Below are 55553 nucleotides of genomic sequence, written 5' to 3'. Positions count from 1 at the left end.
ACTGTCTCACCCAGACCCCGTGTCTCTAAGATGGGGACTCTGGTGGTCTTGCCGTAGAAGGGGCTAAGTCGCATGGTTGGACGGACGGCATCGCTGTTTTGTTGAACACTGAGCAGAGCTCCTAGTTAGCATTTACAGCAGGGTTTGTGCCCAGGTGTTCCTGGCTCCCCAGAATTCTTCTCAGACCTTGCAGGGGATGTTGTTTGTCGTGACACTTCCCAAGGTCAAATTAGATAAAGACTCAAGCCTAACTAGTGTGTTCACAGTATTTAAGTCATCCTATACCAGGGTGATAATCCATCTCTACACACGTGGAACCACAGACCTGAAAATACAGGTCACCTTCAAACTGAAGCCAAGGGAACCAATAGCTAACTTCTCATTTGTAACTACATTTAGCAAAAAGAGTTGGGGTGCTATGAGAGGTGGAGTGGAGTGGCTGAGTCCGAAGGATAGTCAAGAGTTCAAGGTTGGCCTAGGATACATAGTTAAGTTCCAGCCCAGCCCAGACTGAGAGCAAGAGCCTGTCTCAAACAAAACAAAAGAGATGGCGAGGAACCCGGGTGTGGTGGCGCACGCCTTTAATCCCAGCACTCGGGAGGCAGAGGCAGGCGGATTTCTGAGTTCAAGGCCAGCCTGGTCTACAAAGTGAGTTCCAGGACAGCCAGGGCTACACCGAGAAACTCTTGTCTCGAAAAACCAAAAAAAAAAAAAAAAAAAAAAAAGAAAAAAGAAAAGCTAGAATCCCATACTCAATAAAACTGCCTTTCAAGAAGATAAAGGGCATTTTTAGAAAAAATAAAAATAAAAATTGAGTTTTTCCCAAAAGAAGGAAGTGATCTAATATGGAAGGTTTAGAATGAATAAACAGACACAGAACAAAGACTGTGTGAATACACAAAGCATGACTGGCCAAGCCAAGCTCAGAAGAAAACCCAGAGGTTTCAGGCCAGCGACATAGGAAAACACTGTCTCAAAACAACAAATAACCCCCCCCACACACACACACACAAACAGAGAACCCTAAAAGTAGCTAGACTGGGGGGAGGGGCATTGGAATTGAGGTATTAAGTCTTACCATTAGGGTGGAAGGTGTGCTAACGTTAGACAGTGATGTATTAACATCTATGCTGAAATGTTCTGGACTGGTAGGAAGTGAATGTAGGAGAGTTCCCAGACAAGGATAAACAGTAAGAAAACCCAAGACCATCCAGAGGATAGGAGACGGCACAGCTGAGAAAGGTGCCTGCTGGGCGAGTCTAATGCCTGAGCTCGGTCCCCAGGACTCAAGGTGGAAGGAGAGGACCAACGGGAGGTCAGAATGGTGTGTGCGTGTCTGTTTACATATCACACGACATCATACAGCAGTCCTACGTAAACAATGCAAATCAAATACCAAAATAAGATAAAGTACGTTACCCAGTATGGTGGTGGCTTGTGACTTCAGTCTGAGCACCTGGGAGGTGGAGGCAGGAGGATCTCTCTGAATCCAGAGACTGGTCTATAAATCAGTTTCCAGGGCAGCCAGAGCTACCCAGTGAGACCTGTTTCAAAACAACAGAAAGAAAAGTTCATCTGACTGGTAAGTTATAGCTTATGTAAATGGATTAAACCAGTCCTTTAAGGGATATTTAGCCTGGCATGGTGGCGCATGCCTTTAATCCCAGCACTCGAGAGGCAGAGGCAGGCGGATTTCTGAGCTCGAGGCCAGCCTGGTCTACAAAGTGAGTTCCAGGACAGCCAAGGCTATACAGAGAAACCCTGTCCCGAAAAAAAACAAAACAAACAAACAAAAAACCCAAACAAACAAAAAATGGGGATATTTAACTGCATTTTTTGAAAGAATGTGAGCTGTGTGTTGCATATAAGAGAAGTGGGCAACCTTCAATATAAAAATGCATTGCCGGGCTGGAGAGATGGCTCAGCGGTTAAGAGCACCGACTGCTCTTCTGAAGGTCCTGAGTTCAAATCCCGGCAACCACATGGTGGCTCACAACCATCCATAATGAGATCTGATGCCCTCTTCTGGTGCTGTCTGAAGACAGCTACAGTGTACTTACATATAATAAATAAATCTTAAAAAAAAATGCATTGCCAGACATAGAGATGCACACTTGTAATTGAAGCACTTGGGAGGTGGAGGCAGGAGGATCCAGACTTCAAGGGTATCCTCAGCTACATAGCCAGTTCCAGTCTAGCCTGGGGTATAGGGGGCCCTTTCTCAAAAGCTCTTTATCAGGTAGTATACTAACCGTTATAAGTCAGTGAAGCTACAAGCTGTAAAATGAGGCCGTTTAGGATAAACTCCAGAGTGTATTACTCATACAAGCTGCAGTTTGACTGCCTCCCTGGAGTTGGGTAACAGTGCATGCAGCCTGGAAAGATGCTGAAGCAAAAATGTCAATAGAGATGGGCTCTCTGCACGGCTTTACTCAAATTTCCAGAAAAATACGAAGAAGACCTTAAGTTACTGTGCTCCTAATTCACGTCTCAAAATACATAAAAAACTGAAAACTGTGAAAAAACAAGCAATCACATCATAATAGGAGTTTAACCAAGAGATGAAACAGCAGAAAGTTGACAAGTATAAAGATACAGTATTCGGTGTGTCTGCATCCCTCCTGGGGTCATCTGAGCACATGCAGGACTTTCTTAAACTTTAACCATTTTCTAGTATAGTAAATCTCAAATGTCACACGGTTGTTATGTAGCCCCACTCCAACCACACAGCACTTAGGTGAGAAACCAAAATTGAACAAGTCTAATTGTGTCCTGGGTCCAAGAAGAGGTTACCTAGGAAATTTAACCTGAATTATAATTAGATAATTATACAAATACATATCAAAAGGGATCAGAGGGATTAAGCCTAGAGGAAGAAATACCTGCAGAGGCTAAATGGATCCTCAAAGCCAAGAGTTCATTTTAAGTTCATTTTATTTGTTTGTTTGTTTGTTTATTTATTTATTTATTTATTATTTTTTAATGGGGAAGGTAGCCAACTTTATTAGAGTAACTGAAACTTCCAGTTTTCAAGGAAAATAAAATGAGCCCAGCGCCACCTGCAAATTGTCAGGTCACATTACTGTTCAGGGCACACCTGGCCACAGTGAGGGTCACAGCACAACCCCATCATAGCTGCTGCAAGACCACACTTCTGCTGGGACAGTTTCATCACCAAGGGCACACACCAACTTGTTTTGAGGCTTTTGAGTTGAAAGGATCAGTGTGGAGAACAGAGCCTTGCTTTTCCAACTCAAAACAAAAAGGAACTCGGGACTAAGCGAGCAGCGTCTCCTCCGGTCTGCCAGATGCTCCATGGGCTCCTCCGGTCTGCCAGATGCTCCATGGGCTCCTCCGGTCTGCCAGATGCTCCATGGGCACTTGCTAGTGGCAGGGGCCAGGACACTAGCACTAGCAGGCTGCTCTGGTGACACTCAGCTCCGTTCCCTTTAGGCTGGCGGTAGTAGGCTTCTATTCTGGCAGCTGCAGCAGTTTGATGGGTGAGGAAGGAGCCACCCACCCATCACCTCTTCTTGAAGCCGTATTTTTTGCGTTCATAGAACAGGTCTGTCTTAGAGCTCCCCAAATTGACAATCTTTGGGCAACCATCTCTATCCTTCTCCTGAATGGTGCACTCTTTACAGTAGTAGGCATCGGAGACTCCGGGGCCGCCACAGATCACACACCGGCCCTGGTAAGATCCATAGTTACACTCATCACATATGTGGACCAGGGTGCAGGGACGCACGTAGGAATCACAGATCACACACTTGCCGTCACATTTTTCACAGTCTTCCCATAGCCACACCAGCCTGCTTGCGGCAGAAAATCAAATCTGAATGATGTTTAGCCATAACTCTTTTTCCAAGCTGGCGGCCGGAAGCATAGGGCTTAAGTTCATTTTAAAAGGAAGAACATTAACAAATGTTTTATGAGTAAGACTCACCAGGTGTGTGTGTGTACACATACACACATACATACATACACACATATATGGATACCTGAATGGCTGTGGTAGCTGATACCTTTACCCCTGAAATCTTGGTAGAAGGTAGAGGCAGCAGGATCAGGAATTCATGGTTGAGGTCCTCTGTGACTGTTTAGCAAGTTGTTCGACAGGAGACAGGCTGCTTTTCTGAGGGCTTATTGGCCAGCCAGTCCAGCAGAAACAGCTGAGTAACACTCTCAAAAATTACCATGGAGCCGGGCATGGTGGCGCACGCCTTTAATCCCAGCACTCGGGAGGCAGAGGCAGGCAGATTTCTGAGTTCAAGGCCAGCCTGGTCTACAAAGTGAGTGCCAGGACAGCCAGGGCTACACAGAGAAACCCTGTCTCGAAAAACCAAAAAAAAAAAAAAAAATTACCATGGAAGCCGGGTGTGGTGGCAAATGCCTTTAATCCCAGCTCTCAAGAGGCAGAGGCAGGCACATTTCTGAGTTCGAGGTCAGCCCGGTCTGCAGAGTGAGTTCCAGGACAGCCAGGACTACTCAGAGAAACCCTGTCTCGAAAAAAAAAAAAAAAAAAACAAACATGGAGAGTGACAGGCAGACATCTGCCATTAACCTCTGGCCTCCACATGCACACACATGCACATGACACGGTAAATAGACTGTTTTATGGCCTAAATAATTATTTTTTTAGTCCAGTATAACTGATAACAAAAGAACAAAAGCCATGTAAATTTCACCCACAAACATGGATGTAAAAAGTCCTTACAAACAATAAAGGCCTTTTTCCCCCAAACAAAAACAGGGTCCAGATGAGCTATGTGGAGGTAGGTGCTGCACACCTATATTCCCAGCAGTTGGGAGTCTTGAAGCAAGAGAATTGTTGAGAGATCAAGGTTAGTCTGGCTAGAGTGAGATCCTATAATCCCATGCCAGCACTCTTGAAGAGGAGACCAGCAGATCTCTGAATTTAAGCCCAGCCTGGTTACTTAGTGAGTCTGCATAGTGAGACCCTGTCTTCAACAACAAAACAACAACAGCAAACCAACAAGATCGAGAAGGAAAAAGCAAAGAATGGCAGCCATGTCTTTGGGTGCCCAGAACGGAAGGTGAGGGTTTGCCCCACTGTATCACTGGATGGCAAAGTTGGTGACTCTGGAAGGCCCCCAGTGCTGAATTCTCTTGTGAGTCATGCTGACTGTCAGAAACCAAGGCCTGATAATGGGACACAACTTCCCATGTTGTGACATCTGTGGGTACAAGGCACTCTCCTCAAGTGACTCCTGTGGGAGGGGAGTGCCTGGCTCACCATAGCTGCAGTTAGCCATTTGTGGATTTTGTTTTTAAAGTGGTTCCAGATGAGACCTCTTATATTTAGGGCATGTTCATAACTTCCATGGAGATGCCACTTAGTCTCTGGGGCTTGTGGGACACAGGTACTGAAACGAGGAATAAACTGGCCAGAGTTGTCTGTGTTCTCTTTTAGACTCAAGTCTTTCCCACATTCCTACAGAGGGAAAGGAAGAGGGGAGGGAGCGGGCATTCAGCTAGTACCAGCCTGAGGGAGGGTGTACCTCCTTTGCTCACTCTCTTGCCTACCCCTGGCAGGACCCCTTACACAGAAACACAGCTGGAAATGAGCATCTTTTCTTCTTCTTCTTCTTCTTCTTCTTCTTCTTCTTCTTCTTCTTCTTCTTCTTCTTCTTCTTCTTCTTCTTCTTCTTCTTCTCCTTCTCCTCCTCCTCCCCCTCCCCCTCCCCTCCCTCTCCCCTCCCCCTCCCCCTCCGCGTTAATAACAGTTGCTTTACAAGACTATTTGTGGAAGGATAGCAGAAACAGAAGGGCTGTGGTGACTTCCCTGGGCTGGGTGTGACTCCCTACCATGTACAGGGCTCTGGGTTTCATCTGCAGTGCCATGTGCAGAAACCTGTGTCATCTCTGAGACTCACCTAGGGAGATCCTTATGGCTCACCAGACCTAATCATCTCCAGAAGCCACAGAAGTCCTTAACTCCTACTAGGACACGTTTGATAACAGGGACAGTCATACTCAGCTCACCTCTCCAAACCCACTGTTCTTACTCACCTGGCTCCAGTTTACCTCTCAAACACTTGACCTTCATTTCTGCCTGCCCGCTGTACCGTCTTCCTAATACTCTTCTTCTGGGTCTTCGGATGACTGGCTTCTCAGCCTTCAGGTCATAGATACTGTCAAAGGCCATCAGATCACCTCATCTAAGGAGCCAGTTTCCCTCCTATCCCTCATCCCTTGGACACCTGTCAGTCTGTCCTGTTACTTATTTTCATGACAGCACTTTAGGCCTTGTGAATGTATTTATATGTTTTTATTGTCTGGCTTCCCCAAAGTCAGTATCCCTGCCAGCTTCCCAAGGGCACGAACATTCTCTCCCCTCGCCCCCACCCTAACCCCAGTCGCCCCAGCCCCAGTGTATTCTCCATGCCAAGAAAATACCAGAGGCTGGCTGACTGAATGTGCCCTACAACCTGATGGCAGTAATCAGTTAAAAGCTTATGCAGAGATCTGAAGCCTGCTTCCCTGTAAGCTGGTGGGGACAAGTTGAACAGGAGCAAAGGCCCTGTGACTCCATATTCATTCTTAGGTGCCTGGGACGGCATTCGTAGGAGAAGGGGCAGAGAGATGAGCAATGGCCTGGCCTGCTCAGCTTTCTCCTGGCTTGAACCTTTCTATTTCTAGTTAGCCCAAGCCCAAAGGACTAGCAGAAGGAAGATAAGACAGACAAGCTGCCTGGTGATTCAGCTTAGAGGTGGCACAAGCCTGGAGAAGCCACTGACATTCTCTGAGCCTTGGTTTCCACATTACCCATATTAAAAAGTTATCTTAAATTTCATTAAGTATGAAAGCTCTGCTTGAACATGAGAAACACTCATATACTTTTAATAATTCAGCATTTAACCTATACGATAGGAAGAGGGCAGAACATTATGCATGTATTTAGAAGATATTCAACAAATGGCAGCTTTTATTAAACCCTTTCTCCCAAGCTTCTCCAGCAGCCTGGTGTGGCAGGAAGGCTCCCCGAGGAGTTAAGACAACTCCCTGATCCCCAGCTAAGTCTGTCACTGAGGTAGGAAATAAGCTGTTAAATAGGAAGGTGACTATATGTGAGGCTTCCATGCAGCACCGTGAGGGCTGTGACAGCCTGAAGCTACACAGGAACTGTATACCCACTTTTGACCACCGAGACCGCAGACCTCAGGGAGGAGGATAGCCAGCTCACCAAGAAAGGCCTGTGGGGAAATCCCCAGATGCAAAAGTCTTGTTGTCACTGAAGTGGGGGCAGGGACAACAAGCCCAAGAGAGTTCACCCAGGATAGGGAAAGGGAAGGGAGACAGAGACACGAAGAAATGGCTTCTGCTCACATCTGCAGCCCTGAACCCAGAGGGGAGCAGTGTCTTCCTACAGCATCCTCTCTGTCACACAAACAGACACTGCTGCTGGGGAGCCACCTCCCACATGGAAGGCCATTGTCTATGGTGTCAAGGGGATCCAGTAGTTTTCCAGGGCTTGCCAGCTTTGCAAGACACTCAGGTTCTGCGAATGCCTTTCTCATCTTGTTTTTATTGATTTATGTATTATTTAAAATAAAGAATGCTGGTTTGAGGGGCAGGGCCATGGTATGCTGGTAGAAGGCTTGCTTGGCAGATCTAAAACCTGCTTTTCTGGGGGGAAAATTATAAAAGCATTACTGAAAATTCTTTTTTTAAAAAAATACTTATTTTTATTTCATGTGTATGAGTGTATTGCCTGCATGTATGTGTATGTACCACACATGTGTCTGGTGCCTACGGAGGCCAGGAGGACATTGGATCCCCTTGAACTGAAGTTACTGATAGTTGTGAGCTGCCATGCGGATGCTGGGCACCCCTCTGAAGCAGCAAGTGCTTTTAGCCACTGATCCATCTCTCCAGCCCCTGCTGCAGATTCTCAATAGTCTGAAATGTGCTTGGTGGGCTAGAGAGACGGCTCTGTAGTGAGGAGCACTAAAGCTCTTCTGTGTGTGGATGTCCCCAGCATCCACATCAGGCAGCTCACACATCCACCTGCAATTCCATCTGTAAGGAATCTGATGCGCTCCTCTGGCCACATACTCATTCACCTAGACACATGCAAAGCTGCATATATAACTTAACATAACATAAATGTCTTTATATATACACATATATAAATCTTTTAGAAAGAGGAGGAGGAGGAGGAGAAGAAGGAGAAGGAAGAGGAGGAGGAGAGGAGGAGGAGGAGGAGGGGGAGGGGGAGGGGGGAGGAGGGGAAGAAGAAGAAGAAGAAGAAGAAGAAGAAGAAGAAGAAGAAGAAGAAGAAGAAGAAGAAGAAGAAGAAGAAGAAGAAGAAGAAGAAGAAGAAGAAGAAGAAGTAAACCGGGCAGTGGTGGCACACGTCTTTAATCCCAGCACTCAGGAAGCAGAGGAAGGTGGATCTCTGAGTTCAGCCTAGTCTACAGAGTGAGTTCTAGGACAACCAGGGCTACACAGAGAAACCCTGTCTCAAAAAACCAAAATGAACAAAAAAGACGTACCATGAATAGTGAGTTCTTCCCACCTCCAGTGTTCTTTCTTACCAAGGCTTCACTCTGTCCTGATTCTTCCATATCTCCACAGAAGTTTAGATCTCAGTGCGTATGCACCCATCCCCCCACTTGTCAGTAAATCTTGGGGTACTTCCACGTCAGAATGCTTTAAGTGGAGTAGGAAATCAGTGGCCACCAGGATGTGACCCTAAGGTTGCTTACAGGTAGGGGAGGGGATCTAGTAGGCTGGGTATAAAAACAAAGAACCTTGGCCCAGAGATGAAGAGATGGGGAGATGCAGAGATGCAGAGATGAAGAGATGAAGAGATGCAGAGATGAAGAGATGCAGAGATGAAGAGATGCAGAGATGCAGAGATACAGAGATGAAGAGATGCAGAGATGGAGAGATGGAGAGATGCAGAGATGGCTCAGTCAGCAAAGTGCTTGCTGAACAAGCATGAGGATCCAGAGTTCAACCCCAGGAGTATTTAAATGAATGAAGAGAGAGAGAGAGAGAGAGAGAGAGAGAGAGAGAGAGAGAGAGAGAGAGAGAGAGAAGCCTCGTGAAGACACATATGCTTCTAATTCCAGTGCTAGGAAGAAGTACCAGTTAATCAAATAGTTCAGAGATTCTGTCTCAAAAACCTCTTTAGAGCAACTGAGAAAGACACCAAGATCAACCTCTGGCCTCCAATTCACACACACACACACACACACACACACACACACACACACACAATGTCTCTGCCCCTCCAACACATACAAAAAACAAACAAACAAACAAACAAACAAACAAAAAACTGGTTCAAAGCCTGATGTTTGTATAATTCCAGCCCTAGGAAGGCTACCTCAGTCTGGCAGTAAGTTTTCAAAGTCAAGACCAGCCCGGACTACACAAGCAGATGTTTCTTGAAAACCCGAAGGTCGCATCCCCCTGACTCCTCATCTATAAACACCCTTGCTAGTTTCCACGTCAACTGCTCACACCCTCCCTCCTTTTAGAAAAGCCCAAGCAGTTCTTAAGCATGCACAGCAAGTGCCGCTCACATCACTAAAGCGACAAGTATTTTATTTCAACATTTCCAAGTTGCTCATGAGGCCGGGTGGTAGAAGCACATTGTTCAGGTGTCAGGCAGATGCTCTGTAGAGGTCTAGCATTATCACCGTTGGCCTCCTGTGAGGGCGTGGTGCAGCCTCATGGGCTGCAGGGGAAGGACCACTCCCTTGGGTAAGCTCTGAGAGGAGTTAAGATGATGGGCACTCCAGTGAGAGGGCAGACTGCTGAGGTACCCGCAAAGGAGGCGGGGAGGGGGTGTTCAAGGAGGTGTGGTACTTGGACGGGCTGCTTCTCAAAGGTAGGGCTCACCAAAAGTGGCTGAGAAGAAACCAGAAAAAAGTGACCAAGACAAAGTCCACCTACACATTTCCTGTCATTTCCAGAGCTGTGCCCAGCCCTCCTTCATCTCTCTCCTACACCCTAATGTGGTCAGCCCACTAACATCAACTGAGCCTTCTCTGGCACCCCTTCTTTTCGCTCCATCTTGATTAGCTAGGTCAGCTCAGGTGGTTGCTGGAGAGATCCCAGGCCTACCGTGGGGGACCCCAGAAACAAGAGATTCCCTGAGAGGGAGGGGTGTGGTAGCCATTTCCTGGGCCTAAGAAGAAGCCCACAAGGAAGGGAGAGCTTCCTCTTCTGTCATGGTGTAAACAGAACACAGGCAGACAGACAGATGGCACTGAGAGCTTCCGGAGGGAGCTGCTGGCATTCACAAGGCTTTGTCCTGGCCATCGTTGGGTTTTGGGAATCCAGCTAGTCTTCTTGGTGACGGTGGTGGTGGCATGTGTGTGTGTGTGTGTGTGTGTGTGTGTGCATTTAATGTGTGTCTGTTGCCGTGGAGACTGGCCAGGTGTAGCAGCTGGGCTTCCATGTCTCTGGGATGGAGCTATCGAGTGAAGAATGCCTGGCAAGCTTCCCCTCCATCCAAGTCTCCTCAGCCCTTCTGCCGGCTCTGGAGCAGCGTTCCCTAACCCAGTGCAACGCCTTTGTGGGTGTCTGACTTGCATTTCCTCCCTGTGTCCCTACCAAGTGTCAGAAACGGGGAGGAAGGCAGGATGTGTGGGAAGGCAGGGCGGCATAGCCAAACAGCTCTGCAGGCAGAGGGACCAGTTCTGCTGAAAGGACTGTGGGACTGGGTTAAGTTGTTCCTGAAGAATTGCCTCCAGGGCAAGAGGAAAAAAAAATACTTGCAGAGAGGCTAAGTGTGCACTCTGGCCAGGGGGCTGTGGGGAATGAGGTGTGGGCATGGTTTGGGCAACTGTTAACAGCCCTCAGCAAGGAATAAGAGATGAGACCACCTGAGGCTAGTCTCAGCTGAAGTGAAGCATCTGCCGAGAGCCTCTCCATACCCACACACAGCCCCAGTCTGACCGGACCAGTGCTATCATTCTCCAAGACAAGGCCTAGGACACTGTGGTTAAGAGTCTCATCCAACCCACAAGCACAGGGTTTGAGCCTGTATCTATCTCATCCTGTTCAGAGAAATGTCACCAACACTCAGCGCTCACAATGTGGCAGTACTACTAAGTAAGGGGAGGCAACCGGGCAGGAGGATCAAGGCCCTGGGAAGGTCGGCAGTGAGCCGGTAAGACTGAATCCGCATGGGGACGGTCAGATTGGAGACAGGAGTCTTAGCTGATGCTCAAGTCGGCCCTGCTCCTCTGTCTGCCTGACCCCTCCTCAGAACAACCTTGTTCTTGGGCAGCCTTGTGTCTGCACAGGAGTTACAGGCACGGAAGGGAGACAGCAGACATTGAAAGGGAGGGGCCCAGTGAGGGCCCTGGGACCCTGGGGTTCTCCGGGTCATGGAATGGCCAGGCCTGCCTAAGGTCAGCTCCCCCAAGCCAGTCCGCTCCCCTACAGCGCTAGGGCCTCTCCTTGCAGTCCCCGGTCCTGGAGCCTAGGTGGCACCAAAGCCTCGTACTGGTGATCCCTGCGGCCGGGAACCGCCCACACCTGCGGACAGTGAACCAACCAGCCCTTCCTGGTGCCAGCGCAGCCCAGCTGCGGCTTCTGATGTCTGGGCTCGAGCCCCTCTGGAACAAAGGGGCGCCGGGGCTTTCTCGCAGACACAGACTCGCCATTACTACCTCTTTTCTAGCTCTCCCTCACTCCCTCGGCCGGATGAGAAGAGACAGGCTGGCCGGCCCGGGTCCTGACTTCTCTGCCTCAGACACAGTTCAAAATAAGTAACATATCTGCTCTTAAAAAAAAAAAAAAAAAAAAGTTCCCGTAATTTTGGTGAAAAAAGAATGTGATAACATTTAATTCATTTTTAAGCTCTCTCTCTCTCTCTCTCTCTCTCTCTCTCTCTCTCTCTCTCTCTGTGTGTGTGTGTGTGTGTGTGTGTGTGTGAACAAAACAATCTATATAGACTTAAAAACAGAGCTCCTGTCGAAATACTGAGCGGCTTGAAAGGCTGGTAGTTTGTCTAATTGCCCAACCCCACAGGCACAGGCGGGTCCGCGGACCGACACCGATGTTCTCTGCAAAATTTTCCTTCTGTGGCTAAGTAGCACTCTCAGATCCTCCCGGGGGTGCTTATTGTAGGCAGCTATCGGGATGGGGAGGTTCCCGACTAAGCTCGCATCCCACCTAGAGAACCCAGAACAATGTCAGGGGTCCTTGGAAAGACGGTCCGCAATCGGGGGGTGCCTGGCTGTGGTCAAGAAAGAATGCTCTTAGGGAGTGACACGCAGCAGGACCTTAACATAATTTAGGGCAGATTTGGTAAGGGTAGAAGTGAACCTCGTTTTGTGCAGCATCCTCCAGCCACACTAGTCCAAAAGCAGAAGAGTCAGATCCTTCGCCCTGCCCTGCCCAGCCCTGCGCCCTGGCTGGTGTATGTGCAGGAATGAGTGGGGGGGCTCTGTCGCCCTCCCACCGGACAGGGAGCGTGGACCCCGCCCCTCCCCACTTCCAGCTGCGGTAGCAAAGAAACAAAGTTCTTCGGTCTCAAAGTGACGCAAAAATTCTTGCGGAGCTCTTTGGCGGCGGCTATCTAGAGATCAGACCATGTGAGGGGCCGCGAGTACAAATAGCGCGGCGGGCGGCGCCACCCCAGCGGCCGCGCCGGTGCCTCGAGGGCGCGAGGGTCGAGCCGCCTCCGCAGCCCCGGACCCGCCGCCGCGCCGCCCGCAGGTGGGTCGTTTTCCCTTTCTTCTTATTCTTTTTTTTTTTCCTCTCTTTTTTCTTTTCTTTTTTGTCTCTAACCCACGCTTCTTTTTAGAAGCCCTCGGTCCCCGCGCTTGACTGCCTGGATTTCGGGTGTCTTTGTCTGCACCGCGCAGGGTCCTTTCGAGGGACCCGATGGAAACCCTGGAGACCCAGAGCTGGCCCAGCGCAGCCTCGCTTTTTGGCAAAAGTTGCTGTAGTTTCCAGCCGTGATTCCGTGCTTGGGCTTTACTTTTGAGACAAGGGCTGGTAGGTGGCTTTATGCAAAGACGCTGGCAGACACAAATGCCCAAATAACCAGAGAAACCTTTGAGAGACACTTAAGAGGGTCAAGCCTCTCACTGTGCGCTCGAATGGTGTCACTGGGGAGCGCGTGCCGACTCAGACAGCTCACAGGCCATTCAGAATTTATGGAAGTACCAGTGGGCTGTGCTACACTGAAGTGTGTAACCAACAGTTGCTGGAGGCGGGGGGGGGGGGGGTGTTTCTAAAAGGCTGGTTGGTGGCCCGAGATTTTCTTTGCGTTTGTATGTGTGTGTGTGTGTGTGTGTGTGTGTGTTGCATATTGAATTAGTCTTTTTAGTTAAGAGTACTCAAGAATTTGAAGGGTGTGTATGTATTTTTATGATCATTTTTTTTTGTCCAGAAAAATGAACCAGGTCAATGGATTATTTATGGACCTGCTAGCTCTCATCGTAGTAAGGGGAGAGATCAAATATTTAATGTGTTTTCAGTTACATGGGAAACATGTCTGAGAAAGCAGACATGTTTAAAAGTAATAGAGAGCCAAGACAGCGTTGGAGGCTGTTGGGTGGACATGGAGGGGGAAACAGCTCTGACTATGGCCCTTCTTCACTTTTGCGTGGAGCTGTGGATAGCTTCTTTCTCCCACCCTGGTCCCCAGCGAGAGCCACTGCTCCAGAAAAGGCTGATGGGCGGGTTCTTCTGCCGTGCAGTCAATATCTTACTTGTTTTGGGCAGCTGTGAGGCTTGAATCCAGGGTCTTTTGCACCCGGAGCAGACATCGTACCACTAAGCTACACGAAAAGTAGGGACCTAGCCTGGCAGTTAATCTCTGAAATCTCCTGGGTTGGAGCCTTGTAGAGGCTTTGCATGGTAAGAAGAGAGAAAGAAAGACTGACTCTGCCCCGTGTGCCGAGGCATGCTTGTATTGTTCAGGCATTCAAGGTCGTTTTCAGCTTCTTAGCTAAGTCAAGGTTAGCTTTGCTTACACAAGACCCATTTCCAAAGCAAAACAAAGCCGACCACCCCCAAGCAGCTTGTTCATTTGGGTATGGAGCTTTCCTTACTAAGCCTGAACAAGAACAAATTGAAACTCCTCCCCAGTAAACCTGGGATTCATGACACTCTGTTGACCACATTTCAGAGTGGGAATTCCCAGCCTGGGCACTCAAGACTCAAGTCTGTTTCAGTTTCCAGTTAAAGAAAAAAAAAACATATTGTATATTTCTATATGGATGATATTGTAACAAATATATATCCCCAGGGTGAAAAGGGGGATATGTTAATATCTTAATGGAATCTAAGATGTTTCGGGAAATTTTAGAATCCTATGAGCATTTTGATGGAACTTGGATTGGGGAGCAGTGTGTGTGTGTGTGGGGGGGGGGTGCGTGTGGAAGAATTTCCCTGATGGGTGGTGACTGTGGAGTTTAGGGACATGGGTTGGGCTCTGTGGCAGGCTTACAAAATACTCTGGGTGCCCACACCCAAGAGAAGCACGGGTAGTTTTGGAAATAAAGCCAGCTCACAGCCATCTCTAGGTTGTACTTGCTGAGTAGCACCGTTTGGACCCACAAGGCACTGGTAGAAGCTGAGTTCTACTTTGTATTACTGCTTTGACAGGATATGGTCATGACTTAACTCTTAAAATGCCAATGGCAGGTGGGACATTGTGCAGTCATTTCATGTTGGGAAGGCAAATAGGGCGTTAGCTGTTTTCAGTAACACTGGAGGTCCTCTGGGGCTCATGAACCAAGCAAGGCTTCGAGGAAGAGGAAATAGAGGGACCTTGGAAACAATGTTCAAGCTCTTGTGGCTAAGGTTCTAAGAGCCCTCTTTGAAACAAAACAAAACACAAAATATAATCATGGTGCAAAATACCTACGGGCCAGGACCACTGCTCTAAGATGGAGTCCTCCTGGGATCCTCTTGTATTTCAGCCAAGGTCAGAGGCTCTGCACACTCAGACTCCAATATGTTCTGTGCCTAAACCATGCCCAGCTAGTGGGTGGAGTTCTGGACTTCCTGAGTGAGCCCTGCTAGCTGAGCACACACTTAACTGATTTCTCTGCTAATCTCCAGGTTGGCCCCTCCCTCTGAGGTTTTTTGTGTCTGGCCAACCAGGCACCGGTAAAAAACCCACATTTGACAAAACACCTGCTTATTCCTACCTGAGTACAGCTAAAGCTTGTCTTCCAGGGGTCAGTTCCAAGAAAAATGCTTCCTTAAACAAAACAGCGTTCTAAAAAACAAAAAACAAAAAACAAAAAAACTTCCTGGGAGAGACCCAGGTAGAAAATAGATCAAATTATTTTTTAAAAAGAAACCCGACATCCCTGATTCCCTGATGGTCCCAGAGCACAGAGGGGCAGCAGATCGCTGGGGCGGGCATGAGACTCACTATGGGCCAACACAGTCACCTTATTTCCAGGCTGACCTCTTGGCAGTGACTTTGGCCCACATTCAGAAAGTGCCAATCTGTGAGTAACAGCTCTGCCTGGCTGGCTCCTTAAGACTGGTGTGTGTGTGTGTGTGAGTGAGTGTTTTCCTCTCCAGATTGGGAAGTTAGATACTTGTTTACAGACCGTTAACGACACAAACCAGCAAGTGCTTTTTTCCCAGTCTAACAGGGACAAAGTCAGTAGGCTTTGCTGGGGATGCTGCTGGGTGGCATCTGAATGCCTTGTTCTCATTGCCCTCTTTGCTTGGCTTCCTATAGAAGCTGGCAGCAGCTCCCAAGCTCCCACCCAACCCTGCTGGACTTAAGGGACATACTAGGTATGAGGTCATAAGTTGCTAAACTCCATAACTGAACGAAATCTGTGACTGTGCAAAGCCAGAGAAGCACCCTGGGCACGTGATTTGTGGAGAATAGGTCTCAGTTCCCCAGGCACGGAGGAAGGTGTCCTGGAGTCCCAAGGCCTGATTTTTCATGACATCATTTGCAGTAATGAGGACAGAGGTAAGAGGGGCTGCATGGGTCAGGGGATAGCCTGAAGTTGCTTTGGGACTGACTCAGGAACAGCTGGGTACTCTGAGAGACCCTGGAGCCCATGCCAGCTGCTAGGAGGATGGAGTCTGGGACTATCCTCTCACGATTTTGTGTGGCCTTCTGGGACGTGTTCAAGGGGGAAAAGCCAAAACAGTTTGTTTCCTTTGTCTCTGACTTGTGGAATAAAACGAGTAAACTGCGTTATTCACCTAAATACTTCCCATCCCACCCCCAATCATCCCCCTGTAAGGAAGGAGCCTAAAATGAGGGAGTGGAGAGGCTAGAATGACCATAGAGGAAAAGCCACCCATGCCATGGTTCTCAGGACCTAGCCAAGCTTAGACCTTGTCCCCTAGCTAAATGTCTCAATGATCATATTCCTTGTTTCTGAGGAGCAGAGCTGAACTGGGGAGGAAAAAGAGGAGGAGGAAGAAGAAGAGGAGGAGGAGAAAGAGGAGGAGGAAGAGGAGGAGGAAGAGGAGGAGGAAAGATCTGAGGGAGGGTGAGCTGTGCAGAACAGTCCCTGTCCCCAACCCTGGGTGAGGGGCTGGAATTAAGTTTTCTTCTCCCAGATCTCAAATGAAAGTCAGGTTTGGTGACTCACATCTGCAATCCCAGGACTAGGGAAGCAGAGGAGGGAGGGTTGGGAGTTTAAGGCTAGCCTGGGTTCTATAATAAGACCTTAGCTTCAACCAAACCCCAAAAGGTCAAAAGTCAGTCACTTCTGCCAAGTCTGTGCCTCCCTCACCTGGTGAAGGGTTTGCTTGCTGTAATCAGACATAGAAACAGCTAGAAGGTTGGGAACCCAGCATCTGGCTGGTGTCACTCGCCTGTCTCAGTGATTCCTCCTTTAGTGGGTGGGGTTGGCTTTTGGCTTATAAACTACTTTGTGGGGAGAGCTGTCTTGTTTTGTCTTGTCTCTCTTTCCTCTTTCTCCACCCTGTGCACTAGTGTGCATGCATGAGTGCGGGGTGCACTTGCTTGTGTGGGCATGTATGGCCAGAGGTTGATTGTTGGTGTCTTCCACCATCACTTTATGCTTTCAGATAGTCTCTCAGTGAACCTAAAACTCTCAGATTGACCGGCCAGGGGGTCCCTGAGATTTTCCTGTATCTACCGTCCATCCTCTCACTCCCCCCAACCCCGCCCCAAACCTACCACCAATTCAGTGCTGCAGTTTCAGACTCTGCCACCTCTCCCTTCTTTGCTGTGTGTGCTGGGGATCCCAGGCTTGGGCAGTAAGCATGTGAGCATCTCTCCTGGCTCCCTCCCTTTGCTTGGCATGCATTTAATCACATCTGTGTCACCTGACCATGTGTCTTTAGTATGCTGCAAGGGAGGAAAAGCAAACCTGCAGAGGGGACATCCTTGTCTTATCTAGGTTTCTGGGCAGAGTGCAGCTCAGGGATAGAGCAGTTAGCAAGGCCTTGGTCTATCCCCAGCTCTGTGAAACAAACCTGGTTCCCGCCCCTCACACCCAGCTGGCCTTTCTTTGTCCTTGTCCACATTTAAAAGGCAGCTGCAACAAAGTAAGACAATTTTGTCTTCTGCTAAAAGTTTTCTGTTGCTGGGCAGTGATGGCGCTGGCCTTTAATTCCAGCACTTGGGAGGCAGAGGCAGGCGGATTTTCTGGGCCAGCCTGGTCTACAGAATGAGTTCCAGGACAGCTAGGGCTACACAGAGAAACCCTGTCTCAAAAAAACCAAACCCAAAATCAAACCAACCAACCAAACCAAATAAATAAATAAAAGTTTTCGGTTGTGGAGTGAATCCTTTCCCCCTCTTGCTCTTTTTTCACCCTAGCCCAGGCTAGCCCTGAGGTACTGGGATTGCAGGTGTGAGCCACCAGGCCTGGTTTGAACTTAAATGAAATAAAGAATTCCAACTGGCAACTTGAAAAAAGCCCTTCAAGGGCCTGGAAGGCACTAGAAGATACCTCCCAAGGCTGGCGTGGGGGTCAGCTGCCTTGACTAGTTTGTTTTAGTTTCCTTTGAGAACCAGAAAGAGGGTCGAATAAGCAGATGATTTCTGGTGGTTTCTACCAGCTGACTGCTGTGTTTTACAGGCTTGTTTTGAGAACGTTTACTTCTGTGTGTAGGAAATACACTCCCAGTTCCAAACAGCCAACTGCCAAGTGAACATTGAGTGCAAGCAGTAGAGGACACACCTGCCTGTGCTTGTCTCAAAAGTCAGCCTCCAGGCTCAACCTTAGTCCCCTGCTTCTCAACCCTGATCTGCTAGAAACTTGGAACTGTCCCGGCAATGTCCCTTCCCCCACCTAGGGATGCACAGTGGGTCTACCCTATAGGAAGTTGGGGTGGGAGTGGGTAAGAAGATCTCGTCCCTTAGGGTGGGACTCTGGGCCTGAGTGTTATCTTGGGGGAAGAAATGCTTGTTTCCTCTGGGCTCCAGTGGGCCGCAGGGCAGCAAGGAACTGTGGTCACACCCGGGAACCTGAGGCAGGCCCTCCATGCGCAGAGCTGGATAAGTCTTGCCCCAGTAAGCAAGTGCTGGAGCAGAGACCTGAGGCCTCCGCCCCTGCTTCCAGGGGGACCTGAAGCAAACACGTGTCATCAAGGATTCAGGGCTTATCTTGGGCTCGGATGCAAAGAGGAAGCTTCATGGAGAAGGCAGAGCATCTCTTGCCAGTCCTTCAAGGTTATAGTGTGAAGATATGCAGGCATGTCCCAGGGCTCACCCTGGAATAATCTGGGTGTCTTGTTAATGCGCCTTCCATCACAGATATGTCTTTACAAGTTCCCAGATGATACGTGTCTTGATTAAGAAGTCCAAAGCCACTGAGGTCCCAGCTGTAAGCCTCCAGTCCGCCAGACTGAAAGTCCTATAGACCTTAGTTTTCCTACCTAGCATGTGAAGTAGGGTGCAGAACAGGTCTCGCATGTGTTGGAGGCTCAGAAATGTCCACCGTCACCCACTGTTACCAGGATGCTGTTTGTGCTAAGTCTAGCATTGGTCATTCTGTAATCCCCACATGTAATTTTCATGTTAATCTGCTTCTAAATGGGAGAAAATAAGAGGCTCAGAGATGTTAAGCAGCCCGGTCAGAGTCACTCAGCCAGGAGGTGGTGGATCTGGATTGTCTGTGTAGCTGTGACATGTGAAGGAACTTCCTGGGTCACAGAACTGTTCAGTGACCAGAGATGGAGGCTGTCTGGGTGTGGCTGCTTCTGTCCACAGAAAGAAACTCATCTCATCTCTTTGTGCCAAACCCATCTCCTTTTTTAAATATAAAAATAATAAGGCCATTATATTTTTGGTTTTCCTTGGGCATGTCTGGATTGGTCCTGATGTCTCATCCTCTAGAATATATACTGTGTGGAGAAGTTGGAATATTCCCTTTCTGTTGCCAGGACAGAGTCGTCTTCTTGTGCACAGTAACTGTCCCAAGCCACCCTGAGCAATGTTACCTACTCATTCCATTTCAGGAAACAAACCTATGTCTCAGACCAGCACTCCTTTGCATAAGCGGGTGGCTGTGGCCACAGAGACCACATCTAAACCAGAGTTTGTTTATACTGAACATCTCTTTATTTACTTGTGGGGGAAGATGGGGTCCTCATGACCTCCACCTACAATGCTACCCACCTTAGCACATTCCACAGCCCCTCAATGGACACAAAGGCAAGCCAGCACTTTACACCGTGCAGTAGCGGAGGAATCAAAGCAGCTCCGAAGTCCTATGGCACAAACTCCTATGCGACTCAGTCTGAGGGATATTGGCAGGCCATGTGTGTGGTCAGTAGGCAGGAATCCCAAGCTCCTTGGCTTCTCCCAGAAGTGCCAGCTTCCCAGCATGGTCTTACATGTGGCCATGGAAAAGGATGGTACTGTGGGGCAGGGCTCGTGCCTCTCTGGAGCAGGTGCCATGTTTGTTGCCGCCAGAGCCACACAGTTCTGCCAACCTCGATAGGTGCCTTGGAAACTCCCTCCTCTGGCACGAAGAGAGCACATTGGCCCTTGGCTGGATGACCTGTAATTAATGTTATCTCAGCGCTCCGCCCGTGATCCAGGCTGCAGGTTTGTTTTGGTTTTGAAAATGGAAATGGAGCATCCTGAGAGATGAATTCACTTTGATCTTGACAAAGTCAAAGTATAAAATTCCCAGAATATATATATATATATATATATATATATATATATATATATATATACACACACACACACACACACACACATACATATATACACACACACATATATATACATATATATTTATTTACTTTTCTTTCTTTCTTTTTTTTTGCTTAGAATGTGCGGATGACTGGTAAACGTAAGAGCCACGGCCATTGCCAGAGGGTTGGGTATTTTATGACTAATGTTATAATTACTTGCTTGTTCAGATACTGGTTCCCCTGGCTACAGAGACAGTTTGTGAAAAAAGAAAACACGGAGATTTGACCAGAAGTTTAAATAGAAACAGGTTTTTTCTCTCTCTCCTACATCCCCACCCCCACCCCACCCCCACCCAACCCCCAGCTTCTTTCAGTTCTTTCAGAACCAGAGCCTTAAGACTCTGAACCTCATGTCAGCCCAGAAACACTTCTTAGCTGACTAGGGAGACACGGAGGGAATTAGCTGGAAAGGAGAGTTTGAGCAGAAAGTGAACCATCAGCTATTCAGTCAGCTGCCCCTGTGGTGGTAGTGGAAGGTATGGGAGTGGAAGGTATGGGAGTGTCGGGTGGAGGCAGACTCTAGCCTCATAGCACAGTTGGGTGCTGGGGTGGCACACACAACCTGCTACCTGCTCAGCCTGGGATAACAGTGCTTATGTGCTGAGGGCAGCTTCTGGGGCAGCTTCTGTCCCTGGATGAATTCAGAGCTTGCCAGGAGGAGGTCTGCGCTGTAACACTGACCTCCTTTGCCATCTTCCTGCCCCGGAGGATAAAAATATCTTTTAGAAAAGCTTTCAGGAGAGAATACTTAGAAACTAACCTTCTTAACGACTTGGACTTCTCCGCCCTGAAACCAGCTTGCTCTCAACCATTGTAATGGGAGGCAGGTGTTGGGAAAGCCAGAGTGGGGCTCGGGACAATCAGGAAGGCAGAAGAGTCACAGGGCCAACAGCAGCAGCATGAGCCCTGGCTGGGTACCTTCTGAACCCAGTCTGGTAACCGGAAGTTTTCCTTTTGCTGGGAAAGACAGGGGAATGAGTTGAAGGGAGCTTGTTTTGTGGCTCAAAGGGGCTGTAACTTTGTATCTCAGGTGCTGTAATCAAAAGTGAGGGTGTAACAGAACCCTAGAGAGTAAAGCTGTGAGAGAGAGAGACACGGACCCCTGGGGAGAAGCAACCTGCTGTCTCCTGTTGCCTGAGGGATGCTCAGACCAGGGTTATTTTATTTTATTTTTATCAAGTTAGAAAGCTCTGGGCAGATATTTCAGGAAACTAGAGCTTTCTGATGGCTGAGATAAAAATAGAGACTAGGATATTGTCCTTCCAGGAGCTGCTCATTATAGCTGCCAAGAAATGAAGACCATGTCATAGGGGCTGAGTCTGGGGCATCCTGGGAAATACACATTGCCCCTGAGAGCACAGACCCACACGTTCCCATCCTTGCTTCAGGACGTCCAAGGGAAAAAACACAAAGGGAACCCAGAACACACTGTCTGGCTCTTGAAGCTCCGACTGCCTCCTCCCTTCCTCAGGGTCTGTCCTCAAGCTTGTCTGTCCTTCATCTGGAGATTTAAATGTGAGAGGGTAGTTCTGGTGTTGGTGATCCAGAGCAGTTGCTCCAGGCAAGACAAAGGAGTAAGGGGCCAAGGGTGAGCAGTTGCTGTCAGCGCCATGCCATCCTCACACCTGGGCACGATTTCTACACCCACTGTTTGGTCTTCAAGGTTCTTCTGTGTTCAGTGTGGAAAACTGTTTAAGTTCAGCATAGTTTTGTTTTTAACTAAGTTGATATCTCAGCATTCTCCTCTCTCTGTCTCTCTGTCTCTCTCTGTCTCTCTCTGTATCTCTCTGTCTCTGTCTCTGTCTCTCTCTCTCTCTCTCTCACACACACACACACACACACACACATGCATTAAAGGCCTGATGAGTAGATACTTATGGCAGATGAGGAGATATAATGGCTATGTTTGAAGTTTGCTAGGGCTGGGGCTTTAGCACATTGGTAAAGCATGTATGTAGCATGTGTACAGGTTTGATCTCTAGCACCACAAAGAAAAAGGTCCTTACCAAGTCTAGTTGAGGAGGTGATAAAGCAGACCAAGTGGAGGCCAGACCCTGGCACATGTGAGCAGGATGAGGCTCTGTCTGCATGGATGGGTTAGAAACCCTGTTCTTCTTAGTGGCGTTTGCACCCTTGAATTTGAGGTAGGATGGGAGCCAAAGGGCCAGGCAAGGTAGACTCAAAGACATGTGTGTATATACACATATCTATCTATCTATCTATCTATACATACATACATATATGCATGTATGCCCTATCTATATGTAACCAAATTATCCCTTGTTGCTCCAAATATTTTTGGCAGCAATCGATCCTTTTAAAACCTAAATTTTTAGTCAGGTGGTGGCAACGCACACCTTTTTAATCCCTGTACTTGGGAGGCAGAAGCAGGTGATCTCTAAATTCAAGGACAACCTGGTCTATAGAGTGAGTTCCAGGATAGTCAGGGCTACACAGAAAAACCCTGCCTCAAAAAACCAAAAAGAAAAAAAAAAAAGCAAAAACAAAACAAAACAAAAATAACCTAAAATTTTCTACATTGCTTTTAAAAAAAGAAAAAGGAAAAAAAAACCCATTGAGCACAAAACTCTAATTACTCTCACCACCTGGTGTTTGTATCTAATCCTTGACAATATTTATATCCACAGTATGCACAGTATGTTCAGGTTTTTTTCAGCGTGTATGTATGTGTGTAAAACTCTACATTCTAAGCAAATGCTCTATTTAGATACATACCTAGCCCCCCACGATATTTTTGTCTTCACATCCATCTGTGTAGTGAGTTGTGGAGCTGTACAGAAAGTTATGCTGTAGCTCAATTGGTTGCGTGCTTGCCCAGTGTGCACAGAGTCCTGCGTTCAGTCGCCAGTGTGACATAAAACAGACCTGGTGATGCTCACACATGATTCTAGCAATCAGAGGTAGAAGCAGAAAGGTCAGCGAAGTTCAGGGTCATCCTTACCTTCATGGTAAGTTCGAGGCCAGCCTGAGCTTTTTGATCCCCTGTCAAAGAAGAAAAGGAAAGAGTAAAAATTTTCAAACCCTAGCAGGTAAGAGCTGAGCACTGACTCGCGTCCCTCAGTGGGTTGGCATGGGATCTCTGCCATTGCGAGCAGTGCTGAGAGCCCATTTCTAGAGAGGCACGACATCTCAAAGCATAGGCGTAGCATAGTCCCTAACCTGTCAAGAGCTTGAAAGAAAGAGACCTGGAAGGTCTTGGCTGCTTCTAAGTTTATAGCAGGCAGGAGGTTTAAAGTCCAAAAGGGCTCAGATTTCTACTCCACGTGTAGAAATCTCATCCTCAGTCCAGAAGAGAGAGCCCAGCTCCTTCCCTGTGCCCCGTCCCGGCAGTGAAATGAAGGTACAGCCTTCCCCAGGAGCACATGAGATCAGGGTCACCAGGTATGCCCGGGTTCAGTGGCCTGACCCCCTGGATCACGGGTGTGCTCATACACAGGTGTGCTCACGGCTTCAGTGATAAGTGGCTTAGCCCCAGAAGTACGAATGGTGAGAAGTAGTGAAGGACATGGCCCCCGGGACCTGCAGAGGCTCTATGGGAAGGCTGACAGGTGGATCCCGGGGGCAGGGGAGGAGGGGTGCTGGACTCAGAGGCAGGCAGCTGGAATCTTCCTGGAGCCAGCCTGGAAGGGTAAGAGAGGACCCAGGCACCTCCCGAAGGCGGCGTTTGCTTCTCTCTTCCTCTTTAGACTACCTCGGTGCTCCCTTTAAGTGATGGAAGGAACTGTCTCTTCCGGCTGGCAGGCAGAAGGCATGGCTGTGTTGCTGTTTGTGGGCATGGTATCTAGGGCTCACTGGCTCTGCAGAGAAGCTCTTCTGACATTCCTCTGGGTTACTGATAAACTACAGGGGGCATTTGCGTCCCTCTCAATGACGCAAGTGCTGGTCCTTAAGTAAAGCCTGTGTGCAGTCTTGGTGATTTGCTATTTTTGTTTTGTTTCCTTTTCAGATTACTTGGTGGTGATTTGACCCCCTCCATTTGTTGAAAAGTTTTGTTGATTTTATTGACTCTGAGCAAATGGGCTAGCTTATAGATTAGAGCATTTGTAATCCTGTCACCTAAGGTCATTTAAACTATCCGATGGAGCTGTTGGGATGGTTTTATGCCTGTAATCCCAGCACCCAAGAAGCTGAGAGAGGACACCTGCTGAAAACCAAGGCTAACCTGGGCTATAGATTAAGACCCCATCTTAAAACAAACAAAACAAAACAAAAAATAAAAACATGAATTATTAATGCCACAAACAAACAAATCTCTCATCTCTCCTCTCTGCTCTCTCTCTCTTCTCTGTATGCTTTTTCAACAGAGCTCTCAGTCTTGTCTCCATAACACTGAAAGGAGATTCAAAACCAAGAACCAAGAGCTAGTCAGGGTCCTTGGCAGATGGGCATCCGCATCACTGACTGACCAGCAGCATGGAGACCACACCCCTGAATTCTCAGAAAGTGCTGTCTGAGTGTAAGGACAAAGAGGAGTGCCAAGAAAATGGTGTTCTGCAGAAGGGTGTCCCCACACCAGCGGACAGGACAGAGCCTGGCCAAATATCCAATGGGTACTCCGCAGTTCCCAGCACGAGCGCTGGGGATGAAGCGCCACATTGTACGCCAGCTGCCACCACCACCCTGGTGGCTGAGATTCACCAAGGGGAACGGGAGACCTGGGGCAAGAAGATGGATTTCCTCCTGTCTGTCATTGGCTATGCCGTGGACCTGGGCAACATCTGGCGTTTTCCCTACATATGCTACCAGAATGGTGGAGGTTAGTGCCGCTGGCCACCGTCAGAGCCTGGGACCCAGGGGTGGGCTGTAGACCCTTGTAGGAGGTCACAAGACATGTCATAATCTTTACTGTCCTGGGTAACTGACATGAGCCTAAACAGGAAACCTAAGCTTCCATGCTAGCCTGATCTCCAGTCAGCAAAAAGCCTAAGGTAGGCTGTGAGAGGCTTTCCGGTTGTAAAGATTGTAGAGCAGGACCTGAGCTGTCCCACACATGCCCTTGGGTTAATTAGCATTGCTTGTGCTTCCTTTGTTGAAGGGCTTTCCTTCTTTTTTTTTTTTTTTTTTTTTTTTTTTTTTTTTTTTTTTTTTTTTTTTGGTTTTTTTGAGACAGGGTTTCTCTGTGTAGCCCTGGCTTGTCCTGGAACTCACTTTGTAGACCAGGCTGGCCTCGAACTCAGAAATCCGCCTGCCTCTGCCTCCCAAGTGCTGGGATTAAAGGCGTGCGCCACCACGCCGGGCGGGCTTTCCTTCTTGCTCTGTGTGTGTGTTCAAACTTCTGTTAGTGAGTCAGAAGCAAGAGAGCCTGCTTGCCACACATTTGCCACACCGAGCTGAACTTTTTCCCTCTTGCTGGCAGAAGAGTCTGGAGTTGTCAGGCCTGTGGGAGGAAACATTGAGAGGTGATTCTAAGGCTCCAGACTGCTAGGACTTTGAACCTATGTGAGACTAGAGAGTGGCACTAGTCTGGGTCCAAAGTCTTTAAGTTATCAGACTTGATGAATCAAATCTGAGCCCAAACTCAGGGTCACATCCTTGCCAACCCCAGAGCCTGCAGGGATACATTTCCACCTCTTGGGTTGTGGATGCCTCGTCTTGTCCATCCTAGCACCCCTAAGGCTGCTCAGAGTTGTTCCCTTGCTGATTGTATGAGGGAGTTGGGGAGCCTGGGAGAGAGCAGAGCAGATGAGGGGAGACAGTTGAGTAGATATGGACCCTCTGTGTGGATACTGGGCAAGAAGAAATGGGCATCACATCAGTGGATGTGTATTTTGACAAGCTGTCGAGAGGCCAGACTTCTGTGACTTCACGCAAAGTTTCTTCTCTTCATGGCTGCTCTGTGGCTATGAAGGGAAGTTCCTTGGGCCATGGGAAATGGCAAATCCCTTGCCTAGTATTTGGAAGTCATATCTCCTGCTTGTCAGGACCTTTAGCCTAAGCCTTGTACGAGGGCCTGGGTCCTTGGTGACATTTCCTACTGCAAAGCCAATCAGGTAAATCCTTTACATGGGTGAGGTTCAACACAGCACGGGTTTGATGCTCTAGCCAGATTTGCTCAAGGTGACTAATTACACCGACGTCTCTGAGTCACGCTGGCCTCTGGTTTTTAGGGATGACCCATTTTAAAGACAGGAAAGTTACCAGGGGAAAATCATAGCTGACTCATTCTTTGGGCTAAAACTTACGCTTCCGGTGAACAGTCTTATTCCGTGGAAACTACCATCTTCACCAGTCTTACTCTCAAAACAATGGCTTGTGAGGAACTACTCTGGCCCAGTGGAATTACAGACATGCAGGTCAAAAATATCGGTTGTCAAGGGTCTGGAGTCATAGGTAATACTGATTAGGGAGGATCCAGTTCCAAGAGTCAGAGACTGCATCTGTGTGCATCATCAGATGGGTCCGCATGGTTCCACACCTGGACATCTTCATGAGGCTGGGATAGACCCTTGAATCTGGAGGTCAGGTTTTTGGGGAAACCAGTGGCTGTGGGGTGTGACTATCTGTTGACTCTCAGCCCAGTCTATTTCTGTTACTGTCTCAGGCTCCTCTCGTCTGTATCGTATGCTTGGTTTGTCTTTTTTGCTTTGCTTTGACCCTAAGACGGTATCTTAGTCTGGTTTCTTTTTGCTTCCGTGAAATCCCCAGACAAAAACAGCTTAAAGAGAAAGAGTTTATTTGGCTCACAGCGCCAGGTTTCAGTCCATCACTGTGGAAATTTCTAGAAGGCATGGACTTGAAGCCGCTAGTCACACGCGCATGCGCACATGGCAGTTTTTTCATTCAGTCCAGGGCTCAACGCATAAAGTAGGGCATCCCACACTCAGGGTGGGGCTTCCCAGTCTCTCATAGGCCAACCCAATAGAGACTTCCTCAGGGAGACGCCCTTCCCGAGAGATTCTCAATGTTCTTACTAACCAGCTCAGACAGTGGGGCCAACGGGTGGTTGAATGGTGGAACTTTTGTCTATTGTCCTCTCTTGAGAAGCACTGAGACCAGGGCGACCAACTGTGAGCTCCACGCCCACGGACCTTTCTGTGGACAGATGTGGGCAGAGGGTAAAATTGTCTGCCTTCCGCCACAGGAGCCTTCCTCCTCCCTTACACCATCATGGCCATCTTTGGGGGGATCCCGCTCTTCTACATGGAGCTCGCGCTGGGCCAGTACCACCGAAATGGGTGCATTTCTATATGGAGGAAGATCTGCCCGATTTTCAAAGGTAACTGGAGGGTTGGAGGGAGGTGCGGGACAAGATACTTCCATAAATGGTTGGGACCTGGGACCTGGGACTTTAACGGCTTGGGTTTGATGGGCCCCAAGCAGCCTTCGGGTGTGAACTCGGCCTTTCTCATCTCTGTGCAGGCATTGGCTATGCCATCTGCATCATTGCCTTTTATATCGCCTCCTACTATAACACCATCATAGCCTGGGCACTCTACTACCTCATCTCCTCCTTCACGGACCAGCTGCCCTGGACCAGTTGCAAGAACTCTTGGAACACTGGCAACTGCACCAACTACTTCGCCCAGGACAATGTCACCTGGACACTCCATTCCACGTCACCTGCTGAAGAGTTTTACTTGTAAGCACATGTGAAGGAGGTGGGGTGGTCTGTTAAGGACAAGCCTGTTAAGGGCTCGGCATCTTAGGGGCCAAAAACTTTTCAACTCTCTCTTAGCAGTTTTTTTTTAAAGGTTCTTTTTTTTTTTTTAAGGTTTATTTATTTGTTTGTTATTTATTTATTTACTATGTGTAAGTACACCGTAGCTGTCTTCAGACACTCCAGGAGACGATGTCAGTTCTTGAGATGGTTGTGAGCCACCATGTAGTTGCTGGGATTTGAAGTCAAGACCTTCGGAAGAGCAGTCAGTGCTCTTAACTGCTGAGCCATCTCTCCAGCCCCTCTTAGGCTTTTTTTTTTTTTTTTTTGGTTTTTTGAGACAGGGTTTCTCTGTGTAGCCCTGGCTGTCCTGGAACTCACTGAGTAGACCAGGCTGGCCTTGAACTCAGAAATCCACCTGCCTCTGCCTCCCAAGTGCTGGGTTTAAAGGTGTGCGCCACCACTGCCCAGCCCTCTTAGCAGGTTTTTTAAAAAGTGTTTCAGTAGCATATATGAATTATATGCACCAGGCTCCATAATAATACTTACACTGATATAGATCATGTTTTCTGCTTAGAATCTCCCCTATTGTTACAGTCTCTCACCCGACCCCCCCCCCCACTCTTCCTGACTAGCTCCCCTTCTATGCCCTTTGTTCCTTTATTCTTTTGGGTAACACATGCATTTAAAGATGGCTTTCAGGATCATGGGTAACACCCTAGTGCCTCACTACTGAACAAAGTGTTCTATCCCAGCAAAAATTTACTGCTTATGGGTCTTCAGGGATGGGTGGGACCTCACGGGCTCTTTCCTGCTTCCTGGCAGATTCCTGGGAGGCGAAGTTGTCAAGGATTAGGGAGCAGGTGTGAGTGCGGGGATGGAGGCCTCACTCCCTGCAGGGCTTAGTGTTGGAACTCTACCCCCAAGTGCTTCATAGTCTGAGCTTTCTTTGTCTCCTGTACCCCCGTATGACAGGCCACACTGCTCTATCATGTCCATGCTGACTCCTACCTTCACTCCCCAAAGGGAGTCAGAACATCCCGGCATCAAAGGGAAGAACTTCCTTGCTGGCTTCTTCTCCTCTAGCCAGCTGCCATGGAAGCAAAACACCGATTGCTTCAGTTGTTCAAAACCTATTTCTGATTTGGTGTATTGGCTTTGTAAGTGGGACCTGCCTGTTGGAAGATGCTTGAAGAATGTGGGTTTTTTTTTTCTTATGGCGTTAAGGATGCAGTCTGCGGCCCTCACATGCTAGGCAGTTGTTCTTCTAGCGTGTGATTTCCCCGACCCAGGAGTATTTTTAATACAGGAATTGTAGGCAATAGTAGCCCAAATACAGAGCTAACTTAGAGTGAAGAAGGACTCGTGGCCTACACAAACAAAAATCTCTGTGTACTGAGAAGCTGATTGTGTTGATTGAGAGGCTCTCATCTTAGACAATGGAAGAGAAGAAACAAGGGGTCTGGCTTTGGACTGATGCTCCTCTGACGGCCGTCCAGTGAATTTGCCGCTTGTTCTTTCAGGATGAGTGAGCCCCATTCCAGGCCCTCCTGGTGGTGTCCATTATCCTCTAGAGGTATCCCAATTTGTGCTCAGGTGACTCTCAGAGGCCCTTCTCTTTGTCACTCCAGGCGCCATGTCCTGCAGATCCATCAGTCAAAGGGACTCCAGGACCTGGGGACCATCAGCTGGCAGCTGGCTCTCTGCATCATGCTCATCTTCACCATTATCTACTTCAGCATCTGGAAAGGAGTCAAAACATCTGGCAAGGTGAGGACTCTGCAGCTTGTCCTGAACTGCCCAGGGCCCCGCAGTATCACAAAACTCAAGATGGCTACTGAGCAGAAAAAAAAAAAAAAAATCAGTTTCCCTTAGCACCAAACACGTTCATCCTGTGAGACAAACATCTTCATCACATCTGTTAGAAGGAATTAACCAATATCATTTCCATGTAAGAATCTAAGTAAATGAAGGTACAGTATAGCCTCTTTATAATTCTATTTAAAATGCATAGGGGCTGGAGAGTTGTCTCAGTAGGTGAGGGACTTGCCACAGAAGCATGAAGACTGGGTACAGGTCATCTCGGACTCATGTAAAAGGCTGAGCGCAGCAGACCATGAGTATATGACTGCAGCCCCAGCACTGGGGGTGGGGGAGGCAGAGACAGGAGGATGCCTAGGCTTACTGGCCTGTTGGTCTGAGTCAGGGAGAGCTCAGAAAGTCAGGCAGAGACCAACTGAGGAAGATATCCAATGTCAACCTCTGTTTCCATGTTCTGTACATATATGCATGCATACATACAAATTCTATATATATTCTATACATATTATATGTTCTATATATATTGTTTTATATAGTACAAATTACGTGATACACACACACACATTTTTTTCAAAATTATTTTAGCCTAGTGGTATACTCACAGTTGCTAATATCGCCCATTATTTACTGAAAACTAATAAGCCATACCCAGAGCTTTTCTACACTGGTGTCTCAGTCAGGGTTTCTATTCCAGTACAAACATCATGACCAAGAGGCAAGTTGGGGAGGAAAGGGTTTATTCAGCTTACACTTCCATACTGCTGTTCATCACCAAAGGAAGTTAGGGCTGGAACTCAAGCAGGTCAGGAAGCAGGAGTTGATACAGAGGCCATGGAAGGATGTTACTTACTGGCTTGTTTTTCCTGGCTTGCTCAACTTGCTTTCTTATAGAACCCAAGACTATCAGCCCAGGGATGGCACCACCCTAAGGGACCTCTCCCCCTTGATCACTAATTGAGAAAATGCCCCACAGCTGGATTTCATGGAGTCACTTCCCCAACTGAAGCTCCTTTCTCTGTGATAACTCTAGCCTGTGTCAAGTTGACATACAAAACCAGATAGTACAACTGTCTAATTGAACAACAACTCCCTATGCATTCCATGCTGGCCATGAACTCATAGGAATCCTCCTGTCTCAGCTTCTCAAGTGGCAGAATTATGGTAGTATGTTATACCCAGCCTTGGGCTTGAAGACCAGGCTATGCTGCCTCCTAAAGTGACAAGAAATGGACCCCTATTCCCAGAGGTCTTTAGTAGTAAAAGACACCTCGGTCACCACACCACTACCGGCACTGCCTGCCTTTGTTCTTTGCTGTCCCTGGGACAGTATGTCAGTAACCTGTGTTTCTGTTCGCCTTCATTCCAGGTGGTGTGGGTGACAGCCACCTTCCCTTACATTGTCCTTTCTGTTCTGCTGGTGAGGGGAGCCACCCTTCCTGGAGCCTGGAGAGGGGTTGCCTTTTACTTGAAACCCAACTGGCAGAAACTCTTGGAGACAGGGGTGAGATATGAGAGACTGGTTTGACTTTTACTAGCTAAAGCCAATTCTCTTTCAAATAGTACACCAGAGTCAACTCAAATCTAATGTACAAGCGTGTGATGATCCTTTAGATCTGAAATCAAAGCATGAATAGCACAGCATCTTGAGGCTACTGAATGATGACAATGCTGTGGTTGCCACAGCTGGCTCCCATCCTCACCCCATGTCCTCCCCTGCTGTGTTCCAGGTGTGGGTTGATGCTGCAGCTCAGATCTTCTTCTCTCTTGGCCCGGGGTTTGGGGTTCTCCTGGCTTTTGCTAGCTACAACAAATTCAATAACAACTGTTACCAGTGAGTATGTGGGGCTGCCAAGACAAGCTTGGGAATGGACAGACAGACAAGACACCTCAAGAAAGACAATGATCTCAAGCCTGTGTCCCCACACCATGAGAGAATTGTCCCTAAGGGCTGTCACAAGCTTCTGGTCATTCATCCATGACATGGTGCCCATTCAGGAAGTAACTTTACACAGGCTATTCAAAGGTTAAGAAAGTCTCCAAGACATACACACACACATTGAGGGGAAGGTACACCCTCACAGTCCCGGCATTGGGAAGTGGAGACCCTTTGGAATGAGGAGTTCAAGGCCAGTCTTAACTACATATCGAGTCTACTATTGCCTTGAACAGGCTATATGAAATCCTGCCTAAAACAAGACAAGCAACAAAGCAAGCAGGCAAACAGAACAAGGACATGTTATCGAAAGGTTACAAAAAGTGCAGCATACACTAGTTAATATACTTTACCATGAAAACTGTAAACTGGTTATTTATATATACACAGAAAGTCAAAGGATGGACTTTGACTTTGTTTTAGCTTAGGAAAAAAAAAATGCCACGATTGTGGCAGAGTCAGGCTTCAATATTTTAACCAAACAGTAGCAGTGTATCCATGATGGCTTGGGTATCACTCACAACTGTAGACAGTGAGTCTTCCCGTACAGGTGGCAAGACCCAGCAGTTCGTTTGTACTATTGGAAGAATAATCATGGGGGCAGAGCCCACCCCTGCCCCCTGCCCCCAAAGAATGTGGCCTTGTGTTGAGATACCAGCTAAAGCTATGCGGTGAAGTTTTAAAACTGTCAAGGTTTCTCCTTGGCAGTCTTATTCTACTTGAAGATAATATTAAACTCTTAGTTTCACAATCATGAGGTCAGAGCCCCTTCCTGGAGTCCCCCAGTTAAGCCCTGATCCAGGGCAGTGGAGAAGAGGGTCGTGCTGTGCTGTTTCACAGCCAGGGTGGGGGTGTGTTGCTGGGAGGAGGGGTGTCAGGCTTTAGCTCATCCTGAGCCTTGGACTCTCAATCCTTCTGCCTGGCTCAGCCTTCCAAGGGAACGGGGTTATAGGAATGTACTACTGTAACTGGCTTATGACCGTGCCTGGGGTTCCACTGCAGAGATGCCCTGGTGACCAGTGTGGTGAACTGCATGACGAGCTTCGTCTCTGGCTTTGTCATCTTCACGGTGCTTGGCTACATGGCTGAGATGAGGAATGAAGACGTGTCCGAGGTGGCCAAAGATGCGGGTAGGACCAGGAGCTCTCTTCATGGGATGGCGACTTTGAATCTTTACAAGATAGCTAACCTTTTCAACTGTTCTTTCACATTTTCCAAGATTTGAAAGTGAACTCCCTTGGTGATCCCAGTCCACCCATGCATTCAGTTGCCTTGGTGCCCGGGGCTGGGGCCCTCAATACAGGGTGGGATTAAAACTATGACGTATATGGTAGGTTTAAGGCCAGTGGGCTTGGGCACTTGTGGTGGGGTTCTGTCTAGTCGGCAGACTTTAAGGGCTGAGGTATAGGTCAGTGGTAGAGCACTTGGTGTTCAGATGCTGGAGTTCTGTCCATAGGACCCCAAATGTGACCTAAAAAAAAAAATAGCAGGCTGTCCTTATTACATTTCCTGCTAATCTTAGCTGAGGACATCACTGGGTACCTTAGAAACAGCAGACCTGGCCCCGAGGATCACACAGAATTGCTTCACTGTGGAGCCCCTGGGCTTGTGTAACTGTAGTCTTATGTCTGTCCTGTGCCCCCAAGCTGAAGATGCAGAGTTTTCAAGGTTTCAATCTTCCCTCTGGCTTAGCAGAGGCCTGGTATGGTAGATGAAGCAGCATCTGGCACTGACAGAGCCCGATTTGATGCGGAGGGCTTGTGGGTGATAACTACAAAGTAACTGAGATCTAATTTGGGTAGGATGGGTCTCAGCGTCTACCACCTCCTCTTCCTCTCTCAATAGCTTGGTAGGATGGGACTCAGCATCCAACCCCTATCTCTCCCTCTGTTTCAGGCCCCAGCCTCCTTTTCATCACATATGCGGAGGCAATAGCTAACATGCCAGCATCCACATTCTTTGCCATCATCTTCTTCCTCATGTTAATCACGCTGGGTTTGGATAGCACGGTGAGTGGAAAAGGGTCAGGGGATGGGGTGGGGGAGGGGGCGAAGGAAAGGGAATCAGGAGGTGGCTAGACTCACTTCCCCACCCAGACCCCCCCATGGTACTTACTGGTTGCTACCTCCTGGTAATTCTCCCCCCTCCCCCTCCTCTCCCATTCTTCTTCCCTATCCTGCCCCCCTGTCCACTCCTCAGCAATGGTACCTTGTGCACTGGGTACTTTACAGGGTTACTAGTGGCACACAGTAGGGAAAGTGCCTAGCACAAAGGGCTCAGTGTATTTAAAAATCCTCATCTTCTTTCCTAAGCCATGATTGCTTCAACTCAGAGACTCGCTCTGTTAATGTAGAGAGGGTACTGGCATTGAACTGCCTTGGAGCAACCAGTCTCCCAAGACACAAAAGCTAGAGCTGTGTGCTGTGTTATCTTGCCTGCAAGTCCTAAGTGATGGGTTCTGATGATATCAGATGGAAATACGCTTCTAGCCATGTTCCTTGGCCAAGGAGTGGGTAAACTAGTCTCCATCTTGGTTTACTTATCTTATCTCTCTTCCTGTTCCCTGTCCTTGAGGCACGGGACTCCAATGTGACTATCTGCATGCGGCTTTCAGTTCGCAGGTCTGGAAGGTGTGATCACAGCTGTGTTGGATGAGTTTCCTCACATCTGGGCTAAGCGCAGGGAATGGTTTGTGCTCATCGTGGTCATCACTTGCATCTTGGGATCCCTGCTCACACTGACATCAGTGAGTACCAAGGGCCTTGGGCTCCAAGTGGCCTCTGCTACTCTCTAGTGTTCCACAAGCAGAGTGGGTCCTTTCCTTCCACAGTGTCCTCACTTGGGGGCCTAAACATGTTGTTAACACTATTAAAAAGCTTACCATGGTCTGAGGATGTGGTGGAGTGTTAGGTTGCTTGCCTAGCATATGTGAGGCCCTGGGTTCAATTTTCGGCATTGAGAAATCTGCCACCAAGGAGAAAAGTTATTTCTGGCAGTGTCTGCTGGTAGATCTGTGCATGGCATCAGGAGGCTTAGCATTTTACAACAGATCCAACTACATTTCAGTCTTGGCAAAAATACCTGGAGCGAAGTTAGGATTTGCATTTCCAGCCATTTGCACCTTTGAGAGGTGATTTTTGGGTCCTTTGCCCTCGTGTCCTGATCCACAGGCTGGTGTCTTGTGTGTAACTTATATGCCACTTCATCTCCTTTAGAGTTTGAGGTGTAAAGAAGCCAGGCCCTCTCCTGTGATCTCCCTTCTCTCTTCCCTATCTCATCATTTAGTAGCCAGGGCAAACATCAGCTAGGGTGACATCGTGGGCTTGTGTTCTCCTGGCTCAAGACAGGTTTTACTGATAGGGACCTCTTCAAGCCATGGCCTCAGTGACTCCAGTGCTTCACCAGAGTGTGTCGAGGTTAGAGTGGCAGGCACAGAACAGTGACTTAAGTGCTGGGGTGTCTGGTGCCACACAGATTCAGATCCCACCCCGCTTTTTCTTTTCCTTTTTCTTTTCTTTTCTTTTCTTTTCTTTTCTTTCTTTCTTTCTTTCTTTTTTTTTTAAGACAGGGTCTCACTATGTAGACTAACCTAGCTTGGAACTTACAGAGACCAGGCTGCCTCCTGAGCGCTGGGATTAATGGTGCGTGCCACCATGCCCAGCTTCGAGATTCGGTCTTTATAGTTGTGTATTCTCCAAGATTGAGTAGACAAGATGTTTTCATTAAGCCCACAGTGACTATAGAGGCTCCTTAGAGTTTGTCTTTTATGGTGCAGTAGATAAAACAAGGGTAAGCGATGGGGCCAAGAGCATGCCCCAGGCTGTGGGTTCCATTCTTGTCTAAAAGAAAATGTGCTCCACCGGGTAAGGTGGTCGGATGGGTACACACTCAAAGGCCACTCCACTAGACAGACGCTGGAGTCCTCAGACTGAGTCCAGAGTGAGGATTACATTGGCCCTCTGACCCCATAGTCAGAATCTTCTGCAGGCCTCTGTAATGAGGCTACATACCTCAGAAGACCGTTGACATATCTGTGACCTTGTTCCCAGGGAGGGGCGTATGTGGTGACCCTGCTGGAGGAGTACGCCACGGGGCCAGCAGTGCTCACTGTGGCTCTCATCGAGGCCGTCGTCGTGTCTTGGTTCTATGGTAAGAAGTCCCTTCCTTCTGCCTTACCCTCTGTCCACACGGAGATGGGCACTAACGTCATCAGAGGACAGGAAGGGGCAGTTGACCAAGCAGAATCTCCTGACTGGTCTGTAAGATAATCTCAGCTGAGGGCCTTTGGTAGCCATATACCACCATTTCCTCTGCACTGTATCACACATGCCACGCCCTGCAGGAAGAACATCATTTCTATTCTGATTTTTTTTTAAATGTTTGTAATATTTCCCCAGAAGAGACAGAATGTAGTCAGCCAGTTCACCCACAGTGGTGACCTAAGACATTAGTGTGAGAGCACCCCAGATTTAAGTTTCTCAACAGAGACCCCTTTCCAGAACCACCAAGTTAGAGCTTAGGCCCCTCTCTTCTATGAGGCAAGACTGTTCTTAGGGTCTCTGCATTGGTGAATCCCCCACGCCCTTCCCTCTTGTCCTGGGATAGACTTTGACAAGGGTGAGAGGAGGTGCAGGAAGCGAGCTGAGAGCTCTTGGCAGGGCATCTATGGGCCCTGAAAAGGGGCAGTGGAGGGGAGGGCACAGGCGGGCTACTGGCACGAGGAACACAGGTTCAGAGATGCGTCTGTAGAATCAAGAAGCAAGCATCTCATTTGGGAACGCATTTGCTTTCCAATTTCTATGATCAATTGCTTTGCCATGGCAACCATTATATACACTGTGAAGGAAGAAGGCAGAGTACATGAGCTAAAGATTTTAACTATATGTGTGTGAGAGTTTGGCCACCTGCAGAGGCCAGGGCAGAGTATTGGATTCCCTGAAGCTGGACAGATAGGAGATGGTGAGTCGCCTCTTGTGGGTTCTGGGAACTTAATTCAGAAGCCAATTAAAAAAAAAAAAAAAGACGTTATCTTTGCTTCCCCAGCAATTCAGAGTTCAGAGTTCAAAGTCACTGTAGACCTGCACTAGGAACCACAGAGTTCTGAGGAAGTAGCTGGGAACACTTTCAGTTCTCGGGACTCACCTGTCAGCAGGCGTCCTCGTGTTGGTGCCAGGAACCTTTTATAGAAGAAGCTGGATCTTGGCCTGGTACACAGATGAGCAATACCGTGATTAAAAATTTCCCCCGAAGGGCTGGGAAAGATGGCTCAGTGGTTAAGAGCCCTATCTGCTATCCCAGAGGGCCTGGGTTTGATTCCCAGCACCCCCACATGGTAGGTAACAAATGGCTGTAATTCCAGTTCCAGGGGACCCAACACCTCCTTCTGTAGGCAAAGCACTCAAACATAAAATAAATCTTAAACAAACAAATAAAAAACCCAACAACTCCCAATTGGTTTCTGCCAGGCACGCTCACCATTCCTAAATAAATCACTTTCTTCCTACAGAAGACTACAGTCAAATCCAGGCTGAGATCTTAGAAGGGAAGTGTGGGCACCAATGGAGAACTTGGTCCCTAGACATGTATCAACTTTCCTGCTCTTTGTTGAAAGAGCTTTGCTTGCTATAAAATTAAATTTTGTGATGCCCCACCACTTGAGCCCCTTGAGTGGAGAAGTGCCTAAGTGACCCCACCGGTTCAGGAAGGAACCCCCCACTCCGTTTCTGCCATCACCAGTGCTGACCCTGTTGACCCTGCCCTGTCAAATTCTCCTTTGGGTGATTCCAGGAATCACCCAGTTCTGTAGCGACGTGAAGGAAATGCTGGGCTTCAGCCCCGGATGGTTTTGGAGGATCTGCTGGGTGGCCATCAGCCCTCTGTTTCTCCTGGTGAGTCGTCACATTATTTATTTATAAGAAATGAATGCTACTGTGAAGCATCATACCTAGACAGAAAAGCACGCTGTCTGGAGGTGCGCATCCCAGAGAGCTCTACAAACCCAGCACTGCTGTGCGGACAAAATCATGCCAAGAGACAATAATGAGCTAGTACCCCGGGGAAGCCCCTGTGTTAGGGGCCACCCAGCAGCTATGCCCACCTCTGCTCACCTGTTTCTGACTATGAATGCTAGAGATCAAACCGGTGTGTCGTTTTCCCTACTGCTAATAATGATAATGAACATTTACTTGCGGAGCAGCAAATGCCAGAGCTGACTTTATACCAAGCTTACACCCATTGCTCTCCTAATCTTTATGATAATTCTGCAAGGTGGTGGGTGGGGAGGTATTTTTGTTTTTGTTTTAAGATAGTCTTCATATGTAGATTGAGTTGGCCTGGAACTTTATATACAACTCTATTTGAGATCTTCCTGCCTCTCAAATGCTGGTATCACAGGCATTAGTGTCATTGAGGCTTTAGTGTCACTAAAATCACACAACTAATCTAGACCGAGGAAGAACATACTGTATGCATTGCTCAGGAAGGCCCTGAGAAGGGTCCTAGCAATTTTATATTTAATAATTTTATATTCACCTTGAAGGAGGCCACACACAAAGGTCCCCAAGTTTAGGTCCAAGTCAAAAGTAGAATTAATTTATTGTCAAGGGACCTGGATAGGAAAGCTGCATGCCAAGTGGGCAGTGATGGTGCACACCTTTAATGCCAGCACGCTCTTGGGAAGCAGAGGCAGGGGATCTTAGCCTGGTTTATAGATGGTGTTCCAGGAAGCCAGGTTTACACAGAGAAACCCACTCTCAAAAACCCAAAAGGAAAAGAAAGCTAAGTGCTAGGGGCTGCTCAGGGGGCAGTTTTTGACTCCTTAAAGCCAAAAAAGCAGGTTAGCCCCTTCCATCCATCCTTCCCAGCTAATTGGGCATCTGGGCCATCCCAGGTGTCTCAGGTGTCCATCCCAGGTGTCTCAGCACACAGTGGTCCTTCTCTTTCAAAACACCCCTGCATCCCCGTGTGGGTTCTGACTTCCTTGAGGCAGAACCTTCCCTTCCCTGCCCCACCCAGCTCTCCACACATCTCAGGACTGTTTTATAGGATGGCCCAATTGCTTATCTTTGTTTCTGGGACATTACCTACTGTTCCCAGGAGCCCTTCCTGGCTGATCTAGACTACTTTAGTTTTCATCAACCTTTGCCCGGAGTAGCAAACATCCCAGCACGGTGACTCTAGTGGGTCCGAGGACTCTAGTGCAGGCACAAACTCTAGACTCTTGTGTAGATCCTGGCTTGTGTACTTTCTTAGGTTTCAGTCCAACTAAACTTAGGTTTTAGTTCCATATTGATTTGTCGGCTCATCGCTCACTGCTTTTAGTCCAAATCAAAACCTTGTTAAAAACGAGGTTTGTTGGTCTTGAACTTAGCCCAAGAGCCCCTCTCTTCTCAGCTTCTCAAGCAGTGGGGACCACAGGTGTGTGCCACCTTTTTAGGATGTTCTTGTAAATCCAAATCCTTCTTTCTTTTTGTTCCCCCCGCCCCCTTGTTTATGCAGGGTCTCACTCTGTAGCCCTGGCTGTCCTGGAACTCACCATGTAGACCTGAGCTAGCCTCAAGCTTACATCAATCCCCCTGCCTCTGGAGTGCTGGGATCGAAACCAAGTGCTCAGACACCTGGCAGATTTTCTCTTGCTTTTACATTAAGAGGTTTGGACTGAGTCTCTCAGTTCACCATGACCGGAAGCCAAAGTCCTGACATAAATAGGTTATTAACTTGTATTAATACCTGTGCTTCTTGATAATCCACTTAAGCCCTTTCATTTGTTTTCCAGAGGAAGAAGGCATGTTAGATTAATGCCTTGTGTGCTTCAATAGTCCCCACCCAGCAAGGAAGAGGCGTCCAGGCCTAGACAGGGGTGAGGCAAGTGACATAGTCACGGGGGACATAAAAACTCTTTCAATGCAATACTTAAATTAATACAAAAATCATACACATAACATTTTATCAGACAATGGAATTGACACCTGAACCTGTGACTTCTTTCATTTACCTTCCCTGATCTGGCCCTGCCAGGTCCTCTCTCTGACAGATCACACTAAAATATTTTGGCTTCCCCTTGCACCTCATTCTTGTCTGGGCCCTGAGGCCTTGCTTGGGCTTTTTTTTTTTTTTTTTTATTTCTGGAGGCTCATGGTCAATGTGCTCCTTTTCTTACCTAGCAACACCCTTGTCCATCACTCATGATCCAGCGATGCTCAGTTACTACCCTCCTTCAAAAGCAAGTGCTTTTTTGTGGGGAGGCAAATCTACCTTCCACATCTCCAGTGAACTAACAGGGCCTCTGTTCTGAGCTTTGTAGGGATGCTTTAGGTAAACAAGTCACTTCCTAAAACCATTCTTTCCCAGTGAGGCCAAGTTACACACACACACACACACACACACACACACACACACAGTAAAGAAAGAAAAGAATGTACATGAGAAGAGAGGGAGGCTCGATTCAGGGAGGGAGCCACTGAATACAAGAGCGTGGGCCCTGACAAGCTGGAGTTCACTTACCTGACAGCAAGATAGCCCTGTTCTGGTGAGGATGGCTCCTGACCAGATCTTCTCTGCTTCTGTTCCATGTCCCCTTCCTCCTTAGCCAGGTCTGGGGCCTCACAAGGAGCCTGCATTAGGAGAAAGGTCTGTGATTGACAGGACTCCTGTTTTGTTGCCCTCCTCCTGGACGTGGGCTACCAATGAGGAATGTGTGCTTAACAGTTCCCCATCACCTGTGGACAAAGGAAAAAACGAACATAAAAAGATGTTTAACTACATGAATAATGTGCATGAGTGTCATCTCTATGACCATGAAGCACTAACTGAAAATCAAATTCAGAGCCATCATGATTTCAGCACAGTGGTTCCTAGGCAAAACCTCACATTTATGCTCCCTCTGGAAACCAAACTGAAAATAAGAAAATGCTGAGCCGGGTGTTAAGAGATTGGAATCTTTATCAAAAATTTCATTGGTTTCCAAGTGAAATGTGTTAAGCTGCTTTTCTCCGGCTATTCCTGAGAGCGGGTCTTGTAGCAAGCAGCCGGTCCTGTTGAGGGCCATCCGCACAGAGCCTTTCTTATAGAAACCCCAGGCTGCAAAGCCTGAGACAGAGCAAAGATGGGAAGGAACGGTCCCAAGAGCAGTGTATGCCTCAGTTTGTCTCTCCCAGAATGAAGGTGCCTTCTGTCTCACTGAATTCTGGGAGGAGGTACCAAAGTAGAGATAAACAAAGAGGTCACCCACATTATCTCTCTGCTATCCAGTCCCAGTGGGTATCAGTCTCCTCCAGTTGGCAGAGGGAGGTAACTGCATTGCTCTCTGATTTGGGTGGTATTTGTAGAGATGCTGTAATTCTCACAGTGGGCTCCAAGGTGTGGGATGGGAAAGAAACCCAAGGAAAGCCCCTGCTTCTGTTTGTTTGTTTGTTTGTTTTGAGTTAGTACAGAAGTTGTCAGCAGTGTGGCACAAGAGTTCTTTTGAGAATAAACCCCAATAGGTTCTTAGATTTGGTCTTCTGTGTTTGTGGTCTCAATCTACATGGATATTCTAAAGATTTTCAATGTTTCTTGGAATTTGTCTTAGTTCATCATTTGCAGTTTTTTGATGAGCCCACCCCAACTCCGGCTTTTCCAATACAATTATCCCCACTGGAGTATCATCTTGGGCTACTGCATAGGAACATCGTCTGTCATCTGCATCCCTATATACATCATTTATCGGCTGATCAGCACTCCAGGGACACTTAAGGAGGTATGTGCCAGCTAATAAGTGTGTGTGTTTAGTAAGATAATTGGGAAGAAAATAATTCTTTTATTGTGTTTTATTAAAAAGATATAAGTATTCATAAAACCCACCATAAGGCTCTACTTACATATTCATAATAGTTTAACGTACCTCACTGAAGATGAAGATAGTTAATGGCTACCTTGATCATCACAAGGCAACTCACAAACACAGTGACAAGAGTGAACTGAGTCTGGTGTCACAACACATGGGAAATACAGGATTTCTGCTGCTGTGATTGGGGACCAGTCTGGGTTATTCGAGACCCCGTCTCAAAGGGATTGGGTGCACTGCAGTGTTCTGCCTGGGCTGTGTCAGCTTCCTACGCTTTGTCTACTGCTCGCCTGGACACGGGCATGGATAAGTGAAAGCTAGGGTTCCAGAAGAGCCACGGTCAGTTCTCTTTTCTCTTTTTGACACAGGGACCCATTACGTCTTCCTGGCTGGCCCAGAACTTGCTATGAAGGCCAATCTGACCTCCAACTCAAAGAACCAGCTGCCTCTGCCTCCTGAGTGCTAGGGTTAGAGATGTGGCCACCATGCCTGGTGCCACGGTCATTTTTCTCACATCATTGTGTCAAGTACATTGATGTTACTTATTGTAACATCATTAGGATGTTACAATAAGTTTTGAGCTAAAAAGCTCAAAAACTGTCACCCACTCAAAAGTTTGGAATATCAAATGGCCATGGGAGCCATTTCCCCCCATATTAGAAGAAATGCTTATTTCTGCCTGGATATTATAGGTTTTTAAGTACCTACCTTACAGTTTGTAAAAAGTGCACACTTGCCAAAGTGTCTGCCTATAGATTATCTCATCTTGCTACTCAGAGCCTAAAGAGGTGGGTGGGCAGGTGCTATATAAACAGAGAAGAATTCTGGGTGGGTGGGTGGGGGGGTTAGTCCTCCTCACAGAGAAGAACCCTGGGAGGGCGGATGAATAGTGCTCCTCACAAAGCCATTATTTCAGTCACAAGTTCGAGGACAGCCCAGTACAGGAGCTCTCCTGATCTTTTGTCTCTTAAGGTTTCTTTTTGTTTTTAGGTGCAGGTTCCCTCTTCCGAGCTGACCTTTGGCTAGTGTAGAAATTGGTGTTAAAGGTTAGGGACAGACAAAGTGATGTTTTCATGCCAGGCTGCCATAGGGGTTGGCTATTGGTTCTGCTACTAGGATTCATGACAGTGTCACTTCCGATCTGCAGAATTGAAATGTTTTAAATGGTGTCTGGTCTGTTGTGTTTCAGCCACTGTAGTGAGTACGTGCTACACATGGTGATGGGTATCACACCAGGAATCTCAACTCCGTCAGGGCTCCATTGTAGGGAAGAGCTCCAATCTGAAGGGTGGCATCCGGGGGAAAGGTGAAGGGTAGCATCCAGGGAAAGGCAGGAGGCTTTTGAGAACCCAGGTGGACTAGACTGTAGCTCAAATAGGCACAGCTTCACACTCAGACATTTCATAAGAGAACACGAGACGATTAGACACCGTTTTCTGAGAACAGCTAGATTCACTTCTGTTTTTAAATGGGAAAACTAAACTCATGGGAAAGAAAACTCAGCTCCTGCAAACTACTGTGACCAAATCAACCCTCTCACACATTTTGCTCCCAAAGAGAACCAGACGTTGTTTTACTGTAATGCATTCGCAGCCCGGGTCACTAAATCCATCCCTCCGAGCTATCCTTCAGTGATGGCTGAGAAGATCCACCGCCTCTCTGCTGCTTCAAACCCAGAGGCCTGGGTCAGGCGAGGGAACGTTAGACTAACAAACATCAGTATTACACCACAGGCTGCACCTCAGATCCTAGTTGTCTCTCTTGCAGATTTTCAGTGACTTACAGAGCAAACGACACCTAGAAGGATGTAAGGTAACTGAGCTCAGACCCGTCGCAGTAGAGACAAAGGACATCCTTACCATAGGCCACCAGATGGGAGGCAATCGGTTTCAAGGAAGCAGCTGATAAGCTCAAGGAATATAAGAAGAGGTCCTGTGGAAGCACGCACCTCTGGATCTTGGCTTCCCCATCAGTAAAATGTGCTCCTTGGACAGTAACGTGTCCCCAGGATTGATAGTTCCATGGGTCAGGAACAGTGGCACACAGTGCTGGGTAGAAATCCTAGCGAGTGCTGGATGAAGGACAATCCAATACCTTTCTTTGTATAAGACTTCTGAGAGAGGCCTTTACTAATTTCTGTGTGTACTTAACCAGTGTAAGTGGTAAGGCACGCCGTGCTCCCCGCCCGCAAGTACCTGGGAGAAAAGACACTTGGTTTTAAGTGGGGGCGGGGGGAGATTTTTATTCTAAAACAAAGTCTCCCTATGTAGCCCAGACTGGCCTTAAACTTTGTGTGATCCTCTTGGCCCCTGACCTGTGCTGGCATTATAAGATAGGTGCCGCCACACCTACCTCACGAGGAGCTTTACAGAAATTACTTGTTAATTACCAGATTTGACTTTCAGAAGCAGGAGGAGGGGAGGCTCCATATAAAACCTTGGTTTGGTTAAAAAAACAAAACAAAGGCCGGGTGGTGGTGGCGCATGCCTTTAATCCCAGCACTTGGGAGACAGAGGCAGGTGGATTTCTGAGTTTGAGGCCAGCCTGGTCTACAGAGTGAGTACCAGGACAGCCAGGACTACACAGAAAAACCCTGTCTTGAAAAAGAAAAACAACAACAACACCAAAACGAAAACAAAAACAAAAACAAAAAAACCAAAACAAAGTCTAAAAGAAAGGTAAATATAAGAGAAAAGCAAGTGTCTGGACTCTGCTGGGTATTGGCCATACCCAGATGCGCCCAGCTGTATAATGAGATTAGATCCTGATAAACCCATTATGAATTGAAAATGTCATTAAGTAAAAAAAAAAAAAAATACAGTGACTACACCTAGCTTCCTGAACATTATAGCCTGGCAACACAGGACAGGGCTGTCATTCTCATGAGCACTTGGCTGGCTGGGAGCTGTGGCTTGTACCACCTCCCAGCCTCAGGAGAGAGCAGTAGCCCCAACCCTAGCAAGGGGAGATATAGGAATTGAGAACAGTTTGCATGGCGTGGATATTACTCTTGCATCGTCATAAAGGAAAACAGGTTATAGTAACCCGCTACAAGCTGGAGACTGCTTGTGTAAGTCTGCAGCGTATAGAATAAGCTCTATTGACTGCTTTAATGTGGGAATATACCATGCACTGGTAGCCTACAAGTCTCAAGGTTGGGGTCAATTGCTGGCCGAAGTCACCATTGCTGAAAGCCTTAGTGACCCACACAAAGATAACAGAAGATGGTCTCTAATGAGCCCATGCTTATGAAGGTGTCAGCAATGCTCCGTTCTTAGATTAGCTGTAGCTTATAGGTTAGAGATAGTCTCCTAGAAGGCCATGGCCTGGCAAAGTCTGAGCTCAGTAGTCGTCTAGTGGGCTGGCAAAATGGTTCAGCAGCAAAGGCTGCAGGAGTTAAATTGTTGGAACGTACACAGTAGAAAACTGACCCCTAAAAGTCACCTTCTGACCTCCACGTAGGCACCGCTCACATGCACCCACACATACGTACACCAGAATTAAGTAAGATCTAAGCCTGGTAACTTGGGAGAATCCATGTCTAAATGGGCAGCCGTGAGCATAGGAAGGAGGTGGGGCATGAAAGCCAAACACTTTTCTTTAAATGTTATTTACGGCTCGCCTCTCCCACACACTGTGAGGAGTGAGCTCTTTCCTGTTCATCCTAACTCCACTAATTCCAGGCCGGGCAGTGGTGGTGCAGGCCTTTAATCCCAGCACTTGGGAGGCAGAGGCAGGCGGATTTCTGAGTTTGAGGCCAGCCTGGTCTACACAGTGAGTTCCAGGATAGCCAGGGCTACACAGAGAAACCCTGTCTCGAAACAAACTAAAAACAAAGACCAATTCCAATTGTAAGACATATTTCTATCTAATTAATGATGGTTTACAGAGCAGTGAGGGATGGCTTTCAGTGGCTCTTGGCACTGGCGGGCACCATGGCCGAGATGCGGGATTGAAATCCTGTATGTCTGCTCCCGGAGTGTGGCTCTGGGAAGCCTTGCCTGTTTAGTCAGCCATGCTGTGGCCAGCAAGGCTCCGCTGTAGGACTGTTCCTTAAGTTTGTCACAATCGTGTTCTTCCTGCACCTGACGCTTGTATTTCTCCACACTGACATTTTCATCTGTATTAGAAGTTGGAAATTCTTTTAAAGGCTAGTGAGGCTATTTCAACTTATTGTGAAATATCATTAAAATACTCTTCAATGTTTTAATATTAATGTTGAAATGTCTTTTCAAACAAGACTTTGTAACACTGCACTTTTCTTCCCAACAGCGCATTATTAAAAGTATCACTCCTGAAACACCAACGGAAATTCCGTGTGGGGACATCCGCATGAATGCTGTGTAACACACTGAGGGAGAGGACATGGCCTCCCAGCCCCCCACCCCTCATCTCTGAAAAGCTCCACCTCGACTCCTCCCCTCTAAGCCAAGCTGATGATGTAAGGTCTTTCTCCATGGAGACACAGTCCTAAAGACTATGGTGCCCAGACTCTTGTGGGTTCCAACCACTTCTTTCCATGAACTCTCTTGGACTTACAGCCACATTAGCTGGTGACACCGCTGAGCTGACCTCTTTTGGATATGTGAGGAGAGGAAGGAGGGGATGAACGCCACCCATTCATCTGCTAGCTTCAGGTTTAGATTAGGTCTGTGAACGTCTGTATCATGTTTTGGGTACGATCATATTGCCCTGCATCTGTTTGCTTCTAAAGCCTTCAATGTTCATGAATACATAAACCACCTAAGAGAAAACAGGGATGTCTTGCTAGCCATATATATTTTCTCAGTAGCATAGAACTCTGTAGCCGGAATCTACTAGAACTCTGTGACCCACGTGCTGCTGTGAAGTTAAGAAAGGAAGATGTAAAGACGCTACACTGAAAACTGATATATATGTGTGAGCTCTTGTGTCTGTCCATTGTTGTCCATGTCCCCTCAATTTCAACACTCCGGGTCCATTACAAACTATATAAATGGCCTCTAATTTTTCTTACATTAAACAGATTCTACCTACTCCATTGGGTTCGTGTTATTAGAAGCACGCTGTGTTACCATCTCCTTTCCCGGTGTCTCTTCCACCACCCACCTCCCTGTTAGGCATTCAGGATAAAGGTCCTTGGGTAAACCTGGCCTGTTCTATCAGTCACTGTGGCCACTGCTTTCCAGATGGTTGTAGCCAGATGCAACTTCCACGTGCAGTTGGGTATCTGGCTTAAATGGCTGAGGGTTTGACCATTCAGGTTATTGGTCCTGTGGAGCCAGGGCAACCCTGACTTCTACTTAGCTCTGGGGTACATAGGTCTAATTCTATGAGCTAAAAGGCAGATCTTCTCCACCCGGGAGCAATCAGAGAATCCAACTTGGCTTTAAACGACCGCCCTTCACCGTGATCCCATCTTGACTCTGCCAAGGGGTCCTGATGACGAGTTCTAGGATGCTTTCCAAGTGAATGGCTTTTCATCCATGTGAGCGTGGTACTGATTACGTAAATATGGACTTGGGTGACTTAGGCTTGGATGAAAGAAAGCATGGAGGCAAATCTTACCTTGAGGCCTGAGATTCCTTCATTAAAACCTTTATGGAAACAATCGATAAAATCAATTACCTGGCACTCTATAACTTCAAGTCCTCCATATAAAATTTAAATAAACTTCGTAAAAAGAAAGTCCCAGCTTGGTGTGGTAGAAGCAGGAAGATCATGACACTAATGCCAGCTCGGGCTACATAGTGAGACACTGTCTCAAAGAGCCGTGAGCGTGGGGGAATCCATATATGAAAGGCTTACAGTTATCCTACTGTAGGTGTCTCCCTTGGCTCCATTTCCTCAGTGGTGTCTTCCTTGAGCGTCTTCTGCTATCTCTGTGCCTCTTGCTCACCCTTCATAATTCTTTGATGTGCTCATTTGTGCTTTTTTCCCCACAATATTTCCTTACTCATCTGAGCTTTTGAGGAGCTTCCTAAGATGTTAGAGGGAAGGAGGGATTGGAGCTGTCTCTCTTCTGACAGGAAAGAACCTTTGCCTCTCAGCCTGGCCCGCTGCCTTCTCTTTACTTTCTTATGAGCCGAAGAAGAAGAGAAATTATCTACGGGTGGCCTTGCAGTCAGTGGTAAACAGTTCTGCAAAATTGAAGAATCTTGTTTTTTTTTTTTTTTTTCTAGACAGAGTCCCAACTAGCCCAGGCTAGCCTCAAACTTCTTCTTATGTAGCCAAGGATGACCATGAATGCTGGGATTATATGCATGTGCCATGATGCCAGGTTTATGTGGTCCTGGGGATGGGACCCAGGAGTTCATACATGCTAGGCAGCATCTTAAGTATATCCCCAGCTTAAGATAGATCCTCGTTATCTCAGAGACACACACTTTTCTCAAAATACCACCTTTCCCATCTGTTTCTCAGTAGCTTAGAGTAGCCTCGAACTCAAGATCCTCCTATATTAGCCTGCCTTGTGTTGGGATGACAGCCAGGACAACCAAGTTAAACACAAAAAAAATAATTTTTGCAATAAGCACTTACTCAAACTGAATTAAGAATGTTTTGGGGGCTGGTGAGATGGCTCAGTGGGTAAGAGCACCCGACTGTTCTTCCGAAGGTCCAGAGTTCAAATTCCAGCAACCACATGGTGGCTCACAACCATCTGTAATGAGATCTGACTCCCTCTTCTGGTGTGTCTGAAGACAGCTACAGTGTACTTACATATAATAAATAAATAAATCTTAAAAAAAAAAGAATGTTTTTGGCAAGTCAGACATTCAAGGAATTATACAGAGCTTTCAGTGTTGGAGGTGTCCTGCAAGTGAAAAGGGCTATCCAAAGCACCTGTGGCCTTCAATTGTTTGCATTGGTGTCTGATCTCCATTTATCTATAATATAGATTTTTCCTCACAATTTTAAATTTATTTTTAATTTAATTTTCAGTTTTATAAATTTTATTATGAAGATAATCTTGCAATTAAATATCACACACCAAAATGAACCAGACCCAGAGGCTATTCACATCAGTGCATTTCTATACAGTTATAAGAGCCATTCTAAAGTTCTTTTCCTTTTTGTTTTTCAAGACTTGGTTTCTTTGTAGCCTTGGCTGTCCTTGCCCCTAGCTTGGGGTGAGCAGAGCTGCACCCAGTAGAACTAAAGCCTTTCCAGGATTACCGAAAGCTGAGCAGCAACCTTGGGGGTCCCGGATTGTCACGGACTCCCCCATCTAGAAGGCCCTTCTCTGGTCTCAATTCCCGTCTCAAGGTCCCACCTTCCACCTACAGTGGAGTATTCCGAACTCAGCGCATTGACCTCTACCAGCAGGCTTCCCCACCAGATGCCCTGCGCTGGATGCCAAAGCCTTGGAAATGGGCAGGGCCACCTTCTTGAGAAGGACCTCCCCGAAGAGCAGAGGAGCCTGGGTCCCGGGGGGAGAAGGAGCCTAGATTGCCCCCACCCCACTGAGGGAGTTCCCCCTGACCCCCATCCCCGGGGCTTGTATATAGATTATAAATATATAAGGGGGAAAAGGTGGGTGGGGAGGGGTTGTGGGTCTGGAGTCTCACTTCCCCTCTTCTCCTCCCCTAGTCCCCTATCCCTGGGGCCGTTTGTTAAAAAAGAATAATAAAAGAATTTTTTAAAAAAAGAAGGAAGAATTAAAATCCATTGTTGATAGAATAACCACAATGTCCCATTATAATCTTTAAAAATGGCCAGGCTTGTGAAGGGAGAGGAAAAAACACTACCTGTACTGAAGGAAAGCAGCTAACGCTAACAGAGAGCGTCAATATAGAATTCAAAATACAAAGGCATCAGGGGTGTAATGGAAAAGTTCAATGTCTCCATGGACTTGCAAGATCTGTTTTTTTGTGTTTTGTGTTTTTTGTTTTTTTATTTTTTTATATATTTTTTTATGAAATCAGAGAATACAAATTGTCTAAAGGAAATTTTAGTAAAAGATGCAATACCTGGAGTGAAAAATCCAAAGGACCCACAAAACAATTCTGCCCCATGGGCTAGGGAGGTATCTCAGTACTGGGCTTGGATCCCTAGACTCAAGGTAAAAAATCTGGAGGCTGAGACATATTTATAATCCCAGCACTGGGGAGCAGGAAGAGGCAGATCCTGGAGGCTCACTGGCTAGTTAGCCTGGCCTACACGGAGTGCATTGTCTCAAAAAGCAAGATGAGTCTGGTGTGGCTAGATGCCTGTAACTCCAGAGCAAGATGGAGGCAGGAAGGTTGCTGGGGCCTGCTGGTGAGTGTCAGATCCTGTCTCAAAGGAGTGATAAAGCAGGACACAGGAAATCACACGCACACACACACACACACCTAAACATACACACACATCTAAACACACACACGCACATACACACTCGCACATACACATACATACACACACGCACACACATACACACATACGCACACACACACACACACGCGCGCGCACACACACATGCGCGCGCGTGCACATACACACACCTAAAAACAGGGTTAAAAGTACTTGTTGCCTTTGCAGAAGACCCAGGTTTGGTTCCTAGGACAAACATGGTGGCTCACAAATATCTATAACTCCAGTTCTGATGCCCTTTTCTGACCTTCTCAGCCAACAAGACCAAATATGGTACACATACATACATACATACATGCTGGCAAAACACTCAGATACATAAAATAAATATAATTTTTTAAAAGAAGAAAAACAAGGCAATGGCCCCTGAGGAATGACATCTAAGGTTGATCTCAGGCCTCCACACACATGTAGCTACATGTGCAGCTGCAGCAACACACATAGACATACATGAACATACACGAACATACATATACATGAACACAGAGTTTGGGCCTTGTGAAAGCCAAAGTTGGTAGAGAAAAATAAAGGATAAAAATTCTGAAACAGGTGGCAATATTGAAAACTTAATTATAGCTAGACATAGTGACACACGCCTTTGATCCTAGCACTTGGGAAGCAGAGGCAGGTGTATCTCTGTGAGTTCAAGGCTAGCCTGGTCTACAGAAAGAGTGCCAGGACAGCCTGGGCTACACAGAGGACTCTGTGTCCATCAGCATCCCCAGCCCATTCCAGAGTTAGTCCCAAAAGGAATAAGCTGACTAGGGACTTATCTGGCAGAATTAAAGGATGTAAGAGTGATCAGGCTGAGAAACGGCCCTGGAACGAATGGCAAAATAACAAAGTCCCAGAAGTATGAGGAGACCCTGAGACCTAGGGTGGCAGCCATGGGAACTGCACAAGCCTGAGAGAAATTCTGGAAAGAGAACAAAGGGAAAGGAAGGATAAGCTAGCTGATGAAACCAAAGAGGAAATGAACTATCAGAGCTTAGGGAGTTAAGAGAACTTTCTAAGCCTCCAGAGAAACAAGCACACTAGTGAGGGAGCCACACAGCAGCAGTGGGTATCAGAGAGCAACAGGTCAGCTAACATTTTCAGTGTCCCAAGAGAAAATGATCTGAGACCTCTTCTTTTTGTCCTATGTTAAATTAGCATTTAAGCAGGGCAGTGGTGGCACACGCCTTTAATCCCAGCATTTGGGAGACAGAGGCAGGTGGATTTCTGAGTTGGAGGCCAGCCTGGTCTACAAAGTGAGTTCCAGAACAGCCAGGGCAAGGGCTACACAGAGAAACCCTGTCTCGGAAAAAAAAAAAAAAGAAATTAGCATTTAAGTGTGATGATGAAACTAAGATGATTTCAAACCTCCAAAGTCTCAGGAAATTTACCATCCAAAACTCTCCTATTGAGCAATTTATGAAGAGGCCAGTGGGACAGCCCTGCAGTAAAGGCACTTGGTGTCAAAGCCTGGTAACTTTAGTTCAATCCCTGGGACCCACATAAAATACATAAAACATAAAAAAAAAGGCTTACTCAAATATGCTCCCCAGAAAATGAGAGAGCAAATCAAGCCAGAATGAAAGGTTGGATTTGAGAAAAAGAAAGTAAAACTCAGACTTGAACATAAAGCTGGGGGAACATCAACATGATTTGAGCTTCCTGTTTGTACAAGAGGTAGGAAATGCTAGGCTGGAAGCACAGAGCTTAGAGACTGAGAATTAGGTAATCTTAGAGATGGAAGGAAAGAGAGAGATACAAGTTAGAGGACCAAGTGGCCTCAGAGGTAGAGGATGAGGGGGAAAAACCCCTCAGAATTGGAGAAAGAAGGAATCTCAGATAGTCTAAGGTAGAGTGGGAAACAGGTGGGAGGAGGGAGAGATCTATGGGGAAGAATAGGAGGAGGAAGAGATCTATGGGGAGGATGAAGAGGAGGGAGAGATCTATGCGGAGGAGGAAGATGGTGAGATTTCAGTATCCTGAAAAACAGGACTCAGCCTCCTCTCAGCCTCTGTTGTGGGGTATCCATCAAAGAAGACTGCTTGGACATGGGTTTAAGCCAATAGAAAGTCTTTATTAGCCCCAAGCGACTACATTGGGTGTTCGGGATCCAAGGGTAGCCCTGAGCCTTTCTCAGGTTGAGCTTTTAAGCACAAACACCATGTCCTGGGTTAACATGCTTCGGTTAAAAAGAGCAGGCAGCCAGAAGCAGAACTACAGAAGCCAAAAAGGCAAGGCTAGGACATTTAGAGACTTTCCCATAACTATGGACTTTGATGGAGTAGGCCTTTGTTTTAGTTTTGTCAGGTGGTGCTATCTATGTGCAGAGTTTTGCAGCCTGAACGGTACTTCCATCATGGAGTCAGTTGTGCTAAGGCCTGGGGTCCTGCTACATCTCTCAGTGTGGAGAATGCAAAGCATGGTGTTGAGGAAATAACCTGGGGTGGCTTGAGATTAGTGTAATTGGTTTGGTAGTGAATTTTGACAGAGTGGAAGGAGGAGGAAGGGGAAGAAGGGGGAAAAAAAGAGAGAAAGGAAGAGGAAGAGGTGGAGAAAGAGGGAGAAGAAGAGGAGAGGGAAGATAGGGAAGAGGTTGAAAGGAAAAGCTATCTCCAAGACTAAGAAAAAGGTAACTTCTTACATGAACCTAGAAGAAATTGCCTCTTGTTATTTGGCTTGGGACCCTAAGGAGAAAAAGTTGCCAAAATGAAACCCAGAAGAAAGAGAGAAAGAAAGAAAGAAAGAAAGAAAGAAAGAAAGAAAGAAAGAAAGAAAGAAAGAAAGAAAGAAAGAAAGGAAAGAAGGAAGAAAGGGAGGAAGGAAGAAAGAAAGAAAGAAAGAAAGAAAGAAAGAAAGAAAGAAAGAAAGAAAGAAAGAAAGAAAGAAAGAAAGAACAGCATTGGAGAACCCAGTCTAACCTGGTGGCACTTGGCTTCTCTCTCAAAACACTAGCGATATGGACCAGTGATCCTAAAGCACTCTCATGTACAAAGCCAAGTGTTCTCATATGCCACCCCATGGGACACAGAAGGAGAGAAACTCAGCAGAGAAAAGCTTTCAGCCTTGAGTCCTGTATCCAGCCAAATTAGGATTTAATTTTGTGACTAAAACCAAGGGGAAATTTTATATTGAAGAATTTCAGAAGTTTACTTCTTTCACCAAAACACCCCCCAACCAAATTTCAATAAATAAAATTGGAAAATGAACTTCATATCTCATAAGACAGATAGATGGTTAACAGCCACATTTGCAGACATGTAGAAGGAAATGCTAGGAGACAAACTCCTCTCTGTAGCAGTGAGGCATAACTGAGTGGGAAGACCCACCTGTGAGGAGCCGCCCTTGCAATCGCCATTACAAGATGGCGATGATATCTGGTGTTCTAACTAGTAAGCAAGTAGTCTGCACATGTGCTGGGGTATTTTTCCATGCCTTGTGCCCTGCCTGTCCCGTGGCGTCATCTGGGCTAATGGTGAGCAGCCAGTCAGGGAGGGGCACGTCTCCAACCACTCTTTGTGGGTTATAAAAGGACTGAGTTTCCTGTATTCGAGGTCTTCCTGATAAGTAAGCAATAAAGCTTTGCCGTAGAAGGATCCGGTTGTCCGAGTGTGTTTTGCTGGCGAAACGTTACAAGGACACCCACCCTCAGCATGGGCAGCATCATTCCCTTTGCTCAGGAGCCACAGACAGAATAGAGAGGAGAAAGCTGTGTGCCATGTTCATGTGATGCCCTTGATCCCTTAGGCTCCTCCAACCCTTCCTTCCCCTCCTCCTCAGGACTCCCTGAGCTCTGTCACCTACAGAATGGGACAGTGGGACTCTACATCTGCTCCCATCAGCTGCCAGATGGAGTCTCTCTGGTCTCTCTAATGATTATGTTAGGCTCTGGTACCAGCACATCCTGCATGCATGGCAAACAGTAGGTTGCAGGTTTTATGGCTGGGTTGGTGTCCCAATCCCTCCACTGGTAACATGGCCCCAGAATCAACTGACTGCGACTCAAGTGGCCTCACAGAGGTCAGGGAGCCTGCCTGACTCTGACCTAGGTCCTCTGCATATGCGTTATGGTTTTGTAGCTTGGTGTTCTTGTGGGAAACCTAACAGTGGGAATGGGGACTGTCTCTTACTCTGCCTGCCTTTCTGCCTTTGGGACCCTTTTCCTGCTGGGTTGCTTCAACCAGCCTTGAGTCGAGAATATGTGACTGTCTTAATGTAGCTTGTTATGCCTTATTTGGTTGATATCCCTAAGAAGCCTGCTCTTTTCTGAGGGGAAGTGAAGGGTGGGAGTAGATCTGGGAGGGGGAAAGAACTGGGGGATGGGAGGAAGGGGAAACTGCAATCAGGATGTAATATAAGAGAGAAGAATAAATAAAAAGGAAAAATTCTTTCCTTTATTCATTTTACATCCCAATCGCAGCCCCCATCCCTTCCCTCCTCCTAATCCCATCCTCACACCCTTCCCCCCCCCCCCATCCCTTACTCCCCTTCTCCTCTGAGAAGGCCCTGCAGTGGGTACCAAAGGGAAATTTTTCTTAAAAAGAGAGAGAGAGAGAGAAAAAGCCAAACCAAGTAGTAGCATTTATCTCTATCTCTCTGCTCCTCTACTGTGGATACAGTGAACCCAGCTTCTTCACACGGCTGCCGACATCTGAAGATCTTCCCACTGACACTCTCACAGTGTGAGCCAAATAAACCCTTCCTTCCTTCCTTCCTTCCTTCCTTCCTTCCTTCCTTCCTTCCTTCCTTCCTTAAGGTGTCAGGAGCGATGGTGGTGCACACCTTTAATCCCAGTACTCAAGAGGCAAAGGCAGGAGTTCAGGCCAGCAGAGGGTACACAGAGAAAGCCCTGTCTTTCTTGAAAAACAAACAAACAAATGCCTTCCTTACAGTGCTTAGTAAGGTATTTGGTTAGAGCAACAAGAAAAGTCAGTAATAAAAAGTTCCTGTTTCAAAACTGTAACCATGCAGCCTTCAGAGTGCAGCTGTCAATGCAATTTCAGACAGAAAAAGTAGCAGAAACCGGGGAAGAGGACAAGAATGGCAAGATGAATCAGAACAGGAAAATCTGCGAAGGTGGATGGACTCAAGAGAAGGGAATTTTATTTATCGTTCATCTTGGTGTGATTTTTATATATATATAAAAACCTTCCATTCAAAAAAGTTTAAATTCTAACGGTAAAGATAAAAATCTTAATTGTAGTGCTGGAGAGATGACTCAGCAGCTAAGAGCACTGACTGCTCTTCCTGAGGTCCTGAGTTCAAATCCCATCATGGTGGCTCACAACCATCTGTAATGGAATCCAATGCCCTCTTCTGGTGTGTCTGAAGACAGCGACAGTGTACTCACATACATAAAATAAACGAAGACGGGCGGTGGTGGCGCACACCTTTGATCCCAGCACTCAGGAGGCAGAGGCAGGTGGATTTATTTCTGAGTTCGAAGCCAGCCTGGTCTACAGAGTGAGTTCCAGGACAGCCAGGGCTCTACAGAGAAACCCTGTCTTGAAAGAACAAACAAACAAACAAAAAAAGAAGAAATCTTTTTAAAAAAATCTTAACTATAAATTATTAAACATTTATATATCCCCTCAAATATATCATCTACAAATATTTAACATGAAAACCACCTTGAGCTGGGCGTGGTGCCACACCTTGGTTCCAGCTCTTAGCAGGCAGAGGCAGTTGGACCTCTGAGTTTGAGGCCTGAACTGGAGTGAGTTCCAGATCGGCCAGGGCTGCACAAGTGAAACGAACAAACAAAACAAATCAGAAAAAAACAAACAAAAAACAAAAAAAAAGAAAACAGAAAACCGTCTTGAATTATAAATAATACATTTCAGAAAAGCTAAACAGGTTGTTACAGT

At 47.2% G+C, this 55553-nt stretch overlaps 1 protein-coding gene and 1 pseudogene across 2 annotated transcripts; one reads left to right on the top strand and one right to left on the bottom strand.

Moving 5' to 3' along the window:
• Window positions 1–3053: 3053 nt before the first annotated feature.
• LOC110306020 (PHD finger-like domain-containing protein 5A pseudogene) lies at window positions 3054–3864 on the bottom strand (annotated as a pseudogene).
• An 8756-nt stretch (window positions 3865–12620) lies between these two features.
• Slc6a4 (solute carrier family 6 member 4) lies at window positions 12621–46361 on the top strand. Of its 2 annotated transcripts, XM_021176146.3 has the most exons (14): window positions 12621–12708; window positions 24495–24946; window positions 27272–27406; window positions 27550–27769; window positions 29419–29557; window positions 30975–31109; window positions 31336–31439; window positions 32544–32671; window positions 33438–33550; window positions 34156–34287; window positions 35591–35690; window positions 37329–37429; window positions 41110–41277; window positions 45637–46361. In XM_021176146.3, the coding sequence occupies exons 2-14, from the start codon at window positions 24604–24606 to the stop codon at window positions 45709–45711; spliced, it is 1893 nt and encodes a 630-aa protein (XP_021031805.1). In that variant the 5' UTR covers window positions 12621–12708; window positions 24495–24603; the 3' UTR covers window positions 45712–46361. The 2 variants fall into 2 exon arrangements, with proteins under 2 accessions (XP_021031805.1, XP_021031804.1); XM_021176145.3 differs by lacking the exons at window positions 12621–12708; window positions 24495–24946 and adding an exon at window positions 26981–26994.
• The last annotated feature ends 9192 nt before the right edge of the window (window positions 46362–55553 follow it).

The sequence above is a fragment of the Mus caroli genome, unplaced genomic scaffold (genome assembly GCF_978045245.1).
Source record: "Mus caroli unplaced genomic scaffold, Mus_caroli_1 scaffold_13, whole genome shotgun sequence".
Classification (NCBI taxonomy): Eukaryota; Metazoa; Chordata; class Mammalia; order Rodentia; family Muridae; genus Mus; species Mus caroli.
The sequence above is the reverse complement of the archived record's forward strand: the minus strand, read 5'-3'. Positions and strand labels throughout refer to the sequence as shown.

Excerpts from the sequence above, each read along its gene's own strand:
- Slc6a4 (XM_021176146.3), top strand. The coding sequence starts at position 24,604 with ATGGAGACCACACCCCTGAATTCTCAGAAAGTGCTGTCTGAGTGTAAG. Across the intron at positions 24,947-27,271 it reads ATGCTACCAGAATGGTGGAG|GAGCCTTCCTCCTCCCTTAC; the intron begins GTTAGTGCCGCT and ends CTTCCGCCACAG. Across the intron at positions 31,110-31,335 it reads AGAAACTCTTGGAGACAGGG|GTGTGGGTTGATGCTGCAGC; the intron begins GTGAGATATGAG and ends GCTGTGTTCCAG.